The sequence below is a fragment of the Triticum aestivum genome, chromosome 4A, assembly GCF_018294505.1.
Source record: "Triticum aestivum cultivar Chinese Spring chromosome 4A, IWGSC CS RefSeq v2.1, whole genome shotgun sequence".
Taxonomy (NCBI): domain Eukaryota; kingdom Viridiplantae; phylum Streptophyta; class Magnoliopsida; order Poales; family Poaceae; genus Triticum; species Triticum aestivum.
The window spans coordinates 724,952,932-725,025,020 of record NC_057803.1 but is presented as its reverse complement, the minus strand read 5'-3'; the positions used below and the strand labels follow the sequence as shown (position 1 = coordinate 725,025,020).

The 72,089-nt window shown below is 44.5% G+C and overlaps 3 protein-coding genes and 1 non-coding gene across 6 annotated transcripts; 3 read left to right on the top strand and 1 right to left on the bottom strand.

The window, feature by feature from the left end:
• The first annotated feature begins 16,618 nt into the window (after positions 1 to 16,618).
• LOC123083415 (uncharacterized) lies at positions 16,619 to 21,080 on the top strand. 3 transcript variants are annotated; one of them, XM_044505466.1, is made up of 5 exons: positions 16,619 to 16,783; positions 17,423 to 17,665; positions 17,747 to 18,621; positions 20,065 to 20,385; positions 20,657 to 21,080. In XM_044505466.1, coding segments are annotated over exons 1-4 (1,356 nt in total). In that variant the 5' UTR covers positions 16,619 to 16,781; the 3' UTR covers positions 20,301 to 20,385; positions 20,657 to 21,080. The 3 variants fall into 3 exon arrangements, 2 of the variants coding, with proteins under 2 accessions (XP_044361401.1, XP_044361399.1); XM_044505464.1 differs by having other exon boundaries at positions 17,423 to 18,621; XR_006439294.1 differs by lacking the exons at positions 16,619 to 16,783; positions 17,423 to 17,665; positions 17,747 to 18,621 and adding an exon at positions 19,241 to 19,725.
• A 3,816-nt stretch (positions 21,081 to 24,896) lies between these two features.
• TRNAD-GUC (transfer RNA aspartic acid (anticodon GUC)) lies at positions 24,897 to 24,968 on the top strand. Its single transcript has one exon. It is a non-coding gene; the product is annotated as a tRNA-Asp (tRNA).
• A 6,885-nt stretch (positions 24,969 to 31,853) lies between these two features.
• On the top strand, positions 31,854 to 34,191 carry LOC123088388 (uncharacterized). The gene is made up of 2 exons (XM_044510584.1): positions 31,854 to 32,031; positions 32,662 to 34,191. The coding sequence occupies exons 1-2, from the start codon at positions 31,949 to 31,951 to the stop codon at positions 33,890 to 33,892; spliced, it is 1,314 nt and encodes a 437-aa protein (XP_044366519.1). The 5' UTR covers positions 31,854 to 31,948; the 3' UTR covers positions 33,893 to 34,191.
• Positions 34,192 to 34,629: 438 nt separating this feature from the next.
• LOC123088386 (uncharacterized) lies at positions 34,630 to 40,364 on the bottom strand. The gene is made up of 2 exons (XM_044510583.1): positions 39,996 to 40,364; positions 34,630 to 35,980 (listed from the first exon to the last, which is right to left on the bottom strand). The coding sequence occupies exons 1-2, from the start codon at positions 40,111 to 40,113 to the stop codon at positions 34,872 to 34,874; spliced, it is 1,227 nt and encodes a 408-aa protein (XP_044366518.1). The 5' UTR covers positions 40,114 to 40,364; the 3' UTR covers positions 34,630 to 34,871.
• Between the last annotated feature and the right edge of the window lie 31,725 nt (positions 40,365 to 72,089).

The following is a 72,089-nucleotide window of genomic DNA, read 5'->3' as shown; positions in this document are numbered from 1 at the left end:
TAAATCATAGGTGAAATGTTCTTTCCATAGTTGAATAACCTTTGTGTTGTCTGTTCATGTAATCAATCAAACCATTTGTTTTAGAGATCATGTAATAATTGTTTTTTTTTGTTTTTTGGTTTGTAATTTTATTTGAGCACAAGTCTGTATTAATTGATAAGACTCGGAGACATTTCATTTGGATTGCTGTGCCAGACCTACAAATATGCCAATCGGGCTGAATGTGCATTCAGCAATAGTAGTAGTATAGATGGACCATAAGTGGCACGCATCGGAAAGGGCCAAGATGCTGGCTAAAAAAGGATGCTGTTGTAGCCAAAAAAAGTACAGTGGCCTGGCTTATGTATGTTAGTTGATATTATTGATAAATATACTCTATAAGTGTTTATATGTCTGTTAGTTTTGTACATTCTTGGTTGATTGACTCGGTATTTGAATCTTGATACATCGCTTGTGTACATATCTAAATGGGAGTACACATTATGCTGTGTGTGACATTTGAGTTGGACATGTAGTGTTCCAAATATTCGAATTCACCTTAAACTGGATACTAGTTTCTGAATTTGAGTATAGGCATTTGTAAACCATATTCATATATGACAGTGGAATACATCTTTGTCGTCCTTTTGAAGATATATAAAAACACATAGAATGATTTATAAAGATTCATATAGGAATACAAAATGGATTCGAATTTAGTTGCCAGGGTAAACATGGATGCTTATTGTCCCAAAATTCGAAAGAAGCAGCAAAATGTCCACTCCCACGTCGGCTGCCCGAAGCCAAGTGTTTGGGAGATGGAAATTACTGTCTACATTACACGGACAATCAATCGGCCCGATTTCCACTGCTCTAAATAGGGGTAGGTTAGTAACTTCAATTGGACGTGACACGACCGCCTCTGAGTCCATTCCGACACGGTGGGCATCAAACATGGGCGGAAAAACACATTTGATTCAAGCTCGTCCGAAAGACCTCTGTTTCTCCCTCCATTCCCCCATTCATACACGGTGGGCGGCAAAACAAACTCGACTCGGCCGAAATCGATGTAGGCAAATATTTTCAATAGGGGCAGGTTTGTAACTTCACTCAGACGTGACACAACCGCCCTACCTGTCAGCCCCGTTCATACACCGTGGGCGCCAACCATGGGCACCAACCACCCTCTCCTCGCCTAAAATCGCTCTGGGCAAATATTGGCGAGATGCGAGATTACCGTCCTATCCCCAACCGACGAGACGTACAAATTTTAAACGGGGGCTAAGTTCGTAACTTTCCCATATTTTAGACAGGCGTGTCCCAAAAACATGGTTCCCCGTACCTCTCCCTCCATTTTCCCATTCATACACCGTCCGCGCTAGAACACCCCATCCCCACACCAGCCTCCGTCTGCCACCCCATCCATCGCCGCCGTCCTCCACCACATCCATCGCCACCGTCCTCCACCATGCCGGAATGCCTACCAAGACATCGTCGTCCATTCCTAGAGATGGACGTTTCTCATCCACGGTGACGGACCAATAGCCTTGCATCATGTCCTCTCGCTTCATCGGCGCCGTCGTCCTCTTTGTCGGGGCCGCTCACACGACCTTCTCTTCCACCGCAACGGGACTTATCCCCCGATGCACCCGCCTACGGTCGCAGATCTGCTTCAACACCACCGACAGCCATCGCACCCCCGATGCCTACACGGCGCCACCAGAGAGGTGGTACTTCATATCTCCTCAACTTTTTGATCTCAACCAGAAAATAGATCTTAACTTGGTTACTCTACTTTCTTTTCAGCTCTTAGAATTTAGTTCTTAGTTCGAAGCAAACAATGGATGCTAAATATCATTTCTCCAGTTTGCAGCTTCAAATCTGCCATGGCACAGCCATAATACGATTTAATTGATCATGCTTAGGGTTTAATTGATCATGTTGGTTCCGTGGTGGTTTCTTTAATAGAAATCGGAGGGGAAACCCTCTTTTGCTAAAAAAGTATGCTTAGAGTTTCCCCCTTTTATGATCACTATACGATCAGAATACGTGCTTCGTGTCATAATAACACTGCTCCACGCATCAAGCTAAACAAGCTTAGATGTTCAAATATGAATGTGATATTATTAAAACAGAGTTGTTTAATTGGTCAGCTAAATGTTCCTAAATTAGTTTGGAAAATGCATGTTCGCCGCTCGGGTGTGTATCTCTACAGGGTGCCCACGGTGGGCCGGCCCACCCTGGGATTTTGGGTCATCCCAGGCCCCGATTCCCCTCTGTTATGTTGCGCGCTTCCGATCTCTACTCACCCCCAGCCGCCTGCCTCACCGGTGACTTGCCGTCCCCGGACGGCATGACTCTAGGAGGAGACGTCGGACTAACAGGAGGCCAGGAGCCGCTCGCCCAACAGCGTCACCGCTGCCCGGGCGCGCCGCCGTGCCTACCTTCCCAGTCTGTTCAGGGCTCAGGCGTGCAGCACCCACCAAGCCAATCCGATTTATCCTGAGATACGTCCTCAACACTCAGCAGCCACTCCTCATCACCCATTTTCTAATTGATCCATTACTCATTAGGAAGGACTGCCATTAGGGTTTGTTGTGTGCTCAGTGCTACCTACACTTAATGGTTCAGATGTATTTCGGTAATCTTTAGTACCTCTAAAGTTCACTGGGTTTTCAAAATTCCGGCCCTCGGAACAGAAACTAGTCATTTTGGATTGTTGGTCATAGTGACATTGACCCAGATTACTACTGCAAGCTAGGTTTGTTGACAATTTTACTTGTCTTTCTTACTCATTCGATATAATATCCAATTATTCACGTCGATTAGTTGCAAACAATAAGTGCTAGACAAACTTCTTCATTCAGATTTTGGACGGTCTCTTACTGCAGTTACAATTCTGCATACTTGTCCTAATAAGCTCACAAGTAAATGATTGATTCACTACATCTATGCTTGCCTTGTCATATTTGTTGTCAATATTCTTTTAGGGTGGACCACCTTGTTTCTAAATACTGGAACCGTAGACCTGAGTGAATAGTATTTCTCTATGTGATCTCTTCCATCATGTGTGGGTAACGAACACCGCATTGTATAGAAAGAAAGTGTCATTTCCAGCTTTTACATAGGTTTCGTTCTTTTACATGGAATACAATCTGCCTACTTGCTTTGTGTCGCACTACCAACACTCCACCCTTGAAGCTAAATAGTACGCCACTCATAATTGCTTAGTTTATTTGTTCAAATACGAATTTCATATGATTCTAATGTTCCTACTTCAGTTTTGAAATGTGTGCCTGCCTGTTATAGAGACATAAGGGGTTTGTATTTATGTGTGTGGTCTGGTCAGCACGGTTGGGGAGGTGAACTTTGCGTATGCAGGGGTTTATAGGGAGACACTCTCCGAGTTGAATCCGCAATGCATTCCATAGATAATCTGACTTCTTTTTATGTTTTCATGAATCTCAGATTCTGAACAGCATCATAATGATTATGAGCTTGCGCGCATGAAAAGAATAAAGCAGAACAATGCCATGGCTGTCAAGCTTGGCATTAAGGGACTGAAATCAAGTCTGGATGCAATGCAATGCAAACGCTCTCCACCTACAGATTCATGCTCAGAATATTATCCTAACAGTGATTTTGAGCTAGAGGGAGACCTAAGTCAATGTAGCTCCCTAGTGGAGTCAGAGGAAGATGCCCTATCTTATTCACCCATCAAGGTACTTGCTCTAACTTTCCAAAGTTACATTGCTCGCACATATCTTGCAACTGATGCTTTGCATTGCTTCTACTTTGTTGAACTGCCATTAGCTTAGTTTACACATCGTGTATGTGAATACGCCCTGCCTATCCATTTTCAGTACATATTCCATCTGTCATCATACCATATTTATCCATTCAAATGTTGTTCTTGTGTATCAGACGTTCAAAAGGAAGAGGGTGATTGCTGATCGTGGAGGAGCACAAGCAAAGTATTTGGAAAAGGTAGTGGCACCTGATAAATCAAATAGCCCATTAGGTGTAGTTGCAATATCACCTGACCCACAAAATACCCCAACTCTAGCAGACTCTAGGCCTACTACACTGGTCATTTCTGATGCCCCAACTCAGCAGACCCCAACTGCAGCAAACAGAATGATTATGCCAATTGACATAGCACCAGCTGTACGATGCAAAAACCCCATTCCAGCAAAGAGTACACCAAATACAGTTGCCAAATCCCTTTTCGAACCAGAGAGAGCCCCAATTGCAGCAAATAGGACCCCTGTTCCATTTCTTCCCAGTTTAGAAGACGAAGCTTATGTTGTTGTCAGGAACTTTGTGCGCATCTTTCCTTCATGGAAAGATTATACCGCAGACATGGAACAATTTCCAGTCTTCCTCCACAACTTACGCGTAAGTAATGTACTAATGTTATTCATGGTCATTACTGCATATGTTTCTGCTGATAGAAGACATAAGATTTCATTCTTTTAAATAGGCGAGGAGCAAACTGGATTGTGATGACGAGCAAGAGTTGGTTGCGCTTTTCAAGCACTCGTTGATGAAGTATCGTTCCTACCTGAGGCAAGCGCACTTCAATGGCAAGCCTCTGAACGAAATTTCTATAAAGTCTCCGGTGCTACATTTATCCGACGGTGACTGGAATAATCTTGTTACACATTGGTCTCGGCTGCAGCGTAAGGTACTGTCTATGATATCACATCACAATTTGAACTACATTTCTGCATTTGCCTTAATGTCTCACTTGTAAGAAAATTGTTAGCAGAAGAACATTCGTTCTCAAGGGACCACATAATCTCGCAACTATACTGCACACTGCATTGCTCTTGTGAGTACCTCTTGCCATATATGACCATACTTACTTTCATAGTTGTTTGATTATGTAGCATCACTGAACATGTTAGCCTCGTAATCGTCCATTTGGTGGACATTATAAGATCTGTATGGACTCTTACACAAATTTAGAATCAACCCAATGCTTTTGAAGAGGTTTAGCTCTGCAGTCCTCTTGTAAGGTCTGAACGTGGTCTATCACTGTACTTACATTAACAGCTACTCCCTTTGTCCCATAATATAAGAATGTTTTGTACAGTACACCAGTGTACAAACACTCTTGTATTATGGGAAGAGGGATTGGTTCATTTTGTAGCATTCTGCATCTTATCTCCCTCGCCCACCATTTACTAAAAAAGATCAGATCTATATTTAACCTTACCAACAAGTAGAATACATAGACAATGTCAGTGCAGAAGTGTAGCCCATTTCTCTTGTCAGTACATTTTGTCCTGTAACGCTTGTACTTCCAGGGATTAGTAGTTGATTATGTAGCATCAATATGCATCTTATCTTCATTATCCTCTATCCCTTCCAATAGTATCATATCTATAATTACTCTCTACAAAATGTAGAGTACAGGCAATGCTTATGAAGAAGATTCTGTGCTGAAATTCTTGAGTTATCCTTCCCTTGACATGGAGAAGGGCATTATAAATCCGGTGTTAACTGTTAATGTAAGTCAGTCCTTCTAAAGCCTTTATCCTCAACTGCTGTTTAATTTGCTCATACTCCCTATCGTTTACTGCTGTTTAGTTTGTTGTTTCTACCAAAATGCATGTTCGTAAGAACCGTAAGTTCTAAGTTTTACTTGTAAAACCAAATTTCTTATTCATACCATGCACATTACTTAATACTCCCTATATGTATGCTTGGTTTTGTGGATCTATAATCCGGTGTGTGGTGAAGCAGCCCACATTTGCACCTTGTCATCTCCTATTTTATCTTACTAATGTGGCTGATGATATGAACAACATGCCATGCACATTATCCAAAATAGATACAATGATTTTCTTTACCCTTCATCTATGCTTGTTATGTTGACATGGTAATCCAGTAGTGTGCTGAAACTCCCCGCATTTTGAACAATGCCAAATTATGCTATTGATATTTTGAACTTACTCTTTATTTGCTAATTTGAAATTGGATAGAATTGACAGAACAGTTATCATCTTTGTTTATACACATGCAAAACCTGTCATCTCTCTGCTTTGTTTCAGGGTGATATGCCTGATGGCATGCATAAGTCTGCTGAAGGCTGTGAGACAAACCCAACATATATTGCAGCAAAGAAGGCAAAACATCTTGAAGATAGCGAGACAACCCCAAAGTCTTGTCTTGATGCAGTGTTCAAGTTACTTAAGACTAACAGTCAGACAAGCTCACAGAATTCATTGTCTGAATCAGTTCGACTTCTTCAGTCCCAAGTTCAAGCAGAAAGGCATTCTGCAACTCAACTTCGACTTGAAGTCCTATCTCTAAGAAAGATTGCGCAGAACACCAATGAGAACCTCATCGCTAAACAGCTACACCTGGAAGCTATGCCGACATGCTAGGCCGGTCTCACAGCCTTGCTCAGCAGCTTGCACAGCAGTTCCCCCGCAAGGCAAACCTTTCTTGAACTGTCTTGGAAGTGGTCTCGGTTCAGTATTATTTTGTTACGCTGCAATGGTGCCCAGTTTTTGTAATCTACTTCTTCGTTGCGCTTTATGATCACTGGTGGCGAACTTCGATGCCCAATGGATGTAATATACCTTAAATCCTTTATTGTATAATGTAGGTTTATTCTTAGTTACTATGCCGTAATTTCTTTATTGTATAGAGTAGGTTTGTTCTTAATTCCTACTAGTTACTGCCATCATTCGCTATCTGAAAAAAATCAGATGTAGTTGACCGGGCTGAAACATTCGATAACAGGCCAGGTTTTTAGCGGGCCACAATTGGGCAGGCCTGCATCTTTCTTGGGCCCGAATGATTGGGGCCTTCACACATTGCACCAGGCCCAAACTTACACCGACCTATATTTTAGTTGGGCCTTTTGTTGACCCAGTGCTTAGTTCGGCCCAGGTAGCGTTGGGCCATTAACAGCCTGAATATTATACTGGCCTGTTACGGCCGAGATGAAACCACGGGCCTTTAGCAGGCCAAAATGCATGTTGGGCCTCAATTTTCACTAGTCGTCGACGGGCCTACAGCAGGCCGAAATGTAGACCGGGCCGTTATGGGCCCAGTTAGCTCTCGGGTCGTTACCAGGCCGAAACATATCTCGGGCCTTAGTTGGCCCACTGATATCATGGGCCTTTAAGAGGTCGAAAGCTTAGTACAGGCATTAACAGGCCTTTAACAGGCCCAAAGTCACGTTGGGCTTATCTGTTGCCACCTTTAGCACGGGTCGTTAGTGGGCCCGATGTCTCGTCGGACCATATATGGACCATGGGCAGCATGGGCCATTCCCAAGCCGAAAGTCACACCGGGCTGAAATGGGCCCATGTCTACATCAGGCCTCTAACAGGCCGAAAGTCACTGGGCTGTAGTTGGGCCCGAATATTCGGCGAACAATTAATGGGCCAGATCTGGCTTCGGGCCGCAAATGGGCCCAAATATTGGGCGAACAATTAACGGGCCAGATCAGGCTTCGGGCCGTAAATGGGCCCAAATATTGGGCGAACAATTAACGGGCCAGATCTGGTTTCGGGCTGTAAATGGGCCTTTATTAAGCAGGTCGTTATTGGGCTAGCCCACTAGTACCTGATTAAGTTCTACGGGACTTTGACTGGGCCGGCCTTTTTAGCCTATATGGGCCTCTATTGGGCCCAGCCATGTGTCGACGTACCATAGGCATGTCTCCTCCAATGGAGGGGCGACATCTGGCCCATTGACGGCCAATCAGATTTTACACGTGGAAATTTCCCATTGGTCGGGGTTGTTAACGGGTTATCAGATCCAAAATCCGACCCGATAGCTTAACGGCGTTTCGTTACGGTGGATGCCACGTGTCGGTCACCCTTGACGAAAGCACTTCTGTGACGCGCGATTTATCGTCATGGAAGTGGACACTTCCGTGATGATAATTTTGGTAATGTCATGGAACACTTCTACGACAGCACAGGTATGACTATCTTGATTCTGTCATAAATTTGTCATGGATGTACATGCATGACAAAAAACGCGACCTACTGTGACAAACATGTATCACCACGGAAGTGTATTTTTTTGTAGTGATCCCTCCGGGAGGGGGAAATCATCACCATCATCATCACCATCAATCCTCTCATCGGGAGGGGGTCAATCTCCATCAACATCTTCACCAGCACCATCTCATCTCAAACCCTAGTTCATCTCTTGTATCCAATCTTTGTCTCAAAACTTCAGATTGGTACCTGTGGGTTGCTAGTAGTGTTGATCACTCCTTGTAGTTGATGCTAGTTGGTTTATTTGGTGTAAGATCATATGTTTAGATCCTTTATACATATTAATACCCCTCTGATTATGAACATGAATATGATTTGTGACTAGTTACGTTTATTCCTGAGGACATGCGAGAAGTCTTGCTATAAGTAGTCATATGAATTTGGTATTCGTTCGATATTTTGATGAGATGTATGTTGTCTCTCCTCTAGTGGTGTTATGTGAACGTCGACTACATGACACTTAACCATTATTTGGGCCTAGTGGAAGGCATTGGGAAGTAATAAGTAGATGATGGGTTGCTAGAGTGACAGAAGCTTAAACCCTAGTTTATGTGTTGCTTCGTAAGGGGCTGATTTGGATCCATATGTTTCATGCTATGGTTAGGTTTACCTTAATACTTCTTTTGTAGTTGCGGATGCTTGCAAGAGGGGTTAATCATAAGTAGGATGCTTGTCCAAGGAAGGGCAGTACCCAAGCACCGGTCCACCCACATATCAAATTATCAAAGTAACGAACGCGAATCATATGAGCGTGATGAAAACTAGCTTGACGATAATTCCCATGTGTCCTCGGGAGCGTTTTCTTCACATAAGAGTTTGTCTAGGCTTGTCCTTTGCTACAAAAAGGATTGGGCCACCTTGCTGCACCTTGTTTACTTTTGTTACTTGTTACCCGTTACAAATTACCTTATCACAAAACTATTTGTTACCGATAATTTCAGTGCTTGCATAGAATACCTTACTGAAAACCGCTTGTCATTTCCTTCTGCTCCTCGCTGGGTTCGACACTCTTACTTATCAAAAGGACTAAAATAGATCCCCTATACTTGTGGGTCATCAATGTGCATTTAGAAAAATCACGGAGCAACCTAGAAGGACTCTGAACACGCTAATCACACAGGCGGTGTAGGCTGGTGATAAATATATAGGAATTCGGCGGCACCTGCGAAGATATGACGACTTATAGCAGAGTTGAATCAATGGCCAAGGTGAAGCTGAAACCCTAGCACTAATGATCATGCCCATAATGACAAGTGATCTGCGGGATGGGAAGATAGCATGACCATAAAAGCAACTCTAGCATATTCTCCATACCTGCGATTGCCATTCGCCATACCTGCGATCGCCATTCGCCATATGGAGCTCACTTCATATTGATATGGAGGGTGGGCACACAACGCGCAAACTCAGAGTCACCATATCTCAGCCTTCATAATTTGCTTGGTTTCCACATTGAAACACTTCGATTACCTCCTAATTTAAACGTTTACCAAATCAAGCAAAATGCACCTAGTTTTTGACAAGATGCATGAACAAAAGCATTTCAACGATGATATGTACAAATCATGTGTTCCTGCCCTACCCTCTTTCGAGCTTCCTGATTCGAATGAACAATCACTGCGACACCCAGAAATCTAGCATCGCTCGATCCATTAGGTTCGGATACAACACGTTGAACTGATTCTGCTCAGCTAGGCGATGTTGTCTCGCACGATCCTCTTTCATTTTGAACCTAGGTGCCTTCATCTCCTTCTGCATCTAGAGCATACACTTCCCCAGATTGTGTTCTTCTTCAACGAGTCGGTGACCTCCAATCGATCAAATTACATCTGGGAAGTCGCCCCAGTTTCATCAGCCGCCGGGATGAATCAAGGTGGGTGAGGGCCGCGGGCATATAGTTTCCCCATCTTCTTCTTCTATCCCTTTAGCACTGGCCAGGGGAGACCGCCACCTTCATGTGGTGTCGTAGGCCTGCCACCTTTGTGCTAGGCTCTTTGGAAGCAATGTGGATGAGGTGTAGGCCTAGGCGGCGGCGATCGGTCATCGTAGGCGCGGGAGGCACGTTTTTCGAAAAGGGGCGCTTTATTACTTAAAAGGTTTAAGCATTACACCCGGCCTCTGCATAACTAAGATGCACACAACCAACAAAGTCGTCACGACAAGCCAAAATAAAAGAAGAAGGCGAAATACAAAGATGAATATTTGTATGACACCTAAACGGTAGGAGGCCCAATCCTAAGATCATGCTACCACCCATGTTGGGTAAAAGTATCCCTCGCCGCAACCTCCAATCATGTACACACCTCCGTAAACAGGTCTCGATTCTCCACTCGCTGGAGAGAGGACCATAAACGAAGCGTCCCGGTACATCTGTAGATAACCTGCATAAGGGAAGTACTTTTATCATTAAAAACCTTATCATTTCTACATAGCCAAAGCGACCAATCACGGCAAGCACTCCCACCCTGAGAAGAATTCTAAACTTGTGATCAATCCCATGTAACCAATTGCCAAATATATTAGCAACACTACACGGAGGATACAAGCCAGAAGCTATCTGGATGACTGACCATATAGAACGAGCCAATTTACAATGAAAGAACAAATGTTTTATTGTCTCATCATGCGGACAAAATACACATTGCATACTTCCATGCCAATTCCTCTTAATAAGGTTATATTTAGTAAGAATGACTCCGCGACAAAGATACCACGCAAAGATTTTATTCTTAAGGGGTATCTTCATCTTCCAGATCTTCTTATTATTATCAACTGGCACATCTAACTGGATCAGAGCTCTATACATAGACTCCACTGAGAACTGCCCATTCCCATGTAGGTTCCAACGAAAGATATTGGACCCTTGTGACAACTGTACCGTGGTTAATCGTTGGAGCAGTATGTTCCACGATTGGAGTCTAGGTCCGATTAAATCCCTTCTGAACGTCACATTTGGCGGAAATGATTCCAAAACCTTGGCAATATTATCGCCCTTGTGACGCACAATATTGTACAGAGATGGATATTGTTCCCGGAGAGTAGCACTACCTAGCAACTTATCCTCCCAGAATCTAATTTCCAAGCCATCCTTAATTGAGAAGGAACCATAGTGGAAGAAATATTTCTTCGTTGCCATTAGTCCGGCCCAAAAATGAGAGTCCCCAGGCTTCCAGTATACTTGGGATACCGCCTTAGAACCCACATATTTTCTCCTTAGAAGGGTTTGCCATACACCATCTTCCGTCAACAACTTAAACAACCATTTGCCGAGGAGGGCCCTGTTCTTAACCTCAAGGTCATGAATGCCCAACCCGCCTTGGTCCTTGGGACAGCAAACCACACTCCATTTAGCCAGTTGATATTTTTTTCTCTCGCTATCTCCTTGCCAAAAGAATCTCGATCGGAAGTAATCCAATCTATGTAATACTCCTTTCGGCAATTGGAAGAAGGAAATCATATATAGTACCATGTTACTTAGTACTGAATTTATGAGGACCAACCTTCCACCCAGAGATAGCAATCTACCTTTCCAACTACTAAGTCTTTTTTGTAGTCTCTCCTCGACGTGTTTCCATTCAGCATTTGTGAGTCTCCGATAATGTATCGGTATCCCCAAATAAGTGATCGGAAACTGGCCCAATCCGCATCCGAATAGCTCAGCATACATATGGGCCTCGTCTTGAGCCTCACCAAAGCAAAACAGTTCACTTTTATGGAAATTGATCTTAAGCCCTGAGAGTTGCTCGAATGCTGATAAGATTAATTTCAGATTTCTTGCTTTCTCGAGGTCATGATCCATAAAGAGAATCGTATCGTCGGCATATTGGAGGATAGATAGGCCACCATCCACTAGATGATTCACTACCCCATCAATTTGGCCATCAACCTTGGCACGCTCAATCATGACCGCTAACATATCAGCCACTATATTGAATAGCATGGGCGATATTGAGTCACCTTGTCGCAATCCTTTCTTCGTTTGGAAATAGTTGCCAACGTCATCATTGACTTTAATGGCAACACTACCTCCAGAAACGAAACTATGGATCATAGCGCGCCACTCAGCAGAAAAACCTTTCATTCTGAGAGTCTGTTGAAGAAAAGACCACTTGACTTTGTCATAAGCTTTTTCAAAGTCGATTTTAAGAACCACCCCATTCAGCTTTTTCCGATGCAATTCATGAACTGTTTCATGAAGGACAACAACCCCATCTAGGATGTTTCTACCTTGCATGAAAGCAGTTTGAGAAGGACGAACCACATGTTCAGCAACCAAATTTAGCCTAATCGTTGCTACCTTGGTGAATATTTTAAAATTAACATTAAGGAGGCAAATTGGACGATGTTGTTGTATCCTTTCAGCCTCATTAACCTTAGGTAATAAAATAATTTCACCGAAGTTTAAACAGAACAACTCTAGTTGGCCAGCGTGAAGGCATCCAAACAAGAGTAGGAAATCTTGTTTGATGACCTCCCAAAAATTCTGGTAGAACTCAGCGGGAAAACCATCAGGACCTGGTGCTTTGTTATGCTCCATTAGGAAAACCGCCTTTATAACTTCCTCCTCGGAAAATGGAGATGTTAGAAGGCTATTTCCGCATCAGAAACCTGGGGGATGTCATCTGTTCAAGACTCATCCATCGAGAAGTTTCCTTCCTCAGGGGTTCCGAATAGATTTTTAAAATAACTAGTGATAAGACTTAAGATGCTCATGTCCTTCAATCGTGCCCTCCTCCTGTTGTAGGGAATGAATAAGTTTCTTCCGATGTCTACCATTAGCGACACCATGGAAAAATCTCATATTCGAATCACCTTTCAGGATAAACTGAGAGTTTGAATGTTGGTACCACTTGAGTTCCTCTTCGCGCAACATGCGAGCTAACTGGGCATTTGATTGACTCTTGATCTCTATTTCGATGTCAGAGAGAGGTCTAATCTCTGCCAGAGCATCTAAATCATTAATAATAGATGAAAGACAGAGCTTTTCCTTTTTGAGGATACCCGCTATGTGCCTAGCCCATCCACCAAGGAACTTACGTAATGCACGCATTTTGTTGTTCCATATGTGTACTGGGGTAAGCCCGGCAACTGGTTTATTCCACACCTCCTTGACCATTTCATGGAATCCATCCCGATGTAACCAACCCAGTTCAAACTTGAACCTGCGTCGGTGCTGTGGTCGAGGTAATCCAATTAATGGTTAAGACAATGGGTGCATGGTCTTAAATAGCCTCTATACGAGGAAGAGCGCGAACAGAAACCATTGGAAATTTGCATTCCCAGTCGGTATCCATTAAAACGCGGTCTAGTTTCTCATATGTCGGCTCCTGAAGACTATTCGCCCAAGTAAACTGTCTTCCAATCATGGAAACCTCTCACAAATCTAGACTATCAATGACAGCGTTGAAAAGGAAAGGCCAATTATCAAACCTACCTCGGCTTTTCTCATTTGGAAATCGTGGCAAGTTAAAATCCCCACCAATAAGAATGGGGTAAGGATTATCTTTCGCCAGATTAACCAGTTCACAGAGAAAAATGGCCTTGAGCTCATCCTGGGCTGCCCCATACACGGCGACGAGGGTCCATGCGAAGTTGTCAGCTTTGTTTCGGATATGGAGTTTAATATGAAACTCTCCATACGAACTAGCCAGAACATCCATAATCCCTGTGTTAATGCCAAGTAAAATGTCCCCAGAACGACCTCGAGGTGGTCGTGAAATCCAATTATAGTCTATCCCACCAGACAGGCGGTCAAGCAGACTTGCTAAGAAATCACGTCTCCCCGTTTCAGATAAAGCCAGAAAGTCTAAATTGTACTCCCTATTACACTCCGCAATGAATAGATGTTTAGCCAAGTCACCAAGACCTCTGCTATTAAAGAACATGCCATTCATGAGGAAACAATAGGAGATTTAGAAAATTTCACCCTCTTAGAGGGTTTACGGCCTTTTTTCAAACGGTCGGACTTGGATTTATGACCGGAAGCTGTAAGCTCAATCAATGAACTAAGCCCGGGTTCCTCCAAGCCCACGTCCGAAACCTCCCCTACTATATGAGCGAGTAGCTGACCATCTGATGTGGCATGCAGCTCCTCCTCATCCAGATGAGAGGTAAAAGATTTGCTAGAAACTCGTGGAGTGACCTTTAATCGGTCATATTCCAAATGTCTCAATGCGTTTGTGGAAACAGAAATATTATTCTCATTATTTTCTAGACTAACACCCATATTATTCAACTTAGCAATGATGGATGTAGTAGAAAAAGACAAAAATGATTTGAGTGATGACGAAGTACCTTGGTTGTCGAGGTTCTGCACAGCTTTACGCCGCATAGCCTTGGCCAAAGAGTCTTCGTCGGTGTCCGCCGTTCCATCGTCGGCCACCGCATGACGGGCACTGCGACGTGTGGGTGTTACCTCCGATGAAGAAAGACGTGTAAGAACCTCCACCGGAGGAGGGGATGAGGGTGTAGTAGCAACCCCCTTTCCGGCAGTCACGACCACCGATAAACTCAACGCCGCCACCGAAGATGGCGTGTCTGGAGGCGGGACCACAGGTGGTGCGTGGATGGGTGAGACGCACACGTTTGGCTTCATCAGAAATTGTTGAGCAGCCACGGACGCGTCCGGCTCCGATGAAGATCGAATAACAGTTGAATGTGTAGTGTTGCATGGCTGCATACCCGAGGCCAGCCCTTTGTGTCCCAGCACACTCGAAGTATGCATGTACGGCTCCAACTGAGGTGCATGCTGGGTTGGCCCTACCCGAGCCGCTGGATGCCTGCTAGTTGAAGGCGCTATAGGGCGCCCCGCTGAAACTCCGGCTGCCTGCACCGGCTTGGAGACAGCCGTCTGCCACGGCGCCGTCCGCGTCGACGGCGGCGGCTGCGGCGCCACCTCAGCAGGTGAAGAGTCCGGGCGTCCCGCTGAGCAGCCGGTGACCTGCACCGATTGAAGGGCAACGGGCGACGACGTTGCAGTCCGAGAAGGCGACGACGGCTGCGACACAATGACAGCCCGTGGCGTAGAAGGCGAGGCGGACTCCTGCGCTAAGAGCACTGAACCACATCCCGTCACATCTCTAGAGACCACACTCGGCAATACACGTTGTTGAACTTGAGTGTCATGAATTTTATTCACCGGAGCAGAACTTGAGTCCGTAGGCGCGGGAGGCACGTTAGCCACCAGAGCCTCTGAAAGGCGTGGCGTGGGAGCCTCCGGAGACACGAGATTCGATTCCAAAACGATGGAAACAAACGCGACAATAGAGGCACCGTCAATGTTGTCGTATGCAGGTGACTGGAACGGCCGGAAGCGGTGAAAGGCATCCCTAAGGCGAGGGAGGGGAGGTGGTGGCACTAGAGAGAAGAGCGGCGGGAGAGGGGAATGTCACTCGTGGCAAGACGTTTTCTGGGTGGAGCGTGCTCCAGATACCCCCCTTTACCCGTCAAATAGAGCTGTTTTTGAAGCGCTCCAAAAATTGTGGCTATGGAGGGCGGGATAGCGACTCCTTTAGAGTGAGTTTTGTTTTTATTTTGCCAAAATCGCCATAATGATGCTTACTGTGATGATCGGACCAACTTTTTCCCGACAAAGATCAGACAGATGAACAACACAAAAAATAGCCGCCTCAGCTCCAGAAAAGGCCTAGGGTTGCTCTGCCTCCCGCCGGCTCCGTTGCCGGTCTGTCTCGTCTCCGATGGCCTTCGAGCCAAGGGGGCGCGGTGGATCCTGGTCCTTGCCGGCGGGAGGTCTCCGTTTTTAAATATTTTTTTATGTTTTGTTAGGGTTTATGTCTTGGTCAGGAAGACGAGATGGTGGCGGCTCCCTGAAGATGAAATAAGGTTTTCCCTGCCTAACCCTCATCTCGGTGATGCGTCTAGCATCATCGGTAGGCATGTGGAGGTGTGTCTTCGACGGATCTGTTTTTGATGGATTTGCTCGGATCTGTTCGTCGCTCGTCTACGTTCGTGTGTCTGCAGGTTGGATCATTCCAATCTACGCTATTACAGTGGTTATTGTTCTGGTGCGGTGTACCTATGGGCCCCGACTGTCTACTACTCCCTCCGTTCCTAAATATAAGTCCGTGTAGAGATTTCACTATAAACCACATACGGATGTATTTAGATGTATTTTAGAAGTAGATTCACTCATTTTGCTCCGTATATAGTCCATAGTGAAACATCTACAAAGACTTATATTTAGGAACGAAGGGAGTACAAGTCTACAACAAGTTTTGCCTGGCTCCAGCGAGGGAGGGGTGATGATGGTGATGCGCCTTCGGCTCACTTCATTGCTTGTAACCGTCGCTAGATGGTCTAAGAATTTGGATGTAATTTTTATTATCTCTAGTGTTCATTGTACTACCATGATTGGTGATGAATAGATCAGAAGTTTTTTTTTAGATCAGACAGATTTTTTCTTTTTTAGACAATTTTTTTAGGTAATTTTTTGAGAGAATTAAGATCGGACAGATGTTTTTTGTTTTTTTAGGGGTAAGATCGGAACATCTTACAAACGCCATCGCTAGACTGGGCCGGGCCGGCGTTATAACCGGAAGAAGGAAATACCCAGGTGAAAAAAATAAAACTGATCTGTAGTTCTGTACCGCACTGCTTTACAGGCCGCGCTGCCCATCGGAGAGCCGGAAGAAACGGCGGCGCGCATGGAGGCGCAGCCGCCGGAGACGGACGCGCATCCTTCTTCCTCGGCGTCGGTGGCTGCTGCGTCCTCGTCCTCATCGCCTACATAATACCCCCAACCCCTACCTCGTCATGTACTCCATCTCTCTGTCCCTATCGTTCTGCTTCCCATCCCGTTTCCGTTCCCCTGCGGATGTTGCATCAGATCCGCCTTACATCTCCAAGATTAATCACAGTATCACACCACAATATATGCAACTAAATTGGGTAGATATATTTAAGTCGTACTAGATGGATTCTTTCTGCTTATTCTCGAAGAAGAAAAACAATCCAGATTGAGACTTTCCCTGCTTTAGATGTCCAACATTGCAGATAACAACAGAGAGGGAGAACCATACGTGCTCTGTGCTTTCCTTTTTCAGGCACTTGCCAGACACTTGCCAGACACAGTATTAGTTTGAGAAATAGGCGATCGTGGTGTGTATTGTTCAGTAGAAGTGAAGAATTATATGAAACTTCGACAGCCCGTCTATCTACCGTGTAGCTTCTACATAGTAGTTGTTAATTTTATTCTGAGGAGCAACAACTTAATGTGATCAGTATCTTTGTTAATTTTAGTGTATGATGCATGTGTAGTGACACGTTGATGTTCGAACGATACACACAAGTCATGTTTGTTGAATCTTGGTAGCTCTTGTTTCTTTTTGTACAACTATATATATACCTTGCTGCGCGTGTCTAACCTTTTGTCCTGAATTTTCCTTGTCGAACAGGGAGAGTGCTGTCATGCAAATCAGGGCGAAGAGAACATGCTATGCCTCTGCCTCATCTGTGACACGCGGATGGGCCGAGCTCCCAGACGACTTGCTCCGACCCATCGTCGCTCTCCTCAGCTCGTTCCGCGACCTCCTCGCCTTTGGTTCCACCTGTCTTCCTTGGCGTGATTTCTCAGCGCACACGTCCTCTTTGTACCCTCTCCTCCTCCACCCGAGCACCGACAGCCAACGGTATCCCTGGTACGACTATGACTACTGGACCCTTTTCCACGAATGCACGTGGAGATTGTCTGATCCTGCTGCCGCCTCATCCTATCCCAGTTTGCTTCCCTTGAGTGACCTCAGAGGCATGTTCTTTCTGCGCTGCTCCTACGGTCACCTCATCTTCTTCGACAACAAGGGGTTCTACATTATTGATGCGTTCAGTGGCACTAAGGTTGTGACTCCTTGCCTCAAGTCAGACAACTTCGTTCACATTAGCTATGCCACCTTGACTGCCCCTGTTGCATCCGCTGACTCGCATCTCCTTGTCGGCAGCGGAGGCTATCTGTTTCAGTGGCGCGTCGGGAGCGACTCTTGGTTGGAACACTATCCTAAAGTTCCTTTTCTTAGGATTGAACAAATCGTGGCCTTCAAGGGCAAAACATACACCCTGGGGTCTTTTGGGTCCTTCTGCATCGTACAATTTTCGCCCTGTCTCTTAGTTCATAAGTTTGAAATTATGTTTGAGGAAGGTAGAACTGAAGATCGCTATTGGACAAATCAAAAAACATGGCTTGTGGTGTGCGACGTGCTTCTCTTAATCAAACTTGAGGCAGTAAAAATGACAAGCTCTGAGGTTTTCCAGTTCAAGGCCTTCAAGCTCAAGTCATTGGACGCCAAGAACAAGAAGGCAAGGTGGGAGAAGGTGGACAGGTTGAATAACTGGGCCATCTTTGTCAGCGCCGACGGGCGATGCGAGGCGTTGTCGTTCATGAACCCGGAGAGATGGGGAGGGAGGAGCAACCTTATATACTTCCCAAGTTATGAGAAAGAACAACCTTGGGCTGCAGTGCAACTATGGCAAAGAGCTAACAACCATTCGACAAGTTCGTGGCTCTCGAAACTGGAAGCCAGTACCACAGATTGGTGCCAACCTGGGTCCTCCCCGCTGCATTTCGTCGCTCCGGTCAGCAATGATCTTACGGCCATCGCAGGTGCGGTTGGTGATTGTCCTCTGATACAGCTTTCGTGGGAGAGTTCTACCTTGTTTGCAGTTTACATGATGAGTATTTTTACTGAATGTTCTTGACTTTTTTCTAAAATTGCATTGCAAACAGAAGCTTTTGCTGTAGAGTTATTTGATTCTGCTTTTTTTGTGGGATTACAAGGGACCTTATGTTTTATTTCTCATCTAGTACAAATTACGGAGTTTACTTGTACTTGGGCCACTTGATAACTTGGGTTATACTACACACCTAAGGTGATCTAGGTCTGACCCCAAAATGCAAATTCCTAATACCTACTCGCTAGCATCTGTGCAGTGCTCATTATTCATCAAGTTATAAGCTTGCTGCTGTTCTTCATCTTTTCATGTTGAATAAACTTGTGCTGTCTTTATTTAGTGCCATGGCAGAGCTTTTTCTGCCATGGCAGCTGTTTGCTTCGAATAAGTGTGCCATGGCAAAGGTTTGCATACTCACTGCACATGTGCATAATTAGCTGGTTAGGCGTCTTTCTCATCGTGTTTCGGTTAGCCAGGTCGTGGGATGGCACGATGGAGGTGGTCAGCTAGATAAGCAAGTCGGGCTTAGTCCACGCTCTGCACGGTCTTGTTGGTGGGATGGAATGAATGCCGAGGATCGCTGCGAGCATTTTGTTTGGACTGTTACAGGCCATTTCCTTTGTAACATAATAAATGGAGAAAAAGAAATACAGAAAAGCTGCAAGGGTTGTGCGTAGGGCTGGACGTCCGAGCTAGCTTTTAGGCTCGGCTCGAAGCTCGCTCCAGCTTGGCCCGTTACAGCTCGGCCCGATAGGATAATTAAACGAGCCGAGCTATGAAAAATAGGCCCGACTCCCGACCGAGCCGAGCCAAGTTTCGCCCGGTCCAGCTCGGTGACTCGTTGAGGCCCAGCCCAATCCCCCGTCAGCCTCGCATAGCACGCAAAGCAGTTTCCTCACCCTTATCCCTTTCTCTGCCCGGCGCCGCCACCCCTCTGCCCGGCGCATCGACGGCGACGGGCGACGCCGCCTTCCCTCACCACAACGGACGCAGGAGGACGGGTCTCCCCTGGTTTCTCGCTGAACGACACAGGCAGGTAAGCGATCTCCTCTCTCCTTCCCATCCCTAGCCCTAGCTCCCTGCACTGGCGCACACACACGCACGAATTTTATGGATGGATCATGGATGGATGGATGCTTGTGGCTGTCGGCTGGAGAGTGCAGCTAGCTAGGAAACGCGATGGATGGATGCTGAATTTGATTGATGGATGGATGCTTGTGTTCGTTGGCTGGAGAGTGCCGCTAGCTAGGACGGATGCTGCACCAATTTGATTGACGGATGGATGAATTTATTTGTATTGGATTGTGTAGACTGATTATTATCTATGTAAATTTTTGTTGATGATTGACCATTTGTTCTTTGCTGATGTGTGAAGAGCCCCACTGTCGCAAGAATGGACAAGGAAAAGGGGAAGGAGAGGAGAAGGAGAATGAGAAAGAGAGGAGTTTGGTCTCCATTATGAAGACTAAGCCGCCTGCCCCAGGAAGCAGAAGGGGAAGGGCAAGGGCTGTGTCGCTGCCAAGGAAGCAGGCCAAGGATTACGGCAATGTCCCGCTCGCCGAGTTGTTATTACGGGTAAAAAAAAACTCCACCGCCTTGACGTCTCGCTGACCCCGCCGACGCCAGCGGGCGTGCCATGATCGCCCCTGCCAACAGCTTCGCAAACGACTCCGAGAGGGAGACTGCATCTTCACCGGTATGGTTGTGCCAAATATGCGTGTCCAAGCTCATGTGTTTGCTGTTTTTGCTATCCAAAGGTCAAATATATGTGTGTCCAAGCTCATGTATGTGTTGTTTTTGGTATCTAAAAGTCAAATATAAGATTGCACAGGCTCATGTATATGCTGTTTTTGGTATCCAAGAGTCAAATATATGTTTGTACAAGCTCATGGGTGTGCTCTTCTTGCTATCAAAAAGTCAAATATATGCGTGTCCAAGCTCATGTGTGTGCTGTTTTTCTGTGCTAGGCAATGGAGCATGATAAGCAAGCAGAGAAGGATTATGAAGAGGAGGAAGAGAATGAGGAGGAAGAGGATGAGTAAGATACTCTGTTTGAGAAGGAAGATTCTCATTTTGATGTCAAAGCACTAAGTGTTATGCTATGCAAAATTGCATTGTTTGGCTGTCAACGTTCAATATTTTTGCCGTATAAAGTTTAAAGGAGAAGCTGTCCAAAATTCAGAAGCAATGATGCCCAATTCTTTCTTAGTCATATTTGTTCAATTTCTACACTTTCCATAGAAGAAAGCTTATTTTTCATCACTATGATCATTTTTTAAACCATAGACTGCTAGATGTTGCATTTTTAGCAATAGAAAGTGCTTCTTTTACAAATTATGGGTTTAATTGATGTAGAAGATCAAAAATGGTATGTAAAAACAGGTTCTGCTACCTCCCAGATGTTATGGCGCTAGCTGGCTCTCGAGCCGGCTCGGTCTGAGCCGAGCCACCTAAAGTGGGCTCGTTGGCTGAGCGAGCCGAGCCGAGCCGCTCCAGAGCGAGCCAAAGCCAGGCTCGGATCAAGCTCGGCTCGGCTCGTGTCCAGCCCTAGTTGTGCGCAGCGCAGAAAACCTGCTTGTGTCATTGTGTTCATTGTGTGTGAGCAGAGAATTGTGTTGTCATTTCATACTAAGAAGTCTAATTAAGGTTTTACCCCTACGTTTCATATGATTTTCTAGAACCATTTCGATCCTAATCCACCGTCAGATATCTGCCATAGAACAACTGTTCAGGTATTATCATCTTAAGACGGATTTATTTGGCAGATTACCATGTCGCTGTTTAACAATGACAGAATAAAAAGCAGCAATATATATTCTGTGCTTTCAGACCATTTGCATTTTTTCCCTATGTGGCATTTCCCATCATTTGGATCCGTACAAGGCTTCAACATCTGCAAAAGACAATCCATCTTGGTTAGAATAAATGGAATCTTGCTATGATGTCATTTTTTTTTCTGTGCGTGATGAGTGATGACAACGTTGACACTTGCACTTCTAGTGAAGATGCCATGTGTATGTAGCTCCGCATTTGTATGTAGCTTCAGCAAACAACTCCATCTCTTGGATCCTCGTGATTGGGGCTCCCATGTAATTGCGTGTCCCCAAAGCATCTACTGGTCCATATAATTGCTGCAAGCAACTCTTAGTACCTCGCCATGAAAACTAGGGTGCCAAATGCACGGTGTACAACTTTTGATGTATCCTCGACTCCTCGTAGTGATCCGGCCTTTGAAGGCCACCATCTCTTGGATCAAATGTGCACTTACAAAATCGCAGCGCAACCAAGTGGGGCTCCCAACCTCTCTTGTAGTCCGTGTGATGGCATGAGATAGTTGGAGCTGATGGTGGTTGTTCTACATTGCCGATCAATGTTTTTAGAGATAATAATAGAGGGTGTTGATCACTGATTCTCAATTTGCTAGGAAAATCATATGTGCTCTGCTTTTATTTTTCTGTCAGCATTGACACTTGCCAGATACAGTATTAGTTTGGGAAATACTAGGCACAGATATTTATTTTCTATCTAGCGCATATATGTAACTTCCCCATATAATTGATATCCAGTGCCTGCATCGTTGTTGATCTTATTCTGAGCTCCCATCATGAAATTCTGGGATGGATAGATTAGGTGGAGGTTTAATAGGAAGTTAGCAAGGGCCCACCCTACAAATTCAGGGGATCAGTTTACCCGTAGATTATTATGTGGGCTTGCATACCACAATAAGACCTCCAATTCTCTCGTTTAAATTGCTCCACCCTCTCCTAGTGGTGGGCCCACTTCTCACCCTGCCGCTCCCAAAAAAGCGTATCGGCTGAGAGTTGTGTGTGTTGGTCAGTTTGCTCGTTGGAGCAAGCAAACATCAGTGAGTTAATGTGAGGTGCTCCCAACTGGCAAGGAGACGAATGACACCATGCAACATGCTCCAGTCGGCCATTATTCCTTTATATAAATAGTGAACCATCAGACGCCAATGCCTTTACCTCGCTGACCGGACACCCGCGGCTCCACTCCCAGACACAGGATGTCAGCATGAGGTACTCCATGTCCTCCTAGAATTCTTGTAGCTCTTCGCCCATATTTTTATTCTGTTTCTCCTTGTCAACCAAGACCCCTCTACTGAATTTCCCTTTGGCTTGAGAATGCTGATGTGACCTCCATAATAATGCAACACTCATCACCTGACCTCTCCTCTTTGTCCTATGTGCCCTCCTTGCCGATGATAGCAAAGTGGACAACCCCAACGACGGTGAAATCCGCTCGATGCCAAGGACAGACACCACATGCGAGGGAATATCTGTGATCTGACACCCACAACACAATCCATAAGGACGAGTTTTCTTCCCATCGAAAGCTTCTCTCTCAGCCGAAGATGGGGCCCCCCTCGATCTTCTTGTCGGCATCCGTAGAAGCAACTATCCTAATGGTCTATTAAGACTGAGTACAACGGAGCGCCATTCAGATATGCCGCCAAGAAAGGCGATGGAGAAGCTTGTTGACCATCGCACGTGCATGGGAGGGGGAGGGGGCAACCCAGTTTAGTAAACTGTAATAAAGAGTTGTAGTGTTAGTGTGCATCACAATTATTGCATAAACATCCTTTGATTAATTATAAGAAGAGGATAATTCAAAACCTCATATAAAATGCTATAAAACACACTCAAATAATCAATGCACTGGTATAATCCTGCTAAAAATATACTATAATATTTACCATAGTTTCTTTAGGGGGCGGCCCTCTCATTTAACTAGGCAGGCAAACCTAAGAAGAACACACTCGTGAGAGATATAAGCATTTTTTTTGCGGGAATAACTTCCGATCTATTCATCAACTGTCAAGGTAGTACAAAGAACACCAGAAGTAAAAAATACATCTAGGTCTGTAAACGACCTAGCGACGACTACTTGCACTGGAGCGAGCCGAAGGCGCGTCGCTGTCTTTGCCCCTCCCTCATCGGAGTCGGGAAAATCTTGTTGTAGTAGAAAGTCGGGAAGTCGTCGTGCTAAGGCCCCATGGGACCAGCACATCAGAACAGCATCCGCCGCCGATGAAGAGAATCGTAGATCAGAAGGATCCAATCTATAGACACACGAACACAGACGAACGAAGACAAGATCCGCATGGATCCACTAAAGACAAACGCCGACCGAATCCCATGAGATCTGCCGGAGACAAACCTCCACACGCCTTCCAACGATGGTAGAAACACCATCGGAACGGGGACAAGGTGGGGAGAACATTATTCCATCGGCAGAGAGCCGCCGCCGCCTCGCCTCTCTGAGGACACAAAACCTAACAAAACTCAAAAGAGTGAAAAAACGGAGCCCTCCCGCCGGTAAGGGCCGGGATCCACCATGACTCCATGGCCCTAAGACCATAGAAGACGAGGTAGACCGGCGGCGGCACCGGCGGGAGGCACAAGAAACCCTAGCCGAGGGGTCCTCTTTTCTTCCCGTGGAAGAAATTAAAGAATCACATATATAAGCATTTTCTAGTGAAAAAAATAGTGTTACCAACTAAAGAAAAAAGAAGCATGCATATAGAACACATGGGCAACGATGTACATCTGATCTTTTCAAAGGTATATGGAGGGGCACAAATATCAACATAGAATATGGAGTGAGTGGATCAAAGTTGACTGGGAGCAGAATCAATATCCGCAACATCGCATCTTTCAAAGGTTCCAAATACTCGTTGGCGTCATTAGTAACAAGTGTATCTGAATTATCATCTGGAAACAACAAAAGTTATCCAAATATTCGTTTTCTGGCGGTATTAACGGTATGGGTTCAACAAGAGATACCGAATCATGTTCGTTTAGAGCGTTCTCGTCCTCCCGCGACATGGTGGCATGTAGGTTTTGCGGGACAAAGCAGGACGCCGTGCTAGCTAGAACTTAACCCCAGGAACACGAGACCATGCCGTGAAACTCGAATATTGTCCGCCGAAGGCTGCAACGGTCAGCTTGAGCCTTGAGGCCACACCAAGTGCTGTTTTGCTAGGGCCAAAGATCCTCGCTCTGCTTGTTTCCGGAAACATTGCTTCTCCATGTTTGATTGAAATTATGTGAGTGTCTCCTCTTTCCTTCGGAATATGCAATCACCGTAATGTGGAGCACGCAAGAAAACTGAGCCACAGCAATGGAGAACGTTTTATGGGTAGCCACCAATTGTAAGTACGCTGAGTTGAGCAAAGTTTTCAACAAAGTCGTTGTAGTATAGTGGTAAGTATTCCCGCCTGTCACGCGGGTGACCCGGGTTCGATCCCCGGCAACGGCGCATTTTTTTTTGTTTGGCGGCCCACGACATTTGGGCCAGTTAATTCCCTGGCATTCCCTAAACGGCGCCCGTTACAGGCAGGGGCGCACACCCCCCGCGGCGCACTGGGCCGGTCCATTACGTGTTTTTATTTTGTGTCTTAATCCGCAAAAAAGGGCGCTACCAGGATTCGAACCACCTACCTACGTGTCAAGGACAGCTAGTTCAACCACGCAAGCACAGGGCAGGATATGGTTACGATTTAGTTTTTTCTTCTACTATTCGTTCTTCTTCCTTTTTCCTTTTTTTGTTTTCCTTTTTAAATTACACGACCACGTGTTTTTCTTTTTCCTTTTTTTCTGCTGTTCTTTCTTTTTTCCTTTTCTTTTTCCTTTTTCTGTCTTTTTCAAAATTGACGAACTTTTTTTCAATTTTATGAACTTTCTTTCAAATTCGATGAAGTTTTCTTCAAAATTGATGAACTTTTTTCATATTCGGTGAACTTTTTGCAAAATCGATGATCTTTTCTCACCAAATTCCATGAACTTTTTCCAAAATTGATGAACTTTTTTTCAAATTCGATGAACTTTTTTTGAAAAAATAGTGAACTTTTTAAAATTTGATGAACTATTTTCGAATTGGATGAACTTTTTTCAATATCCAAAATATGGTCAGATTTTTCGAAATTCGTTTGAATTTTCAGAAAATGTTTTTCGAAATTCCAAATTTTGTTCATGTTTTCTAATTTTGTTCGCGTTTCAAAAATAGTTCTGAATTCCAAATTTTTGTTAACCGTATTGAAGAAAAATGTTCACCATACATTGTAAAAATGTTCAGTGTGTATAAAAAAATGTTCATCATGTATAGAAATTTTGTTCAGCGTGTATTCAAAAGGAGTTCATTGTATTTAAAAAAAGTTCTATGTGTATTTAAATATTGTTCACCATACATTGAAAAAATGTTCAGTGTGTATAAAAAATGTTCATAGCATAGAGAAATTTTGTTCAACATGTATTCAGAAAAAGTTCAGCATATTTAAAAAAATGTAACTTTATGTAATACACGGTAAACTTTTATAAAATTTGGTGAAAGTTTTTGAATACATGAACTTTTTTCTAATTCGCGATTTTTTAAAACTTATTTCAGATTTTTTTTCTTTTCCAAAAAATCACGTCTTTCTAAATTGTTTGTACCAGAAGTAGTGCGGTTAGTATTGTTGTTAACCATCTCGCACTGTAATGAATCTCTAGGTTGTAGTAGATGTATTGGTTAGGCACGCTGCGCCGTAACTAAACGGCGCGAGATTGAATCCTGTTGGGAGCAGCTTTTTTGGGAGGTTTTTTGTCTGCATGTTCCTGGGCCGGCCCATCAGATAGCGACAGTGGGCGCCAGTTGCCTGTACCGGCGCTTAATGCGCCGTATAGGAGCTCCCCTAAAGAGACCAGGGTCCCGAGCGTTCAGTGTTTTGGGTTCTCCACTTTTGCTCTGGACGGGATCAGAGTATAGCCCAGTAGGCCCAATTGAATATACGATGCCCAAAAAAACCACGGGAGCAGCGGCCCGAGAAGGCTAGCGCTCTTCATGAAGCCTGCACGCGTGATTTGGGTGCAATTAAGAACAAATTCGATGGTTAAAAACGACTAAAATGACGATCCAACGATTAGAAATGCTGATGGCCTGAGAGGGCTGGGAGGGTCCTCAGTTTTAATATATCTAAATTTGGTATGCAAGGAGGAAAACAATTCATGAGAACATCCTTTAATCGACTAACGGATTCCTTAACTCGTACTTATTAGAGTTGAATGGATTGCTGAGTTGAACCAGTGCAAGACCTTGGCGCCATATGACGTGATAGTGGATGAAATTACCTAGGCGCATCAGTAATTGTTTTCAGAGGTGTCTCTGACTCGACCATGCTGGGGATTTTTTTTGCATGCAGGGAAGCTCTTGCACTAGCGCAAGACTAGTATTACTTGATCTTTATATATAACTTATGATTGCAAGATGGTGGTACAAGATATATCTGAAGGCGCACTGGGAAGGTATAGATCCATCATTAGAGAGATTCAAACATTGTCTCGATCATTTATTTCTTATGAGTTTGCTTTGAGAAAATAAGTTGTAATTTTGAAACTCAAAACTTAGCTAAGTTTGCTCTATCTTTGGATGTGGGGCGCCATCTATGACTTGATACCCCGATCATGTAATAGTTCCCGTAAAAATCCTTGATCAATAAAGCTTATCAACTTTCCTTAAAAAGTTGAAATAAACTGAGTTGGAATTGGTGCACAAAGTACCCGCTAATAAAAAGGTTGCAATTTCATTCATGAAAGCAGGAGGAGGAATTTTCAAGTAGATAATCCAGCTAAATTTTCTCATGTCTTCAGATATTGGAAGACATGTTTGGCTCTTGGAGCCTCATGACATTGTAACAATTCCTATTAACCTCATTGGGCAATAAAAACAATTGTTGTACCCTACAAAAATTACCCGCTAGTAAACAATTTTGTAGATAATGGACTTTGGAATTCCTTCTCATGAATTGCTCAATGTCGTCCCTACCAAATAGCTCATGGGGTCACCAACACTTCCACAAAGAGTTCATTGTGTAGGAAATTACATAGTTCAAACAACAACCACTTAGCATCTGGAGTTTCATCACCAAATAGAGGAAGAGTGATATCTTCCTCACGGAGCACCCACACACTTGCCAAATTGCAATCGAGGAGAGCATGTCACTCAATGTGGATCAGGCACACAACTGAAGGTGGTATGTGCTTGCAGACTCTTTCCTCGCTAGTCGGTAGTGAGCAAAATGTCATGCAAAAAATGCAAGGTTTGGGAACATGGAGTATATGCTCCCGAGCTCAAATGCTCCCTCATGAACAATAAAATCAGAAAAATAGTAAAAAAATTCAAAAAATTCTGAATTTTTTTTACGGTAAACTTTGACAAATATTTTGCCTGCTTGCCAATTTCAGCACAAAATAACATCCGTGGAAGTTGTGGCAAAAAAACAAAATCGATGTTCCAAAAATTGCTAGCTTTGAACACATTTTGGAGTGACGATTTTGTTTTTTTTCGCCACGCCTTCCATGAATGTCATTTGTGCTGAAATTTTGCAAGCGTACAAAACATTTGTCAAAGTTTCTCACAAAAAAAAATTCAGATTTTTTGAATTTTGTAACTATTTTTTTCAATTTTACTGTTCATGCGGGTGCATTTGAGGTCGGGAGCAGAATAGTACTTTCGAAGGTTTGGAGGTATATTTACCTTCCGGTGCCCTTCCAGCTAATTTCTTACTTCTCAAGATTCAATGCTTCCATTGCTCCCTGAAGCCACCCCTCTCATCTTAGCTTTGTTTCGACAACCATATGACATGTTGAACGGATAGTCAAACACCCAGTCTTCTCATCCTGACATGCCCAAGAGTTGCCTTGTGGAATATGACTTATTGGAGTTTGCCGCACCGCTTCTATATTCATGGATAAGATATGCTACTGAGTTTGGACATCCCATGTCCTAGGCATGGAACATATGAAATCAGAGACCAACTTAGACGGACTAACACAAAAATGGACCAAATGGGGCACATCATGCGATCCCTCAGGAGCATGTACTCATTCCAAGTTTAGGCGAACAAAATTGGGGTCGCACTTTGCCATTGTCAAGTTTCCTGTTTTGTTTTTGAACGCAATATGTCAAGTTGCTTACAGGGGTTGCGTGATATGCAAGTGTCCACCGTGCCATGCTCATGCATGTTTGTCTCAGTTTCAGTTGGCTTCGAATCACCTATGAAATAACTTCATTGGCAAAGCTAGTTCACACTGAAGTACACTTGAAAGTGCATCAGGCAATTGCACTGAAATGGCCCGAATGCATATTCAACTTCACTGAAAATGGCCGATTTCAAATAGCTATTTTCAGCTTGATTTTTTCGTAGGAGAACCTGTTGCCCAAAGCTAAAATAAGAATGGCCTAGTCTATCATCCCTGGGCTGGGCCGGACCGTGTTCTAACCTGAAGAAGGAAATGTCGAGGTTGGAAAATAATTGGTTTACGGCGGGACCTCCTAGCGGCGCCTTAAACGCCGGCTAGGGGAGGTAGCGCCCACATGCCCGCAAACTGGGCTGGCCCAGGTCGCCTCGTTTGCTCGCCCATGACGCCTCATTCGCTCGATCACGGTTGACCGATTGGCAATTGACCAGTTGCACGGTCAACCATTAACTTTTGAAAAAAATAACAAAAATTCAGAAAGAATCGAAAAAAATCATGAATTGAGAAATGCACATTAATAAAATTTCACAGACTTCAAAAATATTCACGTATTTCAAAAAAAGTTCATCAAATTTGAAAAACAGAGTTCATAAAATGGAGAAAATTTTATCGGCTTCAGAAAAAAATTCATCAATTTTGAAAAAAATCAATTTCAGGAGAAAGTTCATTGGTTTTGAAACGAAATTAGCAAGTTTTTTAAAATGATCATCAATTTTGAAAAAAAAAGTTCATAAATTTGGAAAAAATTGATCAATTTTGGAAAAAAATTCATGAATTTGAAAAAAATCACAAATTTGAAAAAGAAATTATGCATTTAGGAAAAAGAAAAAAAGGTAAAAGTGATAAATGAACAAAACCATTCCAAGAAATAACCCGAACAGGACCGTTCCAAGAAATAAGAAAAAAAAAGAAAAAAAGAGGGAAAAAGCTCTAAGTAAATACAAAAAGGTGAGGTGGCCGGGTGGTTAGTGGAGCGTGTACATGGAAGCAAGAACGGCGGTCTAAACCAAGCCCTCGCACGCAGTTTTGGTCTTCTAAAATAGAAAAAGAATGAAGATGGGCCGGCCCACGCGGAGGAGAAGGCGTGCGCCCATTGCGGAAATAGAAGGAACGGGCGCTTAAGGCGCCATTTAGGAATTGTCGTTTACGTCTATGGTACTCGTCGGAGAGCTGGAAGAAACAGCGGCATGCATTGAGGCGCAGCCACGGGAGATCATGCACATCCTTCTTCCTCGACGTCATAGGCCGATGCAGACTCGTCCTCGCCGACGTAATATCCCCTAGCCCCACCTCGTCATGTCCTCTCCCCCTCCACCTCTCTCCCCCTCCCTCCATCTTTCTCTTCTGAAATTTCCTCCAAGTTCTTCTGCACATCCGACACCCCGACCCGACCAAGCTTCCTCGATGAACCCATCAAATTTATCACGAGTCTCCCACATCTTCTCATAGCGGAACAACCTGGGAATCCAAGCCGAACGCCCCATAGGCCAACTCCAACAGGCGACCCCATTTGGTCTGGCTCTGTCCGTTTAGGTTGAAACAGACAAATGGGACGGCCCAACGCGCTGGAGCAAGACCGAATCTTGTCCACATCGTGTCCGTCTTGACCCAAATCCAGATGAAATATGGGCTAGATTTGCATCAATCCGGACAATGGACGGACACACACGCATCTTCTCATCGTCTGCCCAGTCCTGCATGTCGGCCCCCCAACCACTTCCCACCACCTACATTTACGTTGCACGCGTGGGACAGTGAACCGCAACCCAAGTGTCTTTTTTAATGATGAAGATGTGGACCAGTCGTCCACATCCTCGTCCCCATGGCATCTTCCTGCTTTCACACTCGTCCTGCCCCCCTTGAACCCTGAGCGACCCTAGACCATGTCATCAGGCGGCCATGGCCAAGCCGGGGAAGCACGATACTTATGCATCATCTTCTTCAGGCCCGCGCGCCGCCGCTGGCTTCACCATCGCTCGGCGCACCGACGGGACACTGATCCACCCATATGTGAAGGTAGAGGTGTGCCGACGCTACTGGGATACCTCCACCCTGTTGTCGTGGTCGGACGCCCACCTGCCGACCGGCTGGCACATGAGCCCAGATCGGGTGCCAGTGTCGGCCATTCCGGTGACCCGTTGTATGCGGCTCCTCGAGATAAACCACCCCCGTGTCTTGTTGCCACCGAATCTCATCGATGATCCCAGGTACACCGGCACGTCCTCAATTTGGGTCACTTGGTTCTGGGATGAGCATGACGTGTGCCAGCAGACCTTTTTTGTCGCCCATCCTAGCCTAGCGCAGTCACATTCTAGGACACGGTGTCCTCCAAGCCCTCCCCGTCCGCACTTTAGGGCACGACTGAGCGGGCATGCGCTCTTGTCACCCCCACCACCACCAGATGCACATTAGCTCATGATGGTCGAGGATGGCGAGGAGCAGCTGGGTGAGGAGGGCCATGATGGACTTAGCGATGAAGTTTGAGAACGCCTAGTGGGATGGCTTGGAGGTGCAGATCATGCTTTCGGCCGCCGGGGATGTCGTCATCCCCGAGCTGGAGGAGGCAGAAGACGCGGAACCCAAGTGGAACTCGGTTGTGGTGGGCCAGTCCTGGTCGTGGACTTCGACCTTGTCGTGCACGCCAGAGTTGTTGTCTGCGTCGGCCGTGTTGGTTGGCACCGACACATGATCATGGCCCCACATGCCACCACCTCCGTGCCCCTGCAATGCAGCCGCCATAGGTGCCACCAGGGCACCTGTGGCAGCCGCCTCCCTTCGTTGACCCCAGCGTGGATGAGGAAGATGGCAGCCAAGACGGTGGCGACTCCATGGAGTGAAGACGGCGGTGAAGGCTTGTTCTTTTTTCTAATAATTTTAAGTTTAAGTTTGATGCATGACTTTTGGACATTGATGTAATATATAGTTATCGTTTAAATTATCTTTTATTTTTTTTGAATTTTAGTTTAAATCTGAATGTTTTTACCAAATGTGACGGGTCGTCGGATGAGACCACCACAAACGGATGCTTTGCCAACTCAAACAGACAGACTCCGAACAAAGCGGACGTCTGTTGCAGTTGGCCTTAAAACACACAGCCACATAGAGCAGGTAGGAATCTCTTACCCATGTTCGGCCCATTATCCCTGGACTAGGCCGGGCCGGCGTTATCCGAGAGTTCTGAAGGCTGCGCTGCTCATCCGAGAGCTAGAAGAATCGGCGGCGCACATGGAGGCGCAGCCGCGGGAGATCGACGCGCATCCATCTTCCTCGGCGCCGGCGGCCGCTGCTTCCTCGTCCTCGTCGCTCACGTAATACCCCCAACCCCTACCTCGCCCTGTACGCCTCCTTCTTTCTGCGTCCCATCCTGTTTCTGTTCACCTGCGGATCTTGCATCAGATCCGCCTGCATCTGCAAGATTAAGGCATAGATGGATTCTGCTTATTCTCAAAGAAGAAGAACAATCCAGATTGAGACTTTCCCTGCTTTAGATGTCCGTCAGTAATTGTCAATTTGCTAGGAAAATCATATGTGCTCTGCTTTAATTTTTCAGTCAGTATCAACACTCGCCAGATACAGTATTAGTTTGAGAAATACTTACTAGGCGATTGTGGTGTGTAATCTGTATGAACAAAGATCTATTTGAAACTTCAACAACCTGTCTATCTAACTTCCCCATAAAATTTATATACCTGCCTTCATCATTGTTGATCTTATTCTGAGCTTCTCGGGAGTGACAACTCAATGCGATTAGTACCTCTGTTCAGTTCAGTGTATGATGGTAACCTAGTGTCGCGTTGATGTCCTAACGAGTAACGAGACGCACCAGTCATGTTTTTTAGAATCTTGGTAGCTCATCTTGCTAACTCATGTTCTATTTTATACAGTTATATACCTTGTTTCACATGCCTAACTTTTTTCTTGAATTTTGTGTCGAACAGGGAGAGCGCCGTCGTGCAAGTAATGGCCAACAGGACATGTTCTGCTTCTGCCTCCTCACTCTTTGCTTCATCTCGGCCACAAGGATGGGCAGAGCTCCCGGACGACCTGCTCCGACCCATTGTCGCTCTACTACGCTCGTTCCGTGACCTCCTCGCCTTCGGTACCACTTGTCGTCATTGGTGCGATCTCTTCTCAGCGCACAGGTCCTCTGTCCAGCCTCTGCTCCTCCACCCCAATCACCGTACCAACGGTGGACAGACTCTCTCGCATAACTGTTGGATCTTATTCCACAAATGCACATGGAGATTGGCTGACCCTGCTGCCACCTCATCCTCTCGCGGTTTTCTTTCCTTGAGTGACCTCAGAAGCATGACCTTTGTGCGCTACTCCCATGGTCAGCTCATCTTCTACGACAACAATGGGTTCCATATTGTTAATCCGTTAAGTGGCACTAAGGTTGGTCCTCCTTCCCTCCAGTCAGTTCACTTCACTTGCATCAGCTATGTCACTTTAACTGCCCCTGTTGCATCCACTGATTCGCATCTCCTTGTTGGTGCTGGAGCCTATCTGTTCCTGTGGCGCATCGGGAGCGACTCATGGACAAAACACAGTCCTAAAGTTGGTCGTTTTTCCATTGAACAAAATGTGGCCTTCAAGGGCAAGACATATGCCCTAGGGTCTTTCGGGTGGTTCTACATCATTCACTTGTCACCCAGTCTCATTGTTGAGAAGTTTAAAGTTGTGTTCGAGGAAGATAAAACCGGAGATCTCTATTCGGCAAATGAAAAAGCATGGCTAGTGGTGTGTGGTGACACGCTTCTCTTGATCAAACTTGTGGAGGCGGGAAGACTGATGCGCTCGGAGGCCTTCCAGTTCATGGCCTTCAAGCTTGAGTCATTGGACACCATGACCAAGAAGGCAAGGTGGGTGAAAGTGAACAAGTTAGATAACTGGGCCATCTTTATCAGCGTTGACGAGCGGTGCGAGGCGTTGCCGTGCATGAACCCGGAGGGATGGGGAGGAAGGAGCAACCACATATACTTCCCAAGTTATCAATCTGAAAAACCTTGTGCTGCAGTCCAACTATGGAAAAAATGCTATTACCGTTCGACACAGCTCTTCAACACTGGAAGACGGTACCTGAAATTGGAGTCAACCTGGGTCTTCCCTGCGCGTTTCCTTGTTACGTCCTGCGATGGTCTTATGGCCGGGAGTGCGGTTGATGATTAGCTTCTGATACAGCTTTGGTGGGGGGATTCTACAATGTTGCAGTCGCAGGATGAGTAGTTCATTGAATGTTCGTCTCGAAACTTGCATTACAAACAGAAGTGTAGATTAAGTTATCAGATTATGTACTTTCCTCTTTTTTTCTGCGGCAATTACAAGGGACCCATATGTTTTATTTCTCATTTATTACAGATTGTGGAGTTTTCTTGTACCTGGGCACTTGATAACATGGGATAGGCCTGTAACTTCCCTTTCATACATAGGTAGCTAAGAGTAATTGTACTATGGTTGTTGATTTTTCATGTGATGTGCTTGAGCATATGACAATCTCATTGGGTGGAAATGTGAATATTGATAACATAGCTTGGCAGCATATATGGAGAGTTGCAAGGTCACCAAGAATTAGAGTGAGGATGCAAGTCCATAGACATCAGGTTAATATAGACTGCAAGTTCAGCCAACAAACATATAAGCAGCATATATGCATTCATCACAAAGTTTATATTTCGCACCAACAAAAACTAGGCAGACATCGAAAACCAAACAGATCTGCATTTGAACATAGCTTCAGCAAACAGCTCTGCGTGCATTTGATTATCTCTGTTTGGAAGGAGATCAAGCTACAAATAGATGTATGGACCACACAAAGCACATAACTAAAATAAAAGCCCATGCACATCTGACATGGTGCACACAAAAAATGCTGAAGAGTGATATGAAGACCCAAGAAGCTAGTATTGTTTCATGATGCAAACCCTTGTCTCTTGTATGCAAAACGGGAGTTAATAACAAGGTTCAGCGAAAACAGCAACATGTAGCACAAGTTTTGCCTCCAGGAAGGTACACTGGGTGGCAAACAAAGATTATTACAAATCTTGATGTACTCCGTCAAAGGAGCGGAAACTAGAAGCAACATAGCGACAAAAAGTCCCCAAGTGCAGCCAACGACAACAAGACAATTGCGTGCTGCAATGACACTATCTCATACCCAAGCTGCAAAGGATGTAGGATTGCGAGCAAGATAAGCATTGATCGTCGCAAAACAAGGTTCTGACTCCAACTCCTCATTTTGGTTGCCATCTACTGGGTATGAAAATACCCGAGCATTTTCATCCAACTGATAGACAAGGCCACCCCTTAAACCCATTCTCTCTGGATTCACTAAGAGTCGTGGCTGTCTATTACGTTTCTCGCCAAAGAAGAACGCCCACTTCTTCAAGCCTTCCTCTTCCACGCTCACATACTTTGCAGGTTCAGTTGAGAAGTCAATAGAGAAGGCTTCCCCGTTACGACCAAGTAGGAGAAGTGTGTCTTCACAAGCCACCAAATTTCCGGAAAGCACGTACGGGTCCATATAATCTCTGCAATCAACTCTTAGTACCTCAACATGAAACTGAGGTGCCAAATGCACGGTGTATAGTGTTTGACGCATCCTCATAATGACCCGGCCTTTGAAGGACACCATCTCCTTGATCAAATGTGCATTTAGAAAATCGCAGTGCAACCAAGAGGGGCTCCCAACTCGCCAAGCGTACAGGCAGTGCGGGCTGCTAACAAATAGATATGAATCTGGTGACGCCTCTGGAGATATGAAGGTTTTGTAGCACAGTTGACTCAATGGGAAAGGTGGAGCTGCAACTGTAGTGCCAGTGAGCACGTCCATAATGACAAGGGATCTCTCGTTGCAGAAAATCGCATGACCATAAGAACATTTGACGACTGCCATTTTGTCCAAAATACTTGGAGGGGTCAAGCGACACAACAGAGTACTTGGATATACAGGATCAATGAGCTCCCATGTGTTTCCAATGTTAGAGCCAGCTGAGCTTGTCTGGTCGGCACAGTTCCGGAAAATAACAGGTGGGAAGAGCTCGCCTAAGGTAGAATTGATTGACATGAATGCGGCATACCAGCTAGGGCAGGTGGCGATGAATGCAAGAAGGTCATGGGTTGAACCCAACAGGACAATGATGGAGTGCAATAATCCATGTGGTAGGTCCGCCCAGCCTTCGGGTCCAAACATAACACGGTGCACGGAGATGGGGGTGTTGGAGCTCCGGTTGATGTTTTGCATGATATCAACTTCAAATTCTGCATTGAGGATCATGAAAGGACAACAATTTTAGTAATGGACTTGAGTTAACTATATAATATAAATTGCTATCACTATTTTAATTAAATTGGTACTACTACAGCTATGATAATTATACAAACACAATAAAAATGTTTGTAGAAACTATAAACATAATACACAGTAGAGCAAAGACTACAATATTGCCATCGAAATGTGCATCTGCCTCAAGAAAATTTGATCATGATAAAATTCATCAACATTTGAAAAGAAAAGGCAAGTTCTGTATTTTTCTTTCCACCGAATGTTATTTATATATGTTGCGCAACAGGTTTGGCTCTTGTCTCCACCTCTATTCGGGGCCCACAGATACGTGATAAATTTCATCAACATTTGAAATTAAAAAGTGCAAGCAATATTGAAATTCTAATATTGTTCTACACTGATAGTGGTAAACCGTTGAACTATTTCATATGTTCATATAGTATAAACACAACAGGATCGCGCATCCACCAAAAACACATACACTCAGATCCCCAAATCATCCATGGCAGAGTCAGGCTAACAAGAACAAAAGTGCGATGAGCGCGTCAGAGGAAGTCACCCCCAATGGGGATGATGGCGGGCCAAGGAAGATGATCCTGGGCAGCCTTGCACGGTGGAGAACTCTGTCTGACTGTGGACCGTGGCACCGGTCAGCGAATATATATACTCGGCCAACCCACGAGACCATGTCCTACACGGAAATTGACTTAACCTAGATCACATGGTATACTACATATTTGAACTCAAGCTTGACTCAAACACGTGAACTCCTACTAGTACATGACTTTGGTTAGTCCCCAAAGAAATAAAGACACGTGACATGCAAGCACCAACTACATCATGTTTGAAACAAAACAATCAAGATTATGCTAACACTAGCGTCGGCCCCTGCACCACCAATGACTGTCATGGGTTCCCAACTCCAGCAGGAGGTGGGAAAGGTCTCATCCACGATACCGGCAATCACTCCAAAGCTGCTTGTATGTACAACTCAGATCAAGGGGGTAGAACTCGACATCAACTTGGTTCCTTCCCTTGCCGGGGCTAAACCCGGAGGGCGGAGGTGATTCAAGGTCAGGCCTCCTCCATGAGTCCGGCAACCAGCAAGGAAAATGAAGTGGGCAAAGTCAACCTCAACAAGGCTCCTCCCATACCCCTGGAGCCAGTAACACGAAAGCCAAGCACCACAAAGATAAGAATAGCCTCAAGGGTAAGCCAGGGGAGTAAGTTGACCAATCCCTGGTGAACACCGAGGCGGTGTTGGGTAAATGCATGGGACATGATAGTGAGTCTGGTAGTGAGTTTGTGGTGACACCTAGTTAGAAGAGTCCTGGTCTAAACAAGAAGGCATGAGGTGAGGGTAATGGAGGTGGCATGAGCAACATAGGTGTGTTAGGCGGTAAGGAAGCTATCGGCCCATTGGTTGCCGATGAATGACATGTGATAAGGAAGCACCTATCAGGAGAAATGAGTCGCCTGATCTAGAACTGTTGGGGCCTCGGGCAGTCCCGGATAGTTGAAGAGCTAGTTTTCCTCGTGCACACATATACCACTTGATGATCGTTTTACTTTCTGAAACTCAGCAATGTGAACAGAGTTTCAATAATCTTAGGTGGATGCTAGGCCGCCAGAATTGTATTGTGAATGATGGTAAGGGCAAGGGTGCGTTGCGTTGTTTTGAGATAAATGAACTAAAATAAAAAAGACTGTCATATGACCTGAGGTACATCAATGTCTTACTACCTCCGATCCATATTACTTGTCGCTCAAACTGATGTATCTAGATGTATTTCAGTGCTAGATACATCCGTCTGAGCGACAAGTAATATAGACTGAAGGGAGTAATTCATGATGATTCCCATGGCCCGAAGTGTCGGGCTACATGGTGAACCTAAGGAGTAAGGAAGACGTCACATCTGGAGTTTACCCAAAAGAATAAAGCCAGATGCTCATGAACACTTGATGATAGGTGATTTTTATGAGACGATGTGGCAACATGAGCACTTCTCAGTAGCTTGGATATTCGAGAGAAAAATACCAATTTCAGAGAAGCCTTGTTCTAGTGTGATCTTCATAATTGGAGCTATAAGGGGCCTTCCTGGACATACGATAATAAACAGTATGGCAAAAGCAATGTGACCGTTGGGTTGAAAGTGCAATTGCATCGTTGGGTTGGTGTGATTTATTCAGAGTGAACAATGGTACACACATATGCTCCAACCACTTTCCTCTATGGCTGCAATACGGAGGCAGACCAAGGTGCATAGCAACGTGAAATCCTTTCGGTATGAGTAGATATGGGAAAGATAATCGTCGCCGGAGGGGACTACTGAAATCCCTGGCCGATGACTGCACTAAGCTGGGAGTGCTGCAACAGGATGTTTGGTCCTGGACATGAAAGATTTTGGGTCCATGATAAGCAGTACTCACTGGCTGAGAAGGAATATTATAGTCACATACTGAATGCACTATCTTATTGGTTGCGGATGGTCGAGAAAGCATCTTAAGAAAGCAGGTCTTGGAAGGGAGGTTAATGCCTATCAAAATTGCTGAGGGAGCCTTGGTGTCTCTAAACTAATCCTTATTGATGACAGCCTTTTGTTCTTCAAGGCCGTATGAAGAGAGGTGAGGGTAGTGAAGAACACTCCAAATCTATTTCAAAGGTGTACATGATAGCTTCTTAGCCCAGCTAAATGCTCTTTATTATTTAGTGAACACTGCTCGCCCCATGTCCAGTAAGAGATAAAGGTCACCCTTGGTGTTGTGGCTTCCACTTTTGAGAGTAAATATTTGGGTTTACCAACCCTAGAAGGTAGGATGTTTGCCTCGAATTTTAGTCAATCATGGAAAGGTTCACAAAAATGTGCAAGGACTGGATTGAAAAGTATATGACCCATGCAGCTAAAGGGGTCTTGATCAAGTAAGTGGTTCAAGTGCTTCCCAATTACTTCTTTAGATTGTTCAAATGTCCTTGGGCTTTTGTGATAAGTATGAAAATTTTATCTGGGACTTTAGGTGGGGCGATGAGTAAGGACATCACAAGTCCATTGGCTCTCCTGGTACCAACTTATAAAACAAAAGAGAGGAGGTGTTCTAGGATTCTAGGATATGCATATGTTTAACCAAGCTCTCTTGGCAAGGCAAGGGCGGAGACTGATTCACAAGCCAGATAGTTTATGTTCGAGAGTCTTGAAATCAGAATTATCGTTGTGGGATATTCTGGACATGGTCATTTCCTCGTAGGCATCCTCGGCTTGGAGTTAAGATACTCAAGGAAGGCATCATCTGGCATATAGTGAATGGACGAAAAATTCAGATTCAGAGAGACAACTGGATTCTGAGACAGTATGGCCTTAGGTTGCCAAATTCGCTAGAAACTCAAGGTTGAGGTGGGTAAACTAGTTGATTATCTCGATAAAAATGAATGCAATAATAACCTGGTCCATAGGCTATTTTCTGATTTTGATTAGAGGAGATATTTGGTATAAATCACCCTTCTACGTGATGGATGACGTTCTTATAAACTTGCCACCCAACTCAAATTCAGGTACAATTCCCCTGCTTCTAGCTCTTCAAGTGTGACATATAATTGGAGTATTTGGGATGTGATTTGGAGAGCTAAGGTTCCAGAGAAGGTTAAGGTCTTTGGCTGGAGGTTGCTACTGGCTCACTGGCTACACAATTGTGTAAACTTATAAAGGCGCTGAGTGTAACACCATTTGTGCTATTTCTGCTAACAATGTGGAGCATGAATTCCAATCTCCACAGTGGCTTTGGGATGTTGGCTAGTGTCCCATCAATACTTCTTTTTTTTGAGGGAATTGGTGTCCCGTCAATACTTAATGCCCCTCTGTCTAATGATTGCAATCAGTCTATGGTAATATACAAGTCTAGTGTTTTCCCTCAATTAAGTAAAATAAACACAACTCAGAGATCAACTAATTTTTACCTTAATTTTTCTAGAAAAAATAGTGCGAGTTCTTCCCATACCTTCTTCAATGTTGATAGCAGAGGGCGAAGTGGAGGCAACAACTACCTTCTCCGATGCCAGTCGTGGTAAGACGTGGCCATCGGAGACAGTATGCCGCTTTCCTTCATCGCCAATCATGATGTTGGCTCCAGATCTGGGAAAAATGGCTGTCGCCCACACCTAGGACTCCAGATCTGGATGTAGTTGGTCGCCCAACTGCGGTGACTCCAAATCTGGATGCGGTTGGTTGCCCACACCTAGGACTTCAGATGTGGATGGAAACACAGTAGGAGCCCACGCGGTTGTCTCAACGCATCATCCACCGCTCAATCATGGGCGGTTCAAGCGTAGTCGACGTGGATGTCGAGGGGAAGGGGGAACGTGCGTGACGAGAGAGAGAGGGGGGGGGAGGGAGAGAGAGAAAGAGAGGAGAGAGGAGAGTGGCGTGTGGGTTTGTTCGTTATAGAAAAGATTTACCCGTAGATTATTATGTGAGCCTGCATACGACAACAAGACCCCCCGTCCTCACGTTTAAATTGCCCCGCCCTCTCCCACGTGGTGGGCCCACTTCTCACCCTACCGCTCCCAAAAAAGCGTGTAGGATCAGAATTGTGCGTTTTGGTCAGTTTGCTCACTGGAGCGAGCAAACGCCAGGGAGTCAATGTGAGGTGCTCCCAACAAGGAGACGAAAGACATCATGCAACATGCTCTAACCGGCCATGATTCCTGCATACAAATAGTGAACCATCAGATGCCAATGACCTTCCCTCACTGACCAGACACCCGTGGCTCCACTCCTAGACACAGGATGTCGGCATGAGGTACTCGATGTTCTCCTAGTATTCTTGTAGTTGTTCACCCATATTTTTATTCATGTTTCTCCCTATCAACCAAGACCCCTCTACTGAATTTCCCTTTGGCTTGAGAATGACAGTTGTGACCTCCATAACCATGCAACACTCGTCACCCGACCTCTCCTCTTTGTCCTATGTGTCGTCCTTGCTGATGATAGCAAAGTGGGTGATGCCAACGACGGTGATATCCGCTCTATGCCAAGGATAGGCACCGCATGCGAGGGAATATCGGTGATCCGACATCCATGACACAATCCATAAGGATGTGTCTTCTTCCCATCGAAACCTGTTTCTCTCCCAGCCGAAGATGACGCCCCTCCTCGATCTTCTCGTCGGCATCCACAGAAGGAACTATCCTAATGGTCTATCGAGACTGAGGACACCCGAGCACCATTCAGATATGCCGCCAAAAAAGGCGATGGAGAAGCACGTTGACCATCGCACGTGCAAGGTAGGGGAAACCCCAGTTAGTAAACTGTAATAATGAGTTGTAGTGTGCATCACAATTATTGCACTCTTTGATTAATTATTAAAAAGAGGATAATTCAAAACCTCATATAAAATGCTATAAAACACACTCAAATAATCAATGCACTGGTATAATCCCGCTAATAAATACTGAAATATTTACCATAGTTTCCTTAGGGGGCGGCCCTCACATTTAACTAGGCAGACAAACCCAAGAAGGAAACACTCATGAGAGATATAATCATTTTCTAGTGAAAAAAATAGTGTTACCAACTAAAGAAAGAACAAGCATGCATGTAGAACACATGAGCAATGATGTACATTTGATTCTCTTTGAAAGATATACGAAGGGGCACAGATATCGACATAGAATATGGAGTGAGTGGATTAAAGTTGAGTGGTAGTAGAATCAATATCCGTGACATCGCACCTTTCAAAGGTTCCAAATAGTCACCGGCTTCGTTAGTAACAAGTGTATCTGAATTATCATCTAGAAACACCAAAAGTTATCCGAAGATTCGTTTTCTGGTGGTATAACAGTGTCGGGTTCATTGAGAGATACCGAATCATGTTCAGAGCGTTCTCATCCTCCCTCGACATGGTGACATGTAGGTTTTGCGGGACAAAGCGGGACGCCGAGCTAGCTAGAACTTAACCCCAGGAACACGAGACCATGCCGTGAAACTTGAATATTGTCCGCCAAAGGCTGCAACAGTCAGCTTGAGCCTTGAGGCTACACCGAGGGATGTTTTTCTTTCTGGGGCCGAAGATCCTTGCTCTGCTTGTTTTTGGAACCATTGCTTCTCCATGTCTGGTCGAAATTATGTGAGTGTCTCCTCTTCCGTGAGCACTGCCTCGCTCACTTATTGGGCCCAAGAGAGACGATTAACTCCGGAGAATTCTATGTCTAAGTAAGATAAATTGGGTAGCATTAGCATCCAAGTCACTGTAGTATAGTGGTAAGTATTCCCGCCTGTCACGCGGGTGACCCGGGTTCGATCCCCGGCAACGGCGCATTTTTTTTTGTTTGGCGGCCCACGACAGGCCAGGCCCATTCTTTCCGGTCGAGGCCGATCCACTGCGTCCGATGCAAGCTCCTATTGAGCGCTGTAGGCGCCGGTTCGCGCCGCGGCGCTTGCACGGATGCGAAGTGGGCCGGCCCAGCTACCTGTTTTTTTTTAGGGTAAGCTACCTGCTGAAAAACAAAATGTAAAGAAAAATTGTAATGTTCATTGAGGGAGAACTGGGAATCGAACTCACGAGGACCACGTGACTGAACACGACCTAACCACTGCACCACCGTCAGTTACTTGTTAAATATCGTAAAACAGCCCTCTTTGACCTTTCCTTCAGTATAAACATTAAACATATACTATTATATACCCACTATAAATTATATTTGAATAAAGAAAATATAAACGTGAAAACGCATTCACATAAAACATGAATTCAAAAGAAAAGTTCACAAAAATAGAAAAAAGATTGTGAATTTGAAAAAAATTCATCGAATTTTAAAAAAAAGTTCATCGAATTTGAAAAAAAGTTCACCGAAATTGAAAGGAGTTCACCTAAATTGAAAAAGTTCATCGAATTTCAAAAAAAGTTCATCAAATTTGAAAAAAGTTCACTGTATTTGAAAGAAGTTTATCGAACAGTTCACCGAAATTGAAATAGTTCATCGAAATTGAGAAAAGTTCATCGGATTTGAGAAAAGTTCACCATATTTGAAAAAAAGTTCACCGAAATTTAAAAAAGTGCATCGACATTGAGAAAAGTTCATCAAATTTCAGAAAAAGTTCATCAAATTTGAAAAATAGTTCATAAATTTAGAAAAAGGTACACGAAATTTATAAAACGGTGCATTAAAGAAAACAAAAAAGAATGAGAAAAAAAGAAAAAGTATAAACCAAACTGAATAAGGATTATAAGAAGAGAAACGAACTTTTTGTGCACTAGCGTGGTGATGGCGAGGTGGTTAGTGCGTAGCGGTTGGATCAGAGAGGTTGAGGGGTCGAACTTTGCTGTGCGAGCACTTTTTGGCGTTTTTGAAAAATAGAGAAAAATACTCGAATCGTTTTCGAAAAATAAAGAAAAATACTCGAATGAGCCGGCCCAGTGCAGGGCGCTGCAGGTGTCAGTTTGCAAAATACACGTTAATTGGCGCCTGCAGCGCCAAATAGGGTTTGCCGCGTCCGATGGCTCGTGCTCACCTGGCCCGTCCGGGCCAAATAGGGTTTACCGCTTCCGATGGCTCGTGCTCGCCTGGCCTGTCCGGGCCTATTTATCGTATGCATCCTCGAAAAGTATCCCGTTTGCTCTAGAGCCCTGCCAACACATTTTGTGTTGGGCTACAAATTTGTTGTTGCAAGGGCAAAGCATGTGCGTGCTTAAGGACTACTAAAATCTAGTCATTGCCCAAATGCTTATAATGATACCGCTGATTTTGATAAAAGAAACACTTTGCTTTTGGTCTGTGCGTGCTATTTTTGGTTTGTTGGTTTTGCAGCTATATTTCCAGCTTAAATTTAGATGAACCAGCTTTACATTTGTAGACCAAATGAGTTAGTGTTATATGTTATATATGCGTTCATGTTGGTCTTTTTCTCCAATTGAGCCGGCAGAAGTTGCCTGATTTTTGGATTTGGCTCAGTTGATTTAATTGGGAAGGAAGAAGGAAGCGCAGCGGGACATGGTGTTCACCTTGGTGGCACCGGGGCAAGATGTCGGCAAGGCCTCGGCTAGGAACGAGTCGTAGCCGCTGGAGGCGAGTTCGAAGGTTAATGGTTCGGGCTGCGGGCTCGCAGAGAAATTCTAGTGGTTTGTCTGTTTAGAGGGATGGCCAGGGTAGCACCAACACGATGGTGAGGAGAGAGGGGTGGCGGAGGCAGGTGGTTCGGCCGATGGTCATGGACAGGTTGAGGAAGAAGGTGAATAGGGGAGGACAATAGGTGGAAGAAGGTGTAAGTGCATCTAGTGCCACCCCTAGTTTGGTTTTGGAGTATTGACGACAAACGTGGTTGAGGGACTAATGTGTTTGTGAGAATTGCAGGATAACACAGGTAGTAGTCTCTCCTTGATTCGGTTTACCTACCGGAGATGACCCCTAAAAATGTATATATGAAGACATTGAAGATAATGGTGGTACGTGAAGATATTCACATTGAAGACTATGACTGTAGAAGACATTGAGTGAAGACTATGGAGCGCGAAGACTTAGCAGTTTCGTTGTTTCTTTTCTTCTTTGTTGAGTCATAGGAACAACTGCACTGTTAAGTGGGGTCCAAGTGAATAAAGTCAGAGTGACTGAAGTGATGCTCAACCAAAATCCTATGTCTTCAAGCGAAGACAATGAGAGCAAATCTTATCCAGGGTCGGATAAGTCAGCTTTACTTGTAGCCCAAGTCAAGCTGTCGCGTGTGTTTGAAATCTGACCGTTGTGACACGTGTCAGTTCCTTAGTGACCCAGGGTCATTTCAGACAAATCAGGTCGGGTTGCCTAGTGGCTATAAATAGCCCACCCCCTACACCATAAATTGGTGGCTGGTCAGAGTTAGTGCACGGCTTTTGTCGTTTGAGAGCAACCCACCTCTGAAGCTTTTGAGAGAGAGAAATCCTTGTGAGGATGAAGCCCAAACACCCAGAGCCAAAGAGTGTTAGGCATCACTGAAGTCTTTCTGTCCGCGTGATCTGAAGACTTGTTACACTTGAGGACCGTGAATCCTCCAGCCGGTTAGGTGTCGCGTTCTGAGCATCCAAGAGTAATTGTGGATTGCCGGTGAACGAAGTCTGTGAAGGTTTGGAAGTCTACCTTGAAGACTTAACAGAGTGATTGGGCGGGGACTGTGTGTCCTTAGCTCAAGGGGAATAAGGTGAAGACGCGGTCTTCTGAGTTCAATCTCAACCTCCCTAACCAGACATATAGTTGTCACAGCAACTGGAACTGGTCGAACAAATTCTTGTCTTCACAACACACTGGTTCTATCTCTTACTCTCCTTACTTACAGTTTGTCTTTGTGAAGTCATTGCCTGATTACTCTACCTATTTGTCTTCACTGTGTGACTACTTGTTCTGATTGGCTTCATACTATCTTCCATCCTGATCCTACTACATAGCTGCTATCAGTCATCATGCTTTAGCTTCATACTTGTTTGACTATGGCTTGTCTAGTGTAGTTCATCTTCCGCTGCATATTTATAGGTCCAGTTTTCATGATTGTCTTTGAAACTTTCATGTTTTGAAGACTTTCGTAAAAATCGCCTATTCACCCCCCCTCTAGTCGATAACTAGCACTTTCAATTGGTATCAGAGCAAGGTACTCCCTTGTTCTGTGTGATTCGATTTAACCACCTGGAGTTTTAGCTATGTCGACTGCAGGGATAATCAAAGTCTCCGCTGCGTGCCCTGTCTTCGATGGCACTGAATATCCCTACTGGAAGAATAAGATGCGTATGCATCTTGAAGCCATTGATGTCGATCTGTGGTATGTCGTCAAGAACGGCGTTCCCAAGACTGGTGAAGGTGTCACCCCTACTGATGTCAAGAAGTTCATTCAACTCGATTCTACTGCGAAGAACATTATCTGTGGTCATGTGACCAAAGGGCAGTATGGTCATGTGAGTGCTTTGGAAACATCGAAGCTAGTCTGGGACTGGCTCTCCAAAGTCAATGAAGGTGTTTCAACTCAGAGAGATCAAAGAATCAGTGTCCTACGCAACCTCTTCAACCGCTTCAAGAGAAATGACAATGAAAATGTCCAGCTCACGTTTGATCGTCTCACTGACATCACAAACGAGCTTCAGGCTCTCGGCGCCACTGAGATCACCAAGCATGAAATCGTCAAGACGCTTCTGAGATCTCTTGACAGCTCATTTGACACTCTAGCTCTTATGATTCAAGAACAACCTGACTTCAAGACACTCGATCCATCTGACATACTTGAGAGGCTTAACACACATGAGTTCCAGCTATCTGAGAAAAGAGATATCTATGGTCCCAACTATGGCCGAACTCGCGCTTTGAAGGCAAAGGTTGTTTCCTCATCTGAAGAAGAATCTGACTGCAGTTGTGGTGAAACTGAAGACCTTGGAAAGGAGCTTGCTATGATTGTGAAGAAGTTCCAGAAGTTCACTAAGAAGAAAGGCTTCAGAAAGTCTTCACGATCCATATCAAGAAATGATGAAGCTTCTTCCAGTGACCACAAGAAGAGAACCTGTCACAAGTGCAAGAAACCTGGTCACTACATCTCTGAGTGTCCAAAGTGGGACAATGAGAAGAAAAAGAAGAAGAGCAAGGAATATGATTCTGATGACAAGAAGAAGAAGAAATACTCAAAATCTTCTTCCAAGTCAACTTCCAAGTCTTCATCACACAAGAAAAGTTCGTCTGGCAAGGCTCGTGCTTTTGTTGGCAAGGAAATGGATTCAGAGGAGGAGTCTGCTTCTGAGGAGGCAGAAGTGGTGGAATCCGAGGAGTAGTCTGACTCTGGCGTTGCAAGTCTGGCTTTAGCTTCAGCCTACGTTGCCAAGTCCATCTTCAACGCTGAAGACAATGTATCCATCACCAACTCTGATGCCAGTGACAAGGACGACTCCGCTCCCACTTACTGCTTCATGGCACGCGGTGCCAAGGTAAACTCATGCGATGCTTACTTTCAAACATCAAGTGAAGATGATTCTGATTGTGAATCCAAACCCAGCTACAAAACACTTGCTAAAATTGCAACTGAACAACATAAAGCTATGGAACATATTCAAAAACTGTTAGACAAAAGCGATGATATGTTGGACGCTGAAATGACCTGATCTCAGTCCTTAATTGAAGATATAAAAAATCTTCATGTTAAGTACCAAGAGCTTGAAGGTCGTCATGAATCACTCTCAACTACCCATGAAAAGCTTTCCTATGATTATCTTCAAAGGAAGCAAGATCTTGAGAAGTTGAGAGCGGCTCATGAAGATCTTTAAAAGGAAAACGAGTCACTTCGCGCTCAACAGATCAGTCCCGCTTAGGAAGGATTTGAACCACCATGTTTAAAATGTCTTGAGCGTGATAACGCTAATTCTGTTGCTGAGTGTTCTACTGCTGCTACCGTTTCAATATCTTCAATCGTCGATGTGGTAACTAACCCCTCTGCAGAGGATGCCACTGCTGTTGCTAATGAAAATGCTAGATTGAAGACATTGCTTGAAACAGGAATGTACAAAAGCCTCAAGGGGCATCAGACACTGTGTGATGTCCTCAAAAAGCAGATCTTGAACCGAAACCCTACGAAAGAGGGTGTTGGGTTCGAGAGGAAAATGAATGTTGATGGTTCTTACTGGAAGCCTGAGCAGTAGTCCAAAACCACATGGGTTGCTGCAAAGGAACCTTCAATGGATCCATCTACCTTATCTGGATTTACTTGTGCTAACCCAATTGCTATTGGTGAATCCTTTGATGCAAACTATAAACTGTTTAAGAATCAGAATGGTGAAGTGTTTGCCAGGTATATTGGTACTAACTGCAGGAATGGACCACCTATGAAGAAGATCTGGGTACCTAAACAGTGTATTGAGAATCTTCATGTGAATGTCATCATGACACCACCAAGGAAGAAGACAAACCCTAGACCTATGGCTTCATATGGCCCAAAGGCTTCATACAGATACAGGACTCACCTGAGTCACCCTAACGCCAATGTTTTGCAGGGAAACCATTCTCATACTTATGAATATGAGCGTGTGTCTTCAAATAGCTATGTTCATAGAACTAAGAACTTTTCTGCTTATTCATATGAGTATCGTTCTTCTCCTGCAAGGCTATTTGCTAGGGCTCCAAAGCCGAAGTTCTCAGATGCTGCACTTTAGACTCATTGCTTCTAAGCCACCCCTGAAGATGTGGGTGGTTAAGAAGAATTAACTTTCTTTTGCAGGGAAAGGTCTCCAGCCGGAAATCAAAGGCGTCCGATGCTATTGCTGGGGACCTAAAACACATTATGGGACGCAAGATAAAATTCCCAAATGGTCTTACTATGTATTTCGTTCCTGAATCGCTTGCCAGTCATACTATCAGTCCTAACCTTGATCTGAGCTTTGATAATCCTCTTGTGCGTCAAATGTTTTTGCTTCACAATACTCTCTGTGAAGCCTATCCTCCTAACTGCACTGTAGGGTATGACACCTCGTGCTTCAGAATGGATATGGACAGCGGATGCACTAACCACATGACTGGTGATCGAAGTCTTCTCACGGACTTAACCTTACGTCCATGTGATAAAAGTCACATCACATTCGCTGACACTAGTAAAAGCAAGGTATTGGGCCTAGGTAGAGTTGCAATCTCAAGGGATCAGCACATGGACAAAGTGATGCTTGTTGAATCCCTTGGTTTCAACTTAATGTCTGTCTTGATGCTTTGTGACTTAAACATGATTGTGCTATTTGGAAAATATTGTTGCCTTGTACTAATGGAATCTGACAAGTCTCTAGTCTCCGAAGGGTACAGGAAAGATGATCTGTACATGGTAGACTTCTCAGCAGGACCACAGATGGGCGCATGTCTTCTAGCAAAGTCTTCAGAGTGATGGCTCTGGCATCGGAGGCTAGGGCATGCTGGCATGAGGAACCTACACACTCTCGCCAAGAAGAAGCACGTCATAGGCATCGAAGGCATCAAGTTCAAGAAAGATCATCTGTGTGGAGCTTGTGAAGCTGGGAAGATGACAAGGGCCAAGCATCCCTTGAAGACAATCATGACTACATCTCGACCTTTTGAGTTGCTCCACATGGATTTGTTTGGTCCCACTCACTACTCTACTCTCACTGCAACTGCTTGTCTCTATGGTTTCGTTATTGTTGATGATTATTCAAGATATACGTGGGTGCACATAATTCTCTTCAAGACTGAAGTGCAGGATGTCTTCAGACGCTTCGCCAATCGCGCCATGAACAACTATGGCGTCAAGATCAAGAACATTAGGAGTGAAAACGGCACTGAATTCAAGAACACAGGCCTCGACCTTTATCTTGATACCTTAGGCATCACTCATGAGTTTTCTGCTCCTTACACACCTCACCAGAATGGCATCATGGAGCGCAAGAACAGAACCCTTATTGAGATGGCTCGAACGATGCTTGACGAATACAAGACTCCAAGAAAATTCTGGCCTGAAGCCATTGATACTGCACGCCATGTCATCAACCGTGTTTGTCTTCACAAGCTTGTGAGGAAAACATCCTATGAGCTTCTAACTGGTAAGAAGCCAAACGTAAGCTACTTCAGAGTATTTGGTGCTAGGTGCTGGATCAAGGATCCACATCACACTTCAAAATTTGCACCGAAAGCACATGAGGGTTTTATGCTTGGTTATGGAAAGGACTCGCACTCCTACAGAGTCTTCAACCTCTTTCACTATAAAGTGGTTGAAACTGTGGATGTGCGGTTTGATGAAACTAACGGCTTGCAAAGAGAGCACCTGCCAAATGTGCTAGATGGAGTACCTGCCAGTGAATCAATCAAGCTAATGGGAACAGGAGAGATCATACCATCAGGGGCCCAGCCTGAAGAAGAACTTATCATTTCTGCATCTGATCAACCTGAAGACATTGCTCAGCCTGAAGACAATCCTTCAAATGATGACAATGATCAGCATGAGCAAAATCTTCGTCCAGTTCATCCTCGTGTTGCAAATGAAGTACAAATTGAGAAGATAATTGATAGCATCAATGCACCTGGACCACTCACTCGTTCAAGAGCAACACAGCTAGCAAATTTCTGTGGGCACTTTGCATTTGTCTCAATCTCTTAACCCAAGAAAGTTGCTGAAGCCTTCATGGAACCTGAATGGATTCAAGCTATGCAAGACGAGCTTCAACAGTTTGAGCTGAACAATGTGTGGGAACTAGTCAAGCGTCCTGATCCTTGCAAGCACAACATAATAGGCACAAAATGGATATATCGCAACAAACAAGATGAGCATGGTCAAGTTGTCAGAAACAAAGCACGGCTCGTTGCTCAAGGATACACACAAGTTGAAGGAATTGACTTCGATGAAACATTTGCTCCAGTGGCTAGGCTTGAAGCCATTCACATACTGCTAGCTTACGCAAATCATCATAACATCCTTCTATATCAAATGGATGTGAAGAGTGCCTTTCTCAATGGAAAGATTGAAGAAGAAGTGTATGTTGCACAACCGCCTGGCTTTGAAGACCCAAAACATCCTGATATGGTATACAAGCTCAACAAGGCACTATATGGCCTCAAACAAGCCCCTCGTGCTTGGTATGACACACTCAAAGACTTCCTGAAGAGCAAAGGCTTCAAACCTGGTTCTCTAGATCCCACTCTCTTCACGAAGACATACGATGGTGAACTGTTTGTGTGCCAAATCTATGTGGATGACATTATCTTCGGTTGCACCAACAAGAAATACAGTGATGAATTTGGTCACATGATGCAAGAACAATATCAAATGTCCATGATGGGAGAGCTGAAGTTCTTTCTCGGTCTTCAAATCCGTCAGCAACGCAACGGCATCTTCATATCTCAAGAAAAATATCTCAAAGATTGCCTGAAGAAGTTTGGAATGCAAGACTGCAAAGGATTCACGACGCCAATGCCAACCAAAAGTCATCTAAGCCCCGACGCCAATGGTAAAGATTTCGATCAAAAGGTATACCGCTCCATGATTGGCTCTTTACTTTACTTATGTGCATCTAGGCCAGATATCATGCTTAGTGTTTGCATGTGTGCCTGATTTCAAGCGGCACCAAAGGAGTCGCATCACTTAGTTGTGAAGCGAATTCTTTGATATTTGGCTTACACCCCAACACTAGGATTGTGGTATCCAAAGGGCTCAGAGTTTGATATGGTTGGATTTTCGGATGTTGATTATGCTGGTGACAAGGTGGACCGCAAGTCTACATCAGGCACATGTCACTTTCTGGGTTGATCTCTTGTCTGTTGGTCTTCAAAGAAGCAGAACTGTGTATCACTCTCAACTGCTGAATCAGAATACATTGCTGCTGGATCTTGCTGCGCTCAGCTTCTGTGGATGAAGCAAACTCTTAAGGACTATGGCATCCATCTGAAGCATGTGCCACTCTACTGCGATAATGAAAGCGCTATCAAGATTGCTAATAACCCAGTTCAGCACTCGAAGACAAAGCACATTGAAGTTCGTCATCACTTCCTTAGAGATCATGTTATGAAAGAAGATATTGATATCATTCATGTCAAGACAGAAGAGCAGTTGGCTGATATCTTCACTAAGCCCTTGGATGAGAAAAGGTTTTGCAAGTTGCGGTGTGAGCTAAATATCTTGGAATCCTCGAAGGTCCTGTGATTAGGCACACATCCTAACACTTATGCATTTTGATGACTTAGATGTGCAACACATGAAGTAATGTATATCTTCAATCAATGAAGACATACACTCTAAGTGTGAATACATTAATGCGGAAATTGACTTCAGAGCGCCACGATAATTGTGCGCCGTGTCTGGGTCTAATACTTCATATACAATGGGTAACGCCACCACCAAACTCTTATGAAGTGTTTCCTCATGGCGCCATATTTGCAAAGTCTTCGCAATTGATTTATCTTCAACGTTAATTTGACTTCGTGATTATTGATTTGGCTTTACTCTGTCATATATATATATACAGTATTCTGTATATATACAGTATTTTGATGACTTCGTGATTATTGATTTGGCTTTCCTCATGGCGCCATATATACAGTATTCTGTCCTCTACAGCATTCACTTATGGCTATGTCTTCTTGTTTGAATATTTTGAACTAAGTGAATGTGATCGGACCCTAACCTCTCTGTGCTTTCTACCTCAAGCTCTATCTATCCAAATCATATGCATTCTGTTGAAACTGTCGAATGTCTTCTCTGCGTCCTTGTCAGCAGAAGATACAGAGACAAACATTTATATCTAGTTTTAATGACATATCCTTTTGCCCGAAATCCGGAGAATTCGGAACGACCACCCCGACAATCCAGGCGCGCGTGGGAACGTGGAACAACTCTCAATGAGTTGCATGTTAGCCACGTGTCTTTCAGATGTGAACCACCAGGGGCACCTGCGTAATTGCATTGTGTTGTCTCTGTCCTTATAAATACCTGTCTCGCCTCGGTCAAAAATCCTTCTTCCTCCTTCGCCATCTTTCGCAAACCCAAGCGTCTCCGCTAGCTCTCGACGACGCCGACGGCGGAGCACTTAGCTGCCGCGACTTCCTCGATGTCGTCCTCACGCCGGCCGCGGACCTCGTCTTCTCCGCCGTCGCCGTAGGTGTCTTCCGTCGCCAAGTTAGGGCACGGGAGATCGAACTGCTCGGCATCCATCTTCGCTTCGTCTAGCAGTTCTTCGTGTGGTAATAAAAGTTTACTTTTTACCATCTTTTTGATCTGATAGATTCATCCTTTCCTACCAAAAGTGGTTTCTAGATCTCCAAACATGAATCTATCTCTTTCTGCATCTCATACTCTGCCTAGTATATTCACTTATGCTTCTTTACAAGTTAGATTCCTCACTTGTACTTATTCTTGGATTTGTACAACTCTGGAACCAACTCTCATCATATAAGTGAATGTCTTCCCGTTATGAGGTCAATGTCTTCAAACTGATTTATCTTCAAAATCTTCTGAGAATGCATATGACCTCCTCCCCTTCCCTCGCACCTTTAATGCTGTCACAGGTACATGTCCGTGGGAGAATCCCTTGGTTCTCATAGTCTGCATTCGTTTGCAAAATTCTTGCAGAGTCACGTCAACTCACCTGAAGTGAGTTCCTGTCAGTCCATCCATTTGAAGCCATTGCACGTACTGAAGCCCTTCAGTTTACACTTCATGGCAACTGAAAATTCAGCAAGAAAGGGAGGCAAACAGCGTCGTGGTAACACTTCCAAGGACTTACCTCCAGATTTGCACGAGATGTACAAAACTGATTCAAAAGAAACCTATGCTGAACGCAATCGAATCCAATGGATTCGAAGATATTGGGCAGAAGAATGGTTTAAATATCACTTCATCACTCAAGAATATGCTAGGAAGAATGCCATCAAGGCACCCTGGGGTGATATTCTGTACAAAAATCTTCCACCCAGGACTCAGGCTGAAGCTATTGAGCAAGGCTTCTATCCTTGCATGGTGCGCGGACCACAGCCTGAAAATGCTGACCCTTCTTCACTGCTCTGGTGTCGTGAAGACAATCTGTTCAAGCGCAACTACTAGTTCGCCAAAGACTCAGCTGCAAAGAACAAGAAGGATTTAGGGCTTGACTTCAACCCTGGTCCTTCCTCACCTCGGGACAATGGCACCCGTGAAGCCAATGAGAACAGGATCGGCCCCTTCTACAACCTTCCTGGACTTATCACTCACATCACTGTTCAAGGTGCCAAAGTGGATCATTCTGATGATGATGCTGACACCGATGAAGCTCCAGCTCCTGCTCCAAAGCCGCAGAAGCAGAAGAAGACTAAAGCTTCAAAATCACTTGCTGCTCCAAAAGCTTCAAGAGTGAAGCCATTGGCAACTGCCCCTTCTGCTCCCAGTAATATCTCTGAAGATCTCTCTCGCATCTGGATGAGGCGTGAGAAGACACAGAAGACACCAGTTCAGCAACTGAGTCATGCACTGACACCTGCTGCCATTCTGAGGAATGAATCTGAAGCCATTGACTTGTCTTCAGATGAAGAATTTGGTGAAGATGCTCTGGAGCAGCTGATCAAGAGCAAGCAAGAGGCGGAGATCTTCAATGATCTGCCCCTCTGATGTAAACATTCTGAAGAACTTCATTGATGAGTGGTTTGACAATCAAGATCTCAGCTTTGATGACCTTCAGCTTCCCATTGGCGTCAGCGTTGCTTTCCAAGGCACCATTGCTCCTGAGCTTGCTCTGGCTCAGTGCATAGTTGAACTGAAGCGAAAGATAGACTTTGAGAAGGAACAGTTCAAGAAGCATGTAGCCAAGCTGAATGTGGCTGATATGCAAAAGTTCAAGGTGATACTCAATGACCTCAAGGAGTCGTTTCGGAAGAAACGCGAGGAAGCCAAAGGCTCAAGAGAGCGCATGAAAGCACTGGCAGACAAATGCGTTCAAGCCTACAATGAAGCTGAAAAGCGCAAGGCACTTGGCCGCCCTGACATTGACCCCTCAATGGCTGCCAAGAAAAAGAAGTCATCTGAAGCCAACACTGAAGCACCACGGCAGGAAGAACCACACATTGTCTTCCCTGCTAGCATGCACGGCTCGAAGCCCAAGGCTCCTTCAGCGGCTTCTGAACATAAGAAAACCAAGGCAGCTGAAGCCGAAGCCAGGAAGCGGAAAACCAAGCGCACCACTGATGAAGCACCACCCCCCAAGAAGAGAAAACCCAAGAAGAGAGATCGGGCTGCTCCCACAGAGCCCCTTATTGTTGAACCCCTTGCTTTTGTTCCCCCTTCGTCTGCAAACCAAGAGCGTCGGATGATTGTTCATGAGCCTACTTCCACAGAGGCTCCTGAATCTCAAGAAGTTCCAGTCGTTGACCCCATCGCGACTGAAGACATTGTACAAGATGATGTAGTTCTTCCTCAGATCGAGCGCCCAACGGTATCATCGCCTGTTCAAACGAACAGTGAGCTTATCAGTATTGGTCGTCCTTTGACACCAATCTCACAAGATGCATCGTGGGTTGATCGCCCCCAGCAAGCTACCCCACATCAAGACTCACCAAGTACACCCCAACCGTCATCTGTGCCCGTCATCAGCCCCATGTCCAATGATGACAACTACATGGAGACATCACCATCACCAAAGGCATCGCCCGTATTCCAATGGCTTCGCAAAGGCCTGAGACCATCCGTCTCCATGACCACCATCACAGAAAAGGGCTCAAACTTGTCAAGTTCAGTGGCACGTCAAGTGTTTCCTGAAGACAATCCTTCTGTGACGATCCCTGTGTCTGAAGCCAATGCTGCTGAAGACCCTCCGGCTGCATCAGCTAGAGCAACACAAGAAGAAGAGCGTGTCGCTACTCCCCCTACAACTCAAGAAGAAGTTCCTGAAGAGAACCAGTCTATGCCAGAACCTCCAGCTACTCAAGTGGAGGGTGAAAATCCTGAGGCTACCACCAATGACATTCCTGAAGCCAATGACGTTGTCATGGCCGAAGCCAATGTGGAGCCTACAGTGGCCAATGCACCAGTGGCCAATGAAGCCAATGAAGCCCATGAAGAAGATGAAGTCAATGCCGCACCTGACACAAATCTGTAGCCTGAAGTCAATGCCACTGCTCCTGTTCCGCCTCCAAGGCCACATACTATCGAGCAAGCATACAACTATGGCCAGCTTATCACTGTCAGATGGCCTATTCTGATTCCTCCACCTGCTGCTGGTCCTCAATTTGATTACCATGTCGAGCACAGGCCTCAGGTTCAGAAGCCAAAGCCAAGACTGCCCAAATTTCCAGGTACCGCCACTTCGCCAGGATCTTTCAATGTCAACGGCTTCATTGCACACAACACCTTCTTCGATAGAGCAAAGAACCCCTACACCAGGCCCAAGATTTCATCTAATCGGTTCTAGAGTTATCAGCAGCGCCGCTATTATTCATGCATTCTGTACAACCAAGGCCGCATACTTCCGCATATGCGCCTTGATACTAAAGCCATAGTTGTCCTGCCCTTCTTAGAAGAAGCTCTCGATTGCTTCAGAGAGGCTGGCTTGCTGCACTTTGTCACTGATAAGGAGCACTGGAATGAAGAGTTGCTGCTTCAATTCTATGACACTCTTCATATCAGAGGCTACTACAGGGATCCTAAGACTTGGATGCTTGAGTGGATGACAGGAAATGTCCATCATGAAGCCAAAGCATTTGATGTCATTGAGCTTACTGGCCTGCCCACTCCAGGGGATCTCTATGAGCCTGGTTATCAGCTTCACACTGCAGCTTTGGAAAGCATCTTTCACAAGTCAGAACCCGACATGAGCCAGATGCTCAGCATGATGAAGCCATTGCCTCCAGATGCAGAATATCCTACGGAGTTCTTTGTTGATGACCTTGAGTATCTGCCACGCACAATCTATCACATCATAAGGCGAACTCTCTGGCCCATCAAAGGACATTCTCCAAAGGCTAAGCTAGAAGGTGCAATAAAGACATTGGTCTTCCATATTCTTCATGGCAAAAGCCTGAATGCACAGGATTTCTTCATCCGCCAACTTGCTGCATCAGGATCTGACATTTTTTGTTGGGGAACGTAGCAGAAATTCAGTATTTTCTACGCATCACCAAGATCAATCTATGGAGATTCTAGCAACGAGAGAGAGAGAGAGAGTGCATCTACATACCCTTGTAGATCGCTAAGCGGAAGCATTGCAAGAACACGGATGAGGTAGTCGTACTTGTGGCGATTCAGATCACGGTCGATTCCGATCTAAGCACCGAACAATGGCGCCTCCGTGTTCAACACACGTGCAGCCCGGTGACGTCTCCCATGCCTTGATCCAGCAAGGAGAGAGGAGGTGGTTGGGGAAGACTCCGTTCAGCAGCAGCACGACGGCGTGGTGGTGGTGGAGGAGCACGGTACTCCAGCAGGGCTTCGCCAAGCACTACGAGAGACAAGGAGGGAGAGAGGTAGGGTTGTGCCTTGGGAGAGAGAGACTCATGTGTTGGGCAGCCCCAAAACCTCCACTATATATAGGGGCAAGGGGGAGGGGGAGGCACCCTAGGGTTTCCCCTAGGGGGGCGGCGGCCAGGGCAGATGGGATCTCCCCTTTGGGTGACTTGGCCCCCAAGCCAGGAGGTGGGAACCCTAGATGGGGCGGACCAAACCCCCTGGTCACGTGGGAATAGGTGAGTGAAAGTGCAACCATCCCTAGGTGGTTTTGGTAATTCATAACAACATATAGCTCATTGAGCTAATGCTATTCCAAGATGAACATTTCAAGAAAGCTCAATGAATGGCATGGCATGGATGATGAAAGTGGATCCCTCAAAATGCTAATGACAAAGGATTGGCTCAAGCTCAAAAGCTCAAGACTCTTCATTCTATATTTTAGTGATTGATGATCACATTGAGTCCATAGGAAAAGCCAATACTATCAAGGAGGGATGAGGTGTTGCTTAATGAGCCTCTTGCTTCATGTGCTTAGTGATATGCTCCAAAACCTTCAGCTACTTTCTCACATCCACATATGACCTAAACCTAAAGCCAAAATCGGTCTCACCGATTCTTCCTATCCGGCGCCACCGATTCCAAATGTCATAGCCACTGCCACAAACCCTAGGCAAGTCGGTTCTACCGATAGGGATCTCGGTCTCACCAAGATGGGATTGTAATCTCTTTGTTTCCTTTTCGTAACTTTTCGGTCTCACCGAAAGAGCAGATCGGTCCCACCGAGATTGCAATGCAACCTTTCTGTTTCCCTTTCGTAACGTTTCGGTCTCACCGAAAGAGCGAATCGGTCCCACTGAGTTTACCTGACCAACTCTCTGGTTAGCTAATTACCAAAATCGGTCTCACCAAGTTTGTGTAATCGGTCTCACCGAGATTACGTTATGCCCTAACCCTAACCATATCGGTCCTACCGAGATGCAAGTCAGTCCGACCAAAAACCCTAACGGTCACTAGGTTTACTAAAATCGGTCTGACCGAGTTTGTTGATTCGGTCCCACCGAGATTGGTAGATTGTGTGTAACGGTTAGATTTTGTGTGGAGGCTATATATACCCCTCCACCTCCTCTTCATTCGTGGAGAGAGCCATCAGAACAAACCTACACTTCCAACTTACCATTTCTGAGAGAGAGCCACCTACTCATGTGTTGAGACCAAGATATTCCATTCCTACCATATGAATCTTGATCTCTAGCCCTCCCCAAGTTGCTTTCCACTCAAATCTTCTTTCCACCAGATCCAAATCCTATGAGAGAGAGTTGAGTGTTGGGGAGACTATCATTTTAAGCACAAGAGCAAGGAGTTCATCATCAACACACCATTTGTTACTTCTTGGAGAGTGGTGTCTCCTAGATTGGCTAGGTGTCACTTGGGAGCCTCCGGCAAGATTGTGGAGTTGAACCAAGGAGTTTGTAAGGGCAAGGAGATCGCCTACTTCGTGAAGATCTACCGCTAGTGAGGCAAGTCCTTCGTGTGCGACGGCCATGGTGGGATAGACAAGGTTGCTACTTCGTGGACCCTTCATGGGTGGAGCCCTCCGTGGACTCACGCAACCGTTACCCTTCGTGGGTTGAAGTCTCCATCAACGTGGAGGTACGATAGCACCACCTATCGGAACCACACCAAAAACATCCGTGTCTCCAATTGCGTTTGAATCCTCCAAACCCTTCCCTTTACTTTCTTGCAAGTTGCATGCTTTAATTTCCGCTGCCAATATACTCTTTGCATGCTTGCTTGAATTGTGTGATGATTGCTGGACTTGTCCTAAGATAGCTAAAATCTGCCAAACTCTAAAACTGGGAAAAGGCTAAGTTTTTAATTGGTCAAGTAGTCTAATCACCCCCCCTCTAGACATACTTCAAGGTCCTACAAGTGGTATCAGAGCATTGGTCTCCATTTGCCTTGATTTCCATAGCTTTTGGTGGTCATAGCCTTGGTTTCACAACCTAGGAGAGTATGGCATCTAGCGAGGGAAATTATCACCGTAGAGGTCCTTACTTTGATGGTACTAATTTTGCTAGTTGGCATAAGATGAAAATGCATATTCTCGGACATAACCCCGCCTTTTGGACAATTATTTGTATTGGCTTGCAAGGTGAATTCTTTGATGGGAGAGAGCCGAACCGTGAAGCTAATGTGGAAGAATTGAAGATGTTGCAATACAACGCTCAAGCTTGTGATATCATCTTCAACGGATTGTGCCCCAAAGGATTCAACAAAATCAGCCGTCTTGAGAATGCAAAGGAAATTTGGGATACTTTGATTCATATGCATGAAGGTACCAAATCCGTCAAGGAATCCAAGTTGGATGTGCTCCAAAGTCAGCTTGACAAGTTCAAAATGAAGGATGGTGAAGGTGTCGTTGAAATGTACTCTAGGCTTGCACTTATCACAAATGAGATTGTCGGCTTAGGGAGTGAAGAGATGACCGACAGATTCATCATCAAGAAGATCCTAAGAGCATTGGATGGAAAGTATGATACCGTGTGCACATTGATCCAAATGATGCCAAACTACAAAGATCTCAAGCCAACGGAAGTCATTGGAAGAATTGTTGCTCATGAGATGTCACTTAAGGATAAGGAGGAACTTCACAACAAGTCAAGTGGTGCTTACAAAGCCTCAAGTGAATCCCCCACATCATCAAGTGAGAAACACACCTTCAATGAAGAATTGAGCTTAATGGTGAAGAACTTCAACAAATTCTACAAGAGTAGAAGCAAAGAAAGAAGCTCCAAGTCAAGGACTTACAATGACAAAAGATCTTCTAGTCGAGAGCGAAATTGCTACAATTGTGGAGACCCGGACACTATTCCAATGAGTGTACGGCACCCTACAAAAGAAGAGAAGACTCTCCAAAAAGAAGAAGTAGAAAAGAAGAATCACCACCAAGAGAGAGAAGGAGTAGAGATGATCGTTATGAACGAAGATCCTCACGGAGAAGCAAGGATTCGGAAAGGAAGGACAAGTCATCAAAGAGCTACATAAAACGAAGACATCAAGCTCATGTTGGTGAATGGGTATCTGGCTCTGACTCCGACCATCACTCCGACTCCGAATATACTCAAGATGAAGGTGTTGCCGGTCTAGGACTTGTGTCAACCAACTCCTACGACATATTTGAGTCACCAAATGAAGGAATTGGTAGATGCTTCATGGCCAAAGGTCCAAAGGTAACACACCCCGAGTATGTTGATTTCAATAGTAATGAAGATGACTTGCTAGGTGATGATGATTTACTTGTTGACAACTCTAGTGATGAATACTATGATGAAATGTCAATTAATCATGCTAATCAAGTTGAAACGAATGACAATGATAAGGAGAAAATTGAGCGTCTAACTAAAGAACTAAACACTCTTAAGTTAGCTCATGAAACTATCTTTGAAGATCATTGAGAACTTTTAAGGGCTCATGAGAAGTTACGCTTTGAAAAGCTCAATCTTGAGCAAGAGCATGAGTTCTTAAAGGCAATCAATGATGATCTTCGTAAGAAAAGTTCTTCTTACATTGCCAAGCGTTTACTCTTATCCACTTACATGCCTCAAGTCAAGTCTAGTAACAAGAACAAGAAAGATTCTTCTTCTAGTAGTAACAATAATAATACTAAATCCAATATTGTTGCTTCTAGTAGTTCTCTTGATTCCACTAATGATTCTCTTAGCCAAGTTACACTTGAGCAAGAAAATAGCTTATTGAAGGGAATTATAGAGAAAGGTGTATACAAGAGCCTTGCCGGAAGTAAGCAATTCGAGGAAATTGTACGCAAGGAAGGAAGGCACCGGAAGAATCAAGGTGTTGGTTTTGAACGAAAGTTCAATGCCAATGGAGTTGAGTGGGAAGAAGATCAATACCCCAAGACGAAGTTTGTTCCTCAACAAGAGAAGTATGATCCTACTTCCTTCAAGGGAACACAAGCACAAGATGATCTTCCACCACAAGACCACAAGAACAAAGGCAAGGACAAGCTTCAAGAGGAGATTGATGCATTTGAAGAAGCACCTAAGGCCTTGGTCAAGTGGATTCCCAAGACTACGTCAAGTTCTACCTCATCAAGTACAACTACAACTCCAAGGATTCCCATCAAGATGATGTGGATCCCGAAGAAGAAGAACTAGAGAGTTCTTGAGGGTGACTCCGCCAACATATTTCACTCATATCATTATGGCAAGGACAAGTGCAATCAACTTCCATATCTTGCACTAGTTCAAGGAGTGACAAACCCTCATGTTGGTAAGGCAAGGACAAGGTAACCTAATGTTTTCATGGACATCATTTTGTGTGTGCATCACTCTATGTCTATGGATATACTTGTTTCTTCCTTGTGGGACTAACCCATGTAGGTATTGAAAGTGCAACTCACTCCAAAGGATTGCTCCAAAAAGATCTACATCAACATTGAGCATCCACATCTTCAACACCTACATGAAATCATCATCGACAAAACCCAAGGTTAGTTTATCCCTCTATGGGAGGATCTCACATCTAGGGGGAGCTTAACTCTAAGAATTGAGTCAAAGAAACTCTAATGATGTGAACACATAAATGCTTTATGTAAAAGTGGTAACCCCACTTGAGCTTAAACGATGAGTATGACCTATGATCAAATGTTCTCATTTGACTCCTAAGTCAATATACTCATATATAGATGACCTAGTCATCGCCAATTGTTTGATAGATGCTAGAATTGGTTGTGCATGCTTTGCCACATATTTCATTTGCCATCTCATTGTGTGAGCATGTTGGTTGCATACATTACTCATTCGAGGACATCCACTTGTTTTTTTGATTGACTGGCTTCTTTTTCTTTGGCCAAGTGGATGGACAAGAACGCCTAAGAACCTTCTCTAGCTATCTATGCTTTTCTCGTCTCAAACTCTATTCATGCTACATCACAAAATTTGATCAAGTCAGATTCGAACCACTCTGTGTGAGGAGCAATCGGAGTCCCCGATTCGTCATAGACTTAAACTTCCAAAACTTCTTTGTGATTCTCGGTCTGACCGATTCCTCCATTTCGGTCCTACCGAGATCACTTAGTCGATCTAGGTTTTCAATCTTGGTGCAACCGATTTGAACTCTTCGGTCACACCGAGTTGCAATAACTGTACACAGTTTTGCATCTCGGTGCCACCGAGTTGTTCCACTCGGTCACACCGACAGGGTTGGGCTATATATAGTCACGGGCAAAAATTTGGAAATTTCTCCGAACCTCTTCGCCCGCGCAATAGCTCGCTCTGCCTCCGTGGTCTCCGGATCATCTCCTCGTCGCCAGCCGCCCCCTGTCGCTGGTATCCGCCGCCGTCAACGGAATTCAACCCCGCCGTTGCCGCCGTAGCGAGTCTCCGCTGAACTAGGGTATGGACTCGATCACTGTGCTTTCCTCGTCCGATTCTCAGCACCTTGTGTTATTATTGATTCTTGCCATGATTGAAACACTCCTATCCAGTCAACAATCCTTAGAATAGTTTTGATTCGAAAATTTAGGGTTAGGTTTCCGTCGAAACCATCTCGGACCCACCGAGTTGAAAAACTCGTTCCCACCGATTTGGCTTATGCCATTGCACTAGTGAGACTCGGTCTGACCGAGAATTGCTAATCGGTGAGACCGATTTTAGGACTTTGTGAAACCCTAGCAGTCTTGGTGCCACCGAACTGTGACTCGGTCTGACCGAGTTCATCGGTTTAGGTTCCAAAACTTCTTCGGTATCACCGAGTTTGAAAATCGGTAGATCCTAAATGCTTTCTGTGGAAAACTAAAACTGAATTTTTGAGTCATTCTTTTGCAAAATCTCTGCATTTTGTGATGCTCATCCACTCTACCTCATCTATAACTCTTCACAGGGTCAGCAGTCAGTCTTTTGCAGCATGTCAGACCAGAGTGACAGTCAGAACAGGTCAGAGGGGCAGGTGAACATGAGTGAGGGCACTAGTCCCTCCAGCTCTTCAGTTGAAGGCAGCAGGAGCACCCCAAGCAATCTGCCTAAAGCTTCCACCAGGCAAAGGAAGAAGAAAACCTCAGATTCTGAAGATGAGGATTATAGGGCAGAAGAGGATGAGGCAACATCCAAGAAGGCAGTGCTCAAAAAGGAGTATGGCTCAGCACATAGCACAAAACCTAGACTCAATAAGAAGGTTCCTGCCAAGAGGACACCTATGCCAAAGGTCAGAGCATCAACTCAAATTCCTGAAAAGCCTGATCCCAAGGAGCCAGCTGCTGCTGAAGGCAAGAAAAGGAAAGAAAGGGTCAAGAAGACCACAGTCAGAGTTATTGGGAAGCCTTCCATGATGGAAGAGGAAGAAGAGATTGTTGCACCAGCACCAAAGGCACCAAAGCTTATGGGTGATGCTATAAGATCAGGGGCTGCCACATCTAAGCCCAAGGAAGCACCCAAAGCTGCCCCCAAGGCCAAGTCTGCACCAACTCCAGCACCTACACCAGCTCCAGCTCCATCTACTTCAACTGAAGCTTTCGTCCTCGGCGTTATCCAGACACCACCACCTGAAGATCAAGCCTGAGAGTCGATCTAGCACTATGCATTTTCTATGAACTTTTTGGTAACTTGTTACCAAATGGGGAGAAAAATGTATAGATCATAGGCTTCGAGAGAGTGTGTGTTGCTTTTGTTCTCTCTTGATTTGGTGGTTTTTTAAACTTGTTTGCTTTTGGTTGCTTGAGTTACTATGTTTGTGAGACATTGATGATCATGTGTTTGATCATAAGCTACAATTATGCATGTTTGATGATATTAACTTATCTATCCTATGTGATCATTCACTGTGCTTGGTGATGAGTGCATGTATTTAATCCGTATCATTTTGAGCGCTCCACCAAGATGTATGTGACATGGAAGAGTAACCCATGAGCCTAATTCCTTGTGCATTTGCAGTCCAAAGCAAATCGTAAACTATGCACAAATTTAGGGGGAGCTCTTGCTTATCACATACTTCTCAAAGCAACGATGTTTTTTCAATCTTATTATCAATTGTCGAAGCTTTGATCTATATGTTGTCATCAATTACCAAAAAGGAGGAGATTGAAAGTGCAACTATCCCGAGGTGGTTTTGGTAATTCATAACAACATATAGCTCATTGAGCTAATGCTATTCCAAGATGAACATTTCAAGAAAGCTCAATGAATGGCATGGCATGAATGATGAAAGTGGATCCCTCAAAATGCTAATGACAAAGGATTGGCTCAAGCTTAAAAGCTCAAGACTCTTCATTCTATATTTTAGTGATTCATGATCACATTGAGTCCATAGGAAAAGCCAATACTATCAAGGAGGGATGAGGTGTTGCTTAATGAGCCTCTTGCTTCATGTGCTTAGTGATATGCTCCAAAACCTTCAGCTACTTTCTCACATCCACATATGACCTAAACCTAAAGCCAAAATCGGTGTCACCGATTCTTCCTATCCTGCGCCACCGATTCCAAATGTCATAGCCACTGCCACAAACCCTAGGCAAATCGGTTCTACCGATAGGGTTCTCGGTCTCACCGAGATGGGATTGTAATCTCTCTGTTTCCTTTTCGTAACTTTTCGGTCTCACCGAAAGAGCGGATCGGTCCCACCGAGATTGCAATGTAAACTTTCTGTTTCCCTTTCGTAACATTTCGGTCTCACTGAAAGAGCGAATCGGTCCCACCGAGTTTACCTGACCAACTCTCTGGTTAGCTAATTACCAAAATCGGTCTCACCGAGTTTGTGTAATCGGTCTCACTGAGATTACGTTATGCCCTAACCCTAACCATATCGGTCCTACCGAGATGCAAGTCAGTCCCACCGAAAACCCTAATGGTCACTAGGTTTACTAAAATCGGTCTGACCGAGTTTGTTGATTCGGTCCCACCGAAATTGGTAGATTGTGTGTAACGGTTAGATTTTGTGTGGAGGCTATATATACCCCTCCACCTCCTCTTCATCCGTGGAGAGAGCCATCAGAACAAACCTACACTTCCAACTTACCATTTTTGAGAGAGAGCCACCTACTCATGTGTTGAGACCAAGATATTCCATTCCTACCATATGAATCTTGATCTCTAGCCCTCCCCAAGTTGCTTTCCACTCAAATCTTCTTTCCACCAGATCCAAATCCTATGAGAGAGAGTTGAGTGTTGGGGAGACTATCATTTGAAGCACAAGAGCAAGGAGTTCATCATCAACACACCATTTGTTACTTCTTGGAGAGTGGTGTCTCCTAGATTGGCTAGGTATCACTTGGGAGCCTCCGGCAAGATTGTGGAGTTGAACCAAGGAGTTTGTAAGGGCAAGGAGATCGCCTACTTCGTGAAGATCTACCGCTAGTGAGGCAAGTCCTTCGTGTGCGATGGCCATGGTGGGATAGACAAGGTTGCTACTTCGTGGACCCTTCGTGGGTGGAGCCCTCTGTGGACTCGCGCAACCGTTACCCTTCGTGGGTTGAAGTCTCCATCAACGTGGAGGTACGATAGCACCACCTATCGAAACCACGCCAAAAACATCTGTGTCTCCAATTGCGTTTGAATCCTCCAAACCCTTCCCTTTACTTTCTTGCAAGTTGAATGCTTTAATTTCCGCTGCCAATATACTCTTTGCATGCTTGCTTGAATTGTGCGATGATCGCTTGACTTGTCCTAAGATAGCTAAAATCTGCCAAACTCTAAAACTGGGAAAAGGCTAAGTTTTTAATTGGTCAAGTAGTCTAATCACCCCCCCCCCCTCTAGACATACTTCAAGGTCCTACGGTGAGGGGGGCGCGCAGCCCCTTAGTGGGCCGGTTTGCCCCCTTCCCTTGGCCCATGAAGCCCCCCAACACTTGTCGGGGCTCCTGAAATACCTTTCGGTCATGCTGGTCATCACCCGGTACCTCCAGAACACTTCCGGACTCCAAAACCCTTCGTCCAATATATCAATCTTCACCTACGGACCATTCCGGAACTCCTCGTGACGTCCGAGATCTCATCCGGGACTCTGAACTACCTTCGGTAACCACATACTATTTCCCATAATAACTCTAGCGTCACCGAACCTTAAGTGTGTAGACCCTACGGGTTCGGGAACCATGCAGACATGACCGAGACACCTCTCCGGCCAATAACCAATAGCAGGATCTGGATACCCATATTGGCTCCCACATGTTCCACGATGTTCTCATCGGATGAACCACGATGTCGGGGATTCAATCAATCCCATATTCAATTCCCTTTGTCAATCGGTATGTTACTTGCCCGAGATTCGATCGTCGGTATCCCAATACCTCGTTCAATCTCATTACCGGCAAGTCACTTTACTCATTCTGTAATGCATGATCCCATGACTAACTGCTTAGTCACATTGATCTCATTATGATGATGCATTACCGAGTGGGCCCAGAGATACCTCTCCGTCATATGGAGTGACAAATCCCAGCCTCGATTCATGCCAACCCAACAGACACTTTCGGAGATGCCTATAGTGCACCTTTATAGCCACCCAGTTACGTTGTGACCTTTGGTACACCCAAAGCATTCCTACGGTATCCGGGAGTTGCACAATCTCATGGTCTAAGGAAACGATACTTGACATTAGAAAAGCTTTAGCAAACGAACTACAAGATCTTGTGTTATGCTTAGGATTGGGTCTTGTCCATCAGATCATTCTCCTAATGATGTGATCCCGTCATCAATGACATCCAATGTCCATGGTCAGGAAACCATAACCATCTATTGATCAGCGAGCTAGTCAACTAGAGGCTCACTAGGGACATGTTGTGGTCTATGTATTCACACATGTATTACGGTTTCTAGTTAATACAATTATAGCATGAACAATAGACAATTATCATGAACAAGGAAATATAATAATAACCATTTTATTATTGCCTCTAGGGCATATTTCCAACAGTCTCCCACTTGCACCAGAGTCAATAATCTAGTTCACATCACTATGTGATTGTCATGAATCCAACACCCATGGTGTTTGATCATATCTCGCTTGTGAGAGAGGTTCATTAGTCAACGGGTCTGAATCTTTCAGATCCGTCTGTGCTTTACAAATCTCTATGTCATCTCCTATATGCAGCTATCACGCGCCATTTGGAACTATTCCAAATAACAACTCTACTATATGAATCCGGTTTACTACTCAGAGTCATCCAGATTAGTGTCAAAGTTTGCCTCAGCGTAACCCTTTACAACGAACTCTTTTACCACCTCCATAATTGAGAAAATTCCTTAGTCAACTAGTTACTACGGATAACCTTGACCGATGTCCTGTGATCCATTCCTGGATCACACTTGTACCCCTTGACTGACTCATGGCAAGGCACACTTCAGGTGCGGTACACAACATAGCATACTATGGAGCCTACGTCTAAGCATAGGGGACGACCTTCGTCCTTTCTCTCTATTCTGCCGTGGTCAGGTCTTGAGTCTTACTCAATACTCACACCTTATAACACAGCCAAGAACTCCTTCTTTGCCGATCTATTTTGAACTCTTTCAAAATCTTGTCATGGTATGTGTTCATTTGAAAGTACTATTGAGCGATTTTGATCTATCCTTATAGATCTTGATGCTCAATGTTCAAGTAGCTTAATCCAGGTTTTCCATTGAAAAACACTTTTCAAATAACCCTATATCCTTTCCAGAAACTCTACATCATTTCTGATCAACAATATGTTAACAACATATACTCATCAGAAATTCTATAGTGCTCCCACTCACTTCTTTGGAAATACAAGTTTCTCATAAACTTTGTATAAACCCAAAATCTTTGATCATCTCATCAAAGCGCATATTCCAACTCCGAGATGCTTACTCCAGTCCTTAGAAGGATTGTTGGAGCTTTGCATACTTGTTAGCATCTTTCAGGATTGACAAAACCTTCTGGTTGTATCACATACAACCTTTCCTCAAGAAAATTGTCGAGGAAACAATGTTTTCACATCCTATCTGCAAGATTTCATAAATAATGCAGTAACTGCTAATATAATTCCAACAGACTCTTAGCATCGCTACGAGTGAGAAATTCTCATCGTAGTCAACTCCTTGAACTTGTCGGAAACATCTTAGCGACAAGCCGAGCTTTCTTAATGGTGACACATACCATCATTGTCTGTCTTCCCTCTTAGAATCCATCTGTACCCAACAGCCTTACGACCATCAAGTAGTTCTTCCAAAATCTACACTTTGTTTTCATACATGGATCCTCTCTAGGATTTTACGGCCTCGAGCCATTCGTCGGAATCCGGGCCCACCATCGCTTCTCCATAGCTCGTAGGTTCATTGTTGTCTAGCAACATGACTTCCAAAACAGGATTACGTACCACTCTGAAGTACTACGCATCCTTGTCGAACTACAAGGTTTGGTAGTGACTTGATCCGAAGTTTTATGATCAATATCATAAGCTTCCACTTCAATTGGTGTAGGTGCCACAGGAACAACTTACTGTGCCCTGCTACACACTAGTTGAAGTGACGGTTCAATAACCTCATCAAGTCTCCACCATCCTCCCACTCAATTCCTTCGAGAAAAACTTTTCCTCGAGAAAGGACCCGTTTCTAGAAACAATTACTTTTGCTTCTGGATCTGAAATAGGAGGTATACCCAACTATTTTGGGTATTCTATGAAGATGCATTTATCCCCTTTGGGTTCGAGCTTATCAGCCTGAAACTTTTTCACATAAGCATCGCATCCCCAAACTTTTAAGAAATGACAGCTTAGGTTTCTCTAAACCATAGTTCATACGGTGTCATCTCAACGGAATTGCGTGGTGCCCTATTTAAAGTGAATGCAGTTGTCTCTAATGCCTAACCCATAAACGATAGTGGTAATTCGATAAGAGACATCATGGTATGCACCATATCCAATAGGATGCAGCTATGATGTTCGGACACGCCATCACACTATGGTGTTACAGGCGGTATTAGTTGTGAAACAATTTCCACAATGTCTTAATTGTGTGCCAAACTTGTAACTCAGATATTCATCTCTATGATCATATCATAGACATCTTATCCTCTTGTTACGACGATCTTCAACTTCACTCTGAAATTACTTGAACCTTTCAATATTTCAGACATGTGTTTCATCAAGTAAACATACTTAGAATCTACTCAAATCATATGTGAAGTAAGAGCATAACGATATTCACTGCGTGCCTCGACACTCATTGGATTGCACACATCAAATGTATTACTTCCAACAAGTTGCTTTCTTGTTCCATCTCACTGAAAATGAGGCCTTTCAGTCATTTTTCCCATGTGGTATGATTTGCATGTCTCAAGTGATTCAAAATCAAGTGAGTCCAAACGATCCATCTGCATGGAGTTTCTTCATGCGTATACACCAATAGACATGGTTCGCACGTCTCAAAATTATCAAAAACGAGTGAGTCCAAAGATACAGCAACATGGAGCTTCTTCATGCGTTTTATACCAATATGACTCAAATGACAGTGCCACAAGTAGGTGGTACTATCATTACTATCTTATATCTTTTGGCCTGAACATGTGTATCACTACGATCGAGATTCAATAAACCATTCATTTTAGGTGCAAGACCGTTGAAGGTATTATTCAAATAAACAGAGTAACCATTATTCTCCTTAAATGAATAACTGTATTGTGATAAACATAATACAATCATGTCTATGCTCAACGCAAACACCAAATAACAATTATTTAGGTTTAACACCAATCCCGATGGTAGAGGGAGCGTGCGATGTTTGATCACATCAACCTTGGAAACACTTCCAACATATATCATCATCTCACCTTTAGCTAGTCTCCATTTATTCCATAGCCTTTTATTTCCAGTTACTAACACTTAGCAACCGAACCGGTATCTTAATACCTTGGTGCTACTAGGAGTACTAGTAAAGTACACATTTAATACAGTTTATATCCAATATACTTCTGTCAACCTTGCCAGCCTTCTCATCTACCAAGTATCTAGGGTAGTTCTGCTTCAGTGACTGTTCCCCTCATTACAGAAGCACTTAGTCTCGGGTTTTGGGTTCAACCTTGGGTTTCTTCACTAGAGCAGCAACTGATTTGCCGTTTCATGAAGTATCCCTTCTTGCCCTTGCCCTTCTTGAAACTAGTGGTTTTACTAACCATCAACAATTGATGCTCCTACTTGATTTCTACTTTCGCGGTGTCAAACATCGTGAATTGCTCAAGGATCATCATGTCTATCCCTGATATGTTATAGTTCATCACGAAGCTCTAATAGCTTGGTGGCAGTGACTATGGAGAACCATCACTATCTCAACTGGAAGATTAACTCCCACTCAATTCAAGTGATTGTAGTACTCAGACAATCTGAGCACATGCTCAATGATTGAGCTTTTCTCCCTTAGTTTGCAGGCTAAGAAACTTGTCGGAGGTCTTACACCTCTTGACGTGGGCACTAGCCTGAAATCCCAATTTCAGTCCTTGGAACATCTCATATGTTCCGCGACATTTCAAAAATGCCTTTGACGCCTCAATTCTAAACCGTTTAACATTACGCACTGAACTATCACGTAGTCATCAAAACGTGTATGTCAGATGTTCGCAACATCCACAGACGATGTTTGAGGTTCAGCACACCAAGCGGTGCATTAAGGACATAAGCCTTCTGTGTAGCAACAAGGACAATCCTCAGTTTACGGACCTAGTCCGCATAATTGCTACTATCAACTTTCAATTAAATTTTCTCTAGGAACATATCTAAAACAGTAGAACTAAAGCGTGAGCTACGACATAATTTGCAAAGACCTTTTGACTATGTTCATGATAATTAAGTTCATCTGATTATTTAATGAACTCCCATTCAGATAGGCATCCCTCTAGTCATCTAGGTGATACATGATCCGAGTCAACTAGGCCGTGTCCGATCATCACGTGAGACGGCCTAGTCATCATCGGTGAACATCTTCATGTTGATCGTATCCTCTATACGACTCATGTTCGACCTTTCGGTCTTCCGTGTTCCGAGGTCATGTCTATACATGCTAGGCTCGTCAAGTCAACCTAAGTGTATTGTGTGTGTAAATCTGGCTTACACCCGTTGTATTCGAACGTTAGAATCTATCACACCCGATCATCACGTGGTGCTTCATAACAACGAACCTTCGCAACGGTGCACAGTTAGGGGGAACACTTTCTTGAAATTTTATGAGGGATCATCTTATTTATGCTACCGTCGTTCTAAGCAAATAAGATGCAAAAACATGATAAACATCTCATGCAATCAAATAGTGAAATGATATGCCCAATATCATTTTGCTCCTTTTGATCTCCATCTTCGGGGCGCCATGATCATCATCGTCACCGGCATGACACCATGATCTCCATCATCATGATCTCCATCATCGTGTCTTCATGAAGTTGTCTCACCAACTATTACTTCTACTACTATGGCTAACGGTTTAGCAATAAAGTAAAGTAATTACATGGCGTTATTCAATGACACGTAGGTCATACAATAAATTAAGACAACTCCTACGGCTCCTGCCGGTTGTCATACTCATCGACATGCAAGTCGTGATTCCTATTACAAGAACATGATCAATCTCATACATCACATATATATCATTCATCACATCCTTTTGGCCATATCACATCACACGGCATATGCTGCAAAAACAAGTTAGACGTCCTCTAATTGTTGTTGCAAGTTTTTTCGTGGCTGCTATAGGTTTCTAGCAAGAACGTTTCTTACCTACGCCAAAACCACAACGTGATATGCCAATTTCTATTTACCCTTCATAAGGACCCTTTTCATCGAATCCGATCCGACTAAATTGGGAGAGACAGACACCCGCTAGCCACCTTAAGCAACTAGTGCATGTCAGTCGGTGGAACCTGTCTCACGTAAGTGTACGTGTAAGGTCGGTCCGGGCCGCTTCATCCCACGATGCCGCCGAATCAAGATAAGACTAGTAACGGCAAGTAAATTGACAAAATCGACGCCCACAATAACTTGTGTTCTACTCGTGCATAGAAACTACGTATAGACCTAGCTCATGATGCCACTGTTTGGGGAACGTAGCAGAAATTCAAAATTTTCTACAAATCACCAAGATCAATCTATGGAGATTCTAGCAACAAGAGAGAGAGAGAGTGCATCTACATACCCTTGTAGATCGCTAAGCGGAAGCGTTGCAAGAACGCGGATGAGGTAGTCGTACTC

What these genes read in the sequence shown, in the direction of transcription:
- LOC123088388 (XM_044510584.1), top strand. Translation starts at nt 31,949, where the DNA reads ATGGAGGCGCAGCCGCGGGAGATCGACGCGCATCCATCTTCCTCGGCG. An exon ending in TCCTCGTCCTCGTCGCTCAC is followed by an intron (nt 32,032 to 32,661) that starts GTAATACCCCCA and finishes TGTGTCGAACAG; the next exon opens with GGAGAGCGCCGTCGTGCAAG.
- LOC123088386 (XM_044510583.1), bottom strand. Translation starts at nt 40,113, where the DNA reads ATGATTGGCGATGAAGGAAAGCGGCATACTGTCTCCGATGGCCACGTC. An exon ending in TGCTATCAACATTGAAGAAG is followed by an intron (nt 35,981 to 39,995) that starts GTATGGGAAGAA and finishes TCCTCAATGCAG; the next exon opens with AATTTGAAGTTGATATCATG.
- LOC123083415 (XM_044505464.1), top strand. An exon ending in TGATCTTACGGCCATCGCAG is followed by an intron (nt 18,622 to 20,064) that starts GTGCGGTTGGTG and finishes TGATGTGTGAAG; the next exon opens with AGCCCCACTGTCGCAAGAAT.